The following is a 72,089-nucleotide window of genomic DNA, read 5'->3' on the forward strand; positions in this document are numbered from 1 at the left end:
AGTCACCGTGTACGTGACAATATATTTCATCAGCGCAGACCTCAGTACACCACGAATCAAAAATAGATGAAAACTACGCGGCAAGTGCGCATCACTATATTGTTACGCCTCCACATAACTTGTGATTGTTTCAGGCAGACACCACAATACACGACGTATAAATGTTGACATTCTGAGTATATTTACAGTGTCTTTACAGCTACTGAAACTGGTAATCGATTTTCGTGGCCGATGTTCTATCATCAGCAGCAATGGCCGCGCTGCAATGCTGCCACTATGTCGTACTGTCGTTGTGAACTTGCTTGACCTTTTATTCTGGGCCCTTGAGAATCCGTAATGCGCTCCTTAAGTTTTTAAAGGACTCGGTTTGGGCTCAAGGCTTTAGGTGTACGCTCTCTACCCCCTTTCAGTGTAGATCTCTGAACATGTGATAGACTTCCTTTCCTGGCACTCTTGCTTTCCTCTTTCTCCCTTTGTCTCCACACCACGTGTGGGGACAACCTATTGGGCACCGCATGGTTAATGGCCTCGCATTTATATTTTATTCTCTCTTTCTCTATTTTGCTTGATCCCCAGGCATTTAGGTAGTTTAATCAAATGTGATGACGTGGTGTTACTGCACCTTTTAGTATTTGGTTTGGAGCAGTAAACCGAAATGCTTAGAGACGCAAGGCGTGACACATAGAGCAAAATAACATGAGGTGGGCGCAGCGGCGATCCCCTTCCCGTAACTGTAGCAGTAGGCCAATAAACAAATGACAGCATGTAAATCGCTGCCATCCTCTCATATTTGAAGAAGCTGCCGGGACGGCTTCGAAACGTCGGTTCGCTCTCCGTACTCTGGTGGGAGGATCTTTTTGTTCTAAATTCTAAAGCTTATAATAGTTAAATTTCATTCCCCTGGATGAAATTTATTTTGAGAGGCGCTACAACAAGCAACACTTAGTGTGCTAAAGAGCTTATTCAGAAATGCTGAAATCGAGAAAGTAGCATAAAAACCTCCGCTGCCTTCAAACAGGATGATAACCATGCGCGACACTGGAGTTGAGGATGCTGTATGAGAAAATGTGACAGGTGTTCATTGTTCTATTGTCTTCCTTACGGAGACTGAACTACTATAGTTTCCAAACTTTTATATCTAGCGAATGACAAGACGTAGGAAGGTATAACTGGAACCACCTTTTTGTGATATTTTGGTGTATTCAGCAGTTAACGCGCGGGTTGCCGCTAGTGCAATATAAGCTACGAAGTCTAGCATAGCAAAGAAATTAAAAACAACAATGGCGCTTCAAAGCTAACACTTGCCGATTCTGCATATAGACGAGTGCAAAATTTTCCTACAGAATTCGCTCTAATAAATGGTAACGCCAGAGAAGGCTTAGAGACAAAGCGGAAAAATTCATCAAATGTTTACGGACAGAGAAATAAAGTTAAAAAGCGGTCCAGAAGCCGCAGTGACAGCCCATTTGCACTAAAATCTTTTTCGTAATAAACCACATAGGCCAAGGTAAATAAAGCGTTCAGAGCATTAGAGAAGACTTCCTATCCCGAACAATATGACAGCATAAAGCGCGTTTTCAAAAATGCTTCTATAACAGCCGATAGTGCAAAATTTTGGCTCTCATTTGGTGCGCTCTCTACTATCACATAGCCAGACCAAAAGAACGATGATCCTCACTTGCAAGTACCTGGTATTAGGAGCCTTGACAATATCATTTTTGATACAAATATCCGAAGGAGGAAGGGCATTTGCTCCCGACGCCTACAAGAATGGTGAGCCTATTAATTATAATCTGCTCTGTATGGGCATGTAATTCCTGACGTTTTGGCGCACACGGGTTGCTCTACACTTATGGTCTCTCCATGAGGAAAATGAACACTGTACTTTCTTCTTGACTACGTGTGAATGAGTGGGAATTTTGGTTTTAGCAATGTTTTCTGCCAGCAATTGTCCGCTTCGTATAAAAAATGTAGGCGGAAAAATGAGAATACTTTAGTGTAAGCTCATTGCAATATTACGGCAGTCAGTAATATGTGGTGGTATAGTACGTAAAATGCTTTCTAAACTTAAAATTGTGGTGAAGAATGGTTTTTACACAAACTATGTATTAATACACAGGCGCTTAAAAAAGCAGCACTTCAGAAACAATGCAAAAATTTCAGGTCGACTTACATCTCCTACCTGTCTACACTGAAAATGACATCTTCAGCTTTGAGCTGATAACATGAGCCTTCTCTGCGCATTTTTTGAATAAGGTGCTGCTGAATATTTAGTTAGATGGCACTGTACGGTGGCAGTAACGCAGACAGCTTGAACGACGGTTTCTCTACCAGTAATTGAACACCGGAAACTAATCAAATTTGCCTTTTGTTAAAAAAATTGTCAGGCATGCGCACAGAAGAGGAGAAGGAAGTGCAAAAAGAGGCTCTCCGGGATAGAGGTAAAAGAAGAGGAAGCTCACAGTCTGTTAGCACATAAGGCTAAGGTGCAGAATCACTCTGTAAATAAACCTTAACAGTGTGGTGGCAGGTGCTGCAGCGATCACCACGGATTCCTCTCTACCTCGCTCGAGCCGACGACTCGCTGGGCTTCCCCCTTCGACCACCACAATGGTCCAAGACGGCGACGCACGGCAGCCAGGTCCAGCGACACCCGCATGGCAGCATTACCGTGAGCCGCGGACCTTTTGTGGTAAGGCTGGCGAAGACGGGGATGAGTGGCTCACCAATTACCAGCGGGTGGGCAAGTACAATCGTGGGATTCCACTGTATTGCTGGAAATGTTTTTTTCTTGGACTCCACAGCCCTGACATGGTTTGAGAACCATGAAGCGTCCCTAACGAGCTGGGATCGTTTTGAAGAGGAGATTAGAAATTGTTTTGGGGATACCACGGCAAAACGGAAATGCGCTGAGCAGACCTTATTCCAGCGAGCCTAAGGGCCTGGTGAAAGATGCACAATGTACATAGAAGATGTCCTAAAACTCTGCAAAGCGGTGAATCCGAGCATGTCTGATGAAGACAGAGTTGGTCACCTCTTAAAGGGCATCGCGGTGGACGTATATAACTTTTTAATTACAAAATAAAACTTAGGTTCTCCCGCGGCCGTGATCAAGCACTGTCGTACGTTCGAAACTTTAAAGCTGCGTCGCATAACCCCGAAATTCAGCCGTCTGCCTAACGTGACCACTTGCAAGCGTGGATTCTCAAGAGAATTCACATGAGCCTCCGCATTTGGCCGACATGATTCGCCAAATTGTCCGTGATGAGCTCTGCCGCCATCAAGATGTGAACCGCAGTGCAATCCCCTGTGATAGCTGCTTCCTGCAGGCAACTCCCATCCAGCGCTCTTCTTGGCGTTCTACTGCTCCTCCTCCCGTCCGTAACATCCCAAACGACTCATATGGCCCTGCTCCCCTAGCTCGTTCCCACTACAGGGCGCCACCTCCTCCGCAACAACCCCAGCGGCTGGACTTTGCTGATCGCTGCGATCCTGTTACCGAGGACTATTATTTGGACCGTGCTCGTGAAACACCTGTCTGTTACCGCTGTGGTATGCTTGGCCACATATCCAGATTCCGCCGCCGCCGGAACCCGGCACCACGCTACCAGTGCCAATGGACAAATCGCATTATACCGTCAGTCCAGAAGTCCGTGACCCGACCTATCCCCCTCCTTCGGGCTCCTACCGCTACGTACCACCACGAACGACTCACCAGTTTCTGATCGCAGCCTGACTCCTCCTGGTCGCCGCTCCCGACATTCGCCTTTTCCCCGCCGTTCTTCTCCGCCACCGGGAAACCAGCGTGTGCGGCCGATGGAGGTGCGGTCGCCAGGTCATCGATATTGCCAATTCCTCTACCGATCGTTATGCTGAAGAACCGCTTGGAAGTGTTAGTGGATGGTGTTTGTGTTATGGCCTTAGTGGATACGGGTTCTACAGTTTCCGTGATAAGCTTAGATTTTAAGAACCGTCTCGGCCGCAAAATTATATTTGGCTGGGATAGAACTGTCATATTTCGAGGTGTAGGGGGAGAATCGTTGGTTCCGCTTGGTATTTGTTATGTAAATGTAGCGATGGCTGGGCAAGAGTTTAAGACTGAATTTACGGTGCTCCCTAGCTCTACGCTCGACGTTATTCTAGGAGTTGACTTTTTACAGCAGTGTGGCGCAACTCTCGACTTCAACATTGGCGAGATATCAATAAGCCGCAGCCTTCGATCGGCCCTCATAGAAGAATCGCCGCGGGCGGTCCAAGTGTTTTCTGTGTTCGAGGATACCGTCGTTCCGGCGATGGCCGCCATCTTCGTCCCAGTTGTGTCTTTGGGTGCGGTTCCCAATGAATTCGACGCCCTGGTGGAACCCGCTTCCCTTTCCGGTGCCAAAAAGAGTGTGTTGGTGCCCCGCAGCGTTGTTCGAGTGAACGAGGGCCGTGTCACGATTTGTACTGTCAACCATACCAATGAACCTGCCGTATTGCCGTGTGGTTTGAAACTCGCCGACTTTGAAGAACGCCTTTCTATGCACATCGCCGCGTTCAGTGACGGCGTTGCTCGTTCAACTAGACGTCCCGATCATGCTGATTCCCAGTTTCAGTCTATGATAAATGAATCGCTACCCACCAACGACAGCCGAATATTGATGGAGGTTCTTATGAAACATGCGGACGTGTTCGACTTTGCTCGAGATCAGCCACCACCGATTCCGCCTTCCCGCACCCATTGATCGACACTGGATCTGCACACCCGATTAGACAGACACCATACCGTGTTTCACCTTCAGAACGTAAGATAATTGACGAACAGGTCCGTGATATGATGCAAAGAGGAATCATCAGGAATCATCTAGCCCATGGGCCGCCCCTGTGATTCTCGTGAAAAAGAAAGATGGCACCTGGCAATTTTGTGTCGACTATCGCCACCTCAATACTGTCACAAAGAAGGATGTTTACCCGCTCCCGCGTGTTGATGATGCCACTGACTGCCTCCATTCAGCTTCCTACTTTTCATCTGTTTATTTACGGTCCGGATACTGGCAGATACCGATGCATCCAAAAGACAAGGAGAAGACGGCATTCGTGACTCCCAGTGGGTTATATGAATTTAACGTGATGCCTTTCGGCCTATGCAACGCTACGCCTACCTTTGAAAGATTTATGGACACTCTTCTGCGTGGACTGAAGTGGCAAATTTCCATGTGTTACTTAGATGACGTAGTGATTTTCGGGAGGACCTTCGCCGAGCATAACAGCTGTTTAGCTGTGGTCCTTAACTGCATGGAGAAAGCGGGTCTCGTGCTGAACTCTAAGTGCCGCTTCGGTGAACGCCAGATTGTTGTGCTTGGGAATTTGGTTGACAAAAACGGTGTTAGGCCTGACCCACAGAAGATTGAAGCTGTCAGCTGCGTCAAAGAGCCCAAATCTGTGAAAGAACTCAGGAGCTTCCTGTGACTTTGCTCTTACTTTCGACGCTTCATCCCCAAGTTTGCTGACGTAGCCTACCCCCTCACATGCCTCTTGTAGAAAGATATTTCTTTCAAATGGACTCCTGAATGTGATTCTGCGTTTCGCCAGCTCAAGTTCCTTCTTACCTCGCGGCCCATACTGCGTCATTTCATCCCAACGGCCCCCACTGAACTCCACACTGACGCAAGTGGCATCGGCGTGGATGCTGTGCTCATACAGCGGCATGACGGAAACCAACACGTTGTCGCTTACGCTAGTCGCACCCTTAGCAAGTCTGAACGCAACTATACCATGACGGAGCAACAGTGCCTTGCCGTCGTTTTTGGCGTACAGCGGTTTCGCTCGTACCTTTGTGGACGTTCCTTTACAGTCATCACCGATCACCATTCGCTTTGGTGGCTGGTGAATCTACTCGATCCCTGCTGTCGGTTGGCCCGCTGGGCATTACGCCTTCAGGAGTTCAAATTTACAGTGTCGTACAAAAGTGGCCGCCAACACGCTGACGCTGACTGCCTCTCGCGGCTGCCTCTTGCAACTACCCTCTGCGGTAACAGCTTTGACGACTATCTTGCCGCCGTTTGCGTACAATTTCCGGATCTTGCCACTTTCCAGCGAGAACAACGAAAAGATCAAGACTTGGTATCTCTTTTTGAAACAGCTCGTGATCAGGCAACTCCAAACCCTTTCTGCATTCGCGATGGTTTGCTGTATCGAAAAAATTACTCGTCTGGCGGTGCACGCTTTATGCTAGTCGTTCCGGCTAGCCTCTACTCCTCTGTTCTACACTCTACGCACGATGACGTTACAGCTGGGCACTCGGGGTTTGCCAGGATTTTTAAGCGCATTAAGGAACGTTTCTACTGGCCAAATATGCGTCAAACGACTCAGCGTTACGTGAACTCCTGCGTGCAGTGCCAGCGGTTCAAGCTCCCCACGACTTCCCCGCCGGGCCACTTACATCCGGTGACACCACCGACCACACCATATGAGCAAGTGGGTGTTGACCTCATAGGCCTGTTTCCCCGCTCGTCCAAAGGCAATCGCTGGGTCATCGTGTGCGTTGATCATCTCAAGCAGTACTGTGAAACGGCCGCCATCCCTTCCGCCACCGCCGCTGACGTCTCGTTCTTTCTTCTCCACGCTGTCGTCCTCCGTCATGGGCCTCCTCGTGTAATTATCGGTGACCGAGGCCGCCAGTTTACGGCAGATGTTGTAGAACAGCTTCTACGCCGTACCATCCCCAGACAAATGGCCTCGTCGTACGTACAAACCGGACACTGACGAACATGCTTGCGATGTATGCTGACTCGCGGCGCAAGAACCGGGATGACGTGCTTCCTTTCATTACTTACGCCTATAACACCTCGAAGCATGAGACAACTTCTTATAGTCCCTTTTTCATCCTCTACGCCCGTCCGTTTCGACGTTTTCTTGACACCACTTTGCCGTTCTCTCGACACCGAGCTGTCTGTTTCGAGCACCCTCTGTCGCGCTGAAGAGGCTCGTCGGGTCGCCTTATTACGCACTCGGGCCTCGCAGGACCGCATAAGCAGCGCTACGATCGTCGGCAGTAGGATGTCTCCTACCTTCCCGGCGACTTAGTGTGGCTTTCGACACCTATCCGCAAGCGTGGTTTGTCCCAGAAGCCATTGTCGCACTACACAGGCCCATTTATTGTGCTCAAACGCATCAATGAGTTGAATTACGTCGTGCCTCGTCAATGTTTCCACGGTCACCCCTCTCGGAAAACACAGGTAGTTCATGTCGCAAGAATGAAGCGCTGCCACTCTCGCTCGGAACTCTGACAGCCCAGGGGCTTCGTCTGCGAACGGGGAAATGTCAGGCATGCGCACAGAAGAGGAGAAGGAAGTGCAAAAAGAGGCTCTCCGGAATAGAGGTCAAAGAAGAGGAAGCTCACCATCTGTTAGCACATCAGGCTAAGGTGCAGAATCACTCTGTAAATAAACCTTAACAATAAGCTCTAGTGCTTTTCTGGTTTTGAATTTCTACTCCTCGCTCAATGGTTTTACAGGCATAATTTAGAACAACAAATCGCTTTTGGTCTCCTTTCATTGTTTCCGCACATTCATGGCCCCCTTGCTGACGATGCGCATGATGTATCGTAAGACCATGAAATTTTGCATTACGACTATGATTGAAAATATTTGATTTTGTATTACCACAGTAATACTATTATTACTATTACAGTACAACTATATGCAGAGAGCATGACAACATTGGCAAATGGGCTTATACACAGGCGAAAGTGTACAGCTATATGATCTGGAGTATCCATGAGGGTAGCCGCATGACACCTGGCAGCACGATAGATGTCTTCGACTTTACTCTGATTATTCAAAAGGTATATTCTCCGAGCCCACAGCAAGGGAAGCACACGAAAGAATTCTCAGTCCGGAACAATGCGCGTTTGCAGCCGAACCATAATGCAGGAGAGGCTGTCGCGCCCAACACAAACTTAGGACATATTAACACATGATCGGAGCGCTATATTCTGTGCCAAGGAACACGTGCGAGAGTATGAGTAAACTGGATGCAGCCGCTAAGGGCCCAAACCCTGTCCGACCTGAAAAGAATCACACTCTCGGCCTGGCTCTAATTTATGATTCAGAAAATATTCCTTACCTCTACCAACCTGTTTGAAGCGAATTTTGCAGCTATATAAAACAACTGCAAATTAGTTTGTGAAAAGCGTCATATTTGTTTTGCTTTGAATGAAGAGACTGCATATATGTGGCCACTCTTTCAAGCGTTCAGGTAAAGGCGCATGGACATAACCTTTGGAGGTAATAGGCTCGATTATCTACGTTTGAGTCATGTTCTGCACTTCTGCAGTATATATCTCCTTCCACCGTACCCCACTACTCTACTAGAAGTTCTGGTTGGGGTAGTTGCTATTTTTTAGAAAGCGAAGAAAGTGTCGGGCGACCGGTCTGTGATGTGTCATGAACATGACTCTAGCTCTAAAAAGAAAGTATTCGTTCTGGCCTTATGCCCAGTACTCCAATTGTTTGGCTGGAATTTCGTCCAGCTTCGCGATGTCTGCCAGTCTTAGATAACAGACCATGGTGCATATTATTCATTATGAAGATTGTTTATCAGGACACCATATGTTATTTTGTAACAATGCAGTGTTTAATTGACCAGATGAGAAATAATAATACCATATAAGGAAGGTAAATGTGCCAATAATATTCAAGAATAATTTAGTCCGCTCCCAGTTTAATGCAGTTGATTAACGCACTTATGTGGTATTATGCCTAATGTTCTTTAAAGATACCCAAGACTATTATGATATGTTGGAATTAATAGGAATCCCTATTCGCTGCATAGAGGAACGCATTTTAGTTGCAAATTTTTTCTTAAAAAAGGCAGATCCGTTGCCATGATCATAGTAGAGTTTATAATTATTATTCATATCAATTTATGCTTTTGAAAAGACTATTATCTTTTGCATACACTAGGAGTTTTTGCTTCTGTGTTATTCATTACCGTAAGAATGGTTTGAGACCATCGATATAAATATTTCTGGTGAAGTTTACACAGCGTGCAAATAACACAAGGGCGCCCTGAAGTCGCCTTAGAGTAGTAAGGTAACCGCACGAGATGTGTTAGCAATGAATGTGCCAACATTTGCGAACATATCGAAAATGTCAAGGCTTCTTCGCATAGTATAGTATAACGCATAGCTGTACATAAAATATAGGTCCCTATGAGCTAATCACTTGTCTCAAAATCATCTCGCTAATGACTGGAAGTCTGCTTTCGAGCAAGCTGAAATCTTAAGCAGATGGTAATATGCAGGTTGCACTAGGAAAAGCGGTTCTTGAACACTTGGAATTTCTGGTTTGGCACAATTCTGGAAGTTATCATTTAAGGGTTCCGTTTGAGAAACAAGCCCGAGCATTTGTATCTCTGAGCAAAATGATGACCACACAACTCATGCCTTTTTTGCGGCACATTATGTCCACACATGTTTCAAGTTATCAAAGTGGTCCTTTTTTTAACATTGTTTCAAGAAGAGACCTAATCTTTTTTTACTTCTATTATTATACCAAATACAGAATGTAAGCTCCATTTAAGCGAATTTTCTGGCAAATATTATTGCTGCTCAAGGGAGGTTTTCAAACAAAAACTTAATGCAATGGCTCGAAACCATCTGTAGAAAGAAATTGCTTGATTTCATAGCATCATTTTCTGATTATTTTTCCTGAATTGTGGAGGCGAACGAAAGAATGTAATAAAGAAACTTTACATCATGCCATAGGTTTAGCAGTAAAAAGTTTCTGCTTCCTTCTACATGTGAGCTATATTTTCTAAACCATGCTTATGGAAAAGGGCAACTTTCACCCATGGTGTTTTGTCTGCTTGGTTTGCTATAACACTGAAAAAGTAAATAGACCGTATTTTTCTAAATGTTAGGTCGCAGTATATTAGAGCGACATTGTGCAGAGGGATCCATAATATCACACTACTGTGTTTACGTGATGTGTATTAAGTTTATGCCTGCTGCTATAAAATTCGTGAGTCATGTGACATATTTTGTTCGGCCTCTATAGCGTAGTGAAAACACGAATATGTGCATGATAGGTTCATATAATCATGATGCTTTAGCAAGGGATTATTTCATTGACAAAGACATTTTTTAAATACAGCCTAAAACAGTCACAGTGAAAATTTTGAATGGAAGAGAAATTTGATTCCTCTACTTCAAGATAGCCACTTTAAATTTATTGCAATGAATCTGTCTTCTTGCCAAGATCTACATTTACGATAAAGGGAAAATAAATAATCATAGAGAGCAACGGTGAGGTTTCGTAGCACCAGTGAAGCAATACTCCTTTTAGGTTCATCATGGCTACCATCAAATCCTTTTCCTGCTGGCAAATTACTATTTATTTTATTTTCCGAAATAATGCACAAATCATGTTTCTAACTTTTCATACTGTTGCATAGCAAAAAAATGAAAGATGGCTTCGCTATTTTACGCCTGGATATACGTAGTGAAAAGCAGTTACTACCTCGGGATCAGAAGAAGTTAATATCTCCAGTCTTCTGCGCCGTTCGCCAGCAGCTAAAATCTCCTTGGCTTCCATGTGGAGTGCGTCTAAGTTGAGCGGCGTTATATAATTAGTTTACAGAAAACGAAAAGTGCAGCATCTGTCACTGGCGGAAGGCAAGAAGCGCGGCCCGGCGGCGTTGGAGCGTACTCGTTCCCGCTTGGTACCCATAGTTTACGGCAGATGGGGGACGTCACATTTTTGACGTCACCCTTATTGAGTGACGTAACTACTTTAGTCTTGGGTACTTTCAAACTGGGCGCCAATCGCAGTATCTGTCACTCGCGGAATCCCCTAATCATGTCAACGGTAGACAAGCGGAATTGTGAAGAGCGCTTCACGACCCGGGGCGTGGCACTGCAGTAGAGCGCTCGGCTGGGATCAAGGAATGGAGGTTCGCTTCCTGGATGGAGAGTAATATTTTTTTATGAGGAGCAGTCGCACACCTTTTAAACGTTGCTAGGCAACGCCGGCAGAACTTGGCGAGGGGGCTGTGCAGCTGGCCTTGGCTGTGATGTCACGGCATACGGCATACGGCATACGCGAAGCTCGGCTCCGACCCTTGTAGTGAAGCGTTTCCCTTGAAAAGTCTTGACCATTACACCATCGTTTAAGCGCGTGATGGCGAAGTTCCTGCAGCCTTGGGGCAGTTGGAAGATGTCAGACAGAGGAGGTGTTCCAGTTTAACCCATGCAGCGCGGGAAGCGTAGTGGAGCTATATAAGCGGAAGATTAGAACTTTGAGACGTATATATTCATACTGTCAAATGTCCCGTTAAGGTAAGAGCACTGCTTTGCTGGGCACCACTGTGCTGTTACAAACAGGCTTCAGCTCACCCCGCGAGAGGTTAAATCGCTCGCCTACAAATCACTCGTACTAACTAAACTACAATATACATCAGCGATTTGCAACACGCCAGATAATAACCTATGAGATGTGTTAAGGCTTCCTATTCTAATCACCTCCCTGTTTCTGCTTTAAAAGCTCAATCTTCGCTGTTACCTTTCTGTAATGTCGTGGCATATCCGCCCCATGACTGTACCACAATTTCTGCTATAACTCATCCCTTATTCATGACGCTTATATCAACAATCCCCAGTATTGTAATAGTCCCTCATCTCCAGCCACAGGCTTCAAGTTTTAATCCACGTGGCGGAACTGTTACTTTTTCAGGATCAATCATCTCACGCGCAAATAAAGTTTGCAAGACCCTTCCCCAACGTATTATCGTGTTCACATGTGCATTACATTCACTGAAATGGAAAATACAATATTCAATATGAACAGATGTGACATTGCTATTTATCGTTTTTCTCCTCATACCACCTCTTATGTAATAGGTACTCCCGAGGGGTCTACGGGGGAAATGAAATGAATTGAAAGGAAATGAATAAAGTGAAAAGAACGTTATGGATTAGCCAGGTGGTTCGGGGCATTATGTAATTGAAGTAATGAGCATGTGGCGGGGGTTCAAAGCGAAGGCAAGGTACCCGGTAGTCCATGAAGAGGCCAGAGTACATTTTAAGGGAAGGAGAGTGCAGCAAAAGGCGCCAGAAATTTATGCTGTCGCGTGAGGCTAGCAAATCTGTTGGGATCAAGTAAATGAACTGGCACAGGACCACGTTATTGGAGGGACATGGGAAGAGAATTTTCCCTGTATTTGGGACTTGGCCATTTGCTGATGACGAGATCATTATTGATTCGCGACGGTCTGATTCGAAATTCATTTATGGGATACTGGAGTTTTATACACAGGTGGTGGGTTCTTTGATATAATGTAGCAAGTTAAGAATGTAAGTTAGTATACATGCGACAGTTGGTGAGCGCTATGTAGCACAAACGACGCAAATGAAAAATGTACAAAGCAAGCAATCAAGCAGAAAAATGCAAAACTACTTAAGATTTCAACTGACAGGGTTCCACAGAAATGACTGTGGACGGAGAAATTAATGCTGTCGTGCGAACCCGTCAAATGAGTCGTTAAGTATTCTCTTTGATAGCTGGAGCTACGCTGCGCTGGGTTTTTAAGCCGTTGGAGTGGCACCATGGCACCGTGCCACGTGACCCTTTCCTAGCAACTGTAATTGTAGATCGAGAGTGGGCCAGAAATTTGAGAATGAAAGAAGAAGAAGAAGAAGAAGACATAACTCTGTAGATGGAAGAGGCTAACAACAACAGCGAGTTGTTTGGACAGAGGTTCGTTCGAAAGTTGGGATGGCGTCCGCACATTTCGCTGCAACAATCATAGCTTTCGCTCTGTCGCTAGGCCCGACCCATGCTTATATCCCCAGAAATATTTTCTTCCCCAATTTGAGAGGCCAATCATTCTACTAGGATAAACTGCTAAAAGCGCCGGCTTTTTCTTACGTATTTTGCTCCATAATGCATAGTAGGTAATTATGTTTTCTTTTATGGCGCAATACCATGATTCGGACGCACAAGAGTTAGAAAGCACAATGAGTTATGACTAAACAGCTGCCACTAGTTGCCAACATTTTGCTGCTGATAAGAATCATGTAAACTAATCATGCCGTTTTCTTTCTTATTTAGGGAAGTGCTATTACAATGGTAAAGTATATAATCCAGGTGATGATTTCTACGACAAGAACAACTGCCTCAAATATAGCTGCGTCGAGCTAAACCGGACCAATGGCTACGTCCACATCGAGTCGTATGTTATTTTATTACAGCACACATCCATCCTTGGCCTTCTTTTACGATATATTCTAAAATTTTTAGCTCCAGTCAAGAAATAGGAAAATAGCCCTTTGTGTTCAAATCTAATGTTTTGTATTCTGTACACCTTGGGTGCTTCTAAAGCTTTTGCATTTTGGCGGAACCTTGTTTTTTCTAAGTGTCCAGCGACACACTTAGGGATGTGTTTCATATTTCAGCACTCCTATAGGGCCGAATTGTGAAATGCTTATTAACAAAACAAAAAAACAGTATGATGATGACCCATTTCCTTCATTAAGAAGGGTACCACACAATCATATGAAGGAAAATATTTCCCGGCACTTTAAACATATATAGAGTTTGGTACGTTCGAAAATATGAAGCCATAAGCACTTCTATAGAATAAAAAAAATGCCATAAGATATATAATATTTAAAATTTCTTTTCAGAAAGAAAACTTTTTAGTGCCTGATATTTATGGAGTACTTAGGATTGTTATTTGATTTCGATAAATATCGAAGCTTGCCCAGTTTTTAAATTAGAAATAATGTTTTCCATTTTGTTATATATTTTTGAATATTGGCCTATTTCAAAATAAAATAAATAAAAAAATTGACAATTTTAGACATTCACATTTTTCAGAAATAAATAATAAGACCTGGAATTTGCAGAAAAAGGTTTCAGTGGTAACGCTTTATTGATTCGTGAATTTAAACCGGAATGTAGGAGTGATTTTACAGGACAACAGCTCAGTTTTATTATTAATTCTGTATTTCGTAAGCAATATGATGCAAAACCGTTTAGTCCGCATTATTTATGAGGTGCTCAGAATTTTTTAGAGGCATTTAAATAAAATTATAAGACGATGCTTGTTTTAAAACTGGAGTCATAGTTGCTCCTGTTCTTCTGTTTTAGAATTTAGAACAATTGTTATGTATTATGCGGATTTTGAATTGGAAAACATTTACTCGCAATCCAGAGCTCTAATTTTTGCCTTAAATCAAGAACGAAACCAGCAAAATAAAAGGAAAAAGGTTTAGCGCAATCAGTTTAAGTCATCATGCCAGTATGTAAGGTTGAAAATTAACATTTTTGTAACACGCCGCTCTCGAAGCAAAGCTCCCGATACTTAATGAAATCAACGACAACAATAAAACGGATGTTAATTAGTCTTTATAAAAGTAAAGGGTGCATAGATTTAGTGAGAAAACAATATTAGATGATAAAACCTTAGCGTGGAAGCAGTATGTCTCCAAACAGGCGACTTTTTGAAATGGCAAAAAAGGCGTTTTCAGCTTCTGGTTAATAATCATTTTTTTTTAATATTTTGGCGTACCATGCAAAACTAAGGTCACTCATTTGCGCCTAGACATTCAGCCACCACATATAAAAATTTCATTGCAAAAAAATTGTCACCTCGATTACCGTCGTTAACTGAACACACCCACATATATATATATTGCCACGGTGTTGGCGACTGGGGTTAAGTTAACAGAGCCGGTACAGGTAGAATTACACGGTCCAAGGTTTAGGTACGTCCGGCGAGTCCGTAGCCGATTCACTTCAACGTCGTCTTTCACTCCGAGCGCCCCCTGGCATTCCTCCCTCCTTAAGCGTAACGCGCACAGTTAAACGTGCACACAAGCGTACAAAAGCAACCTCCCCCCCTCAAAAAAAAAAGTTTGTAGGTGTAGTTTGTCAGTCACCGTGCAAAGTACGGCTTCAATCGCAAGGCATGAACTGTCTCTGGACGAAGTAGCCGACGGCCTGTGTGCTCAGATCCATCCGGGAGCACCTCGTAATTGACGTTACTGATGCGTCGCACGATTTTATACGGTCCGAAGTAGCGGCAAATTAGCTTGTCTGAAAGGCCGCGGCGTCGAACAGGAGTCCACACCCACACCTGGTCCCCGGTGTTGTAGGAAGCTTGTCTGTGCCGGAGGTTGTACCGGCGTGAATCCCTGTCCTGTTGCTGGGTGATGTGGACGCGTGCTAGTTGGCGTGCTTGCTCAGCATCTTGGGCAAACTGCTCGGCGTCAGAACAAAGTTCGGTATCTGTTTGGTAAAGGAGCATTGCGTCCATCATCGTCCGAACCTCCCTGCCGTAAACGAGGCGAAACGGCGTGAAACGTGTAGTCTCTTGGACTGCCGTATTGTATGCGAACGTCACATATGGTACGATCGCATCCCAAGTCTTGTGCTGGGCGTCGACGTACATCGCCAGCATATCCATGATGGTCTTAAAGCCTTTCCGTCTGCGGTCTAGCATTGGTCTGCGGATGGTAAGCAGTAGCTTTTCGATGCGCCGTACCACTGAGATGAAAGACTTCGGCCATCATTTTTGAAGTAAAGGCAGTCCCTCTATCAGTAATAATACAGGTAGGAGCACCGTGCCGTAGTATGATCTGGTGTACAAAGAAATGGGCAACTTCAGACGCTGTACCACTAGGTAACGCTTTGGTCTCGGCATATCGAGTCAGATAGTCTGTGGCGATGATTATCCAACGGTTGCCACCGGCGGATCGAGGGAAAGGACCGAGAAGGTCCATGCCGACTTGATCAAACGGTGCGCATGGTGGTATTATGGGCACGAGAAGGCCTGCAGGCTTTGATTGCGGAACCTTCCGACGCTGACATTGCCGACAGCTCTTGACATAGTGCTTAACAACAGTGGCAAGGTTGGGCCAGTAGAATGTCTGTCGTATCCTAGCAAGTGTGCGAGAATAGCCCAAGTGGCCAGATGTTGGTTCATCGTGGCACGCGGAAAGGATTTCCTCTCTCAGAGCTGTGGGTACCACGAGGAGGTAGGTTCTTGACTCGGATCTAGAGTTCTGCTTATAAAGCACACCACCTCTCAGGCAGAAAGTTGAGAGGCTCCGTGAAAAGCACTTAGGTATGGTGGATGGCTGAGCTTCTAAATAATCAATCAGTGCTCGTAAATCTGGATCTGCACGCTGCTGATGTGACATATCTGAAGCATCAACAGCTCCGAGGAAACTGCCAGCGTCATCCATGTCTGGTGGAGCGAGCTCGACAGGCGCGCGGGAGAGCGTGTCAGCATCTTCATGCTTATGTCCGGACTTATAAACAATAGTGAGATCGAACTCCTGTAGGCGAAGGCTCCATCGCGCCAGGCGGCCGCATGGGTCACGCAGGTTGGCCAGCCAACACAAAGAATGGTAGTCAGTGACCACTTTAAATGGTGACCATAAAGGTAGGGGCGAAATTTTGCAGCAACTGAAATAATGGCAAGGCATTCATTTTCAGTAGTTGAATAGTTCATCTCGGCGCAGGATAAAGTACGGCTGGCATAGGCGATGACTCGTTCAATATATATATATATATATATATATATATATATATATATATATATATATATATATATATATATATCATCCTTAGCCTGACTACACCCACTGCAGGGCGAAGGCCTCTCCCATATTCCTCCAAAGAACCCGGTCTTCTGCTAGCTTTATCCACTTGACCCCTGCGAACTTCTTAACCTCAGCCGCCCCCTGCTGTGCTTTCCTTCCCTTGGACTCCAGTTTGTTGCCCTAATTAGCGACCATCGGTTATCCTTTCTTTGCGGAAGAAGTCCTGCTCATGCCCATTTGTGCTTCTTGATTTCCACTAGAATATCCGTGACTTGAGGTAACTGTGTGACTCACTCTGCACTTTTCCTATCTCTTAACGTTTGGCAAGCACTCCCAGATTATAACTAGCAGCTTACCGGTATCGCTCAAGAGGAAAGTATACAACAGTTGCATCTTACATGTACTCACTTATGGGGCTGAAACGTGGAGGGTAACAAAGAGGGTTCTACTTACGTTGAGGCCAACGCAGAGGTCTATGGAAAAAAAACATGGTACGGATATAATATATATGTATATAAATATGTCGCCTAATGTAAACAACACGAGAAGGTAATCCTATATGTTAGCTACAGTTGTATTATTTGGCCTCAGAACAAATTGTCAACGTGAAAGTTTTAGGTCTTCTCAATTTTCCATCGGCTAGCGTGTTGGTTTCTTCGTTCTGACATTTACATTAAGCAACTTTCTTTCCGATAATGGTTCTTCAGACAATGAAAAAATTTCAGCGTGAATGCGCCTCCACTTCAAAATACGGATACTAGTATCAGTTCACAAAATTCGCTTTCTCGTGTAGCTTGTGGAGTGGAAGGAGAGTAAACAACGACGTCGGCTGTTTTACGAGCCGTGTTGCAAATTATGCATTCACAGTTCCTTCCTCGAAGGACTAAATAAAAAGGAAAGAATACATATATTGCATATTGGGCGAGGCGACAGTCAACAGCATTAGCTTGTTTTATAGGGCTATGGCGTATCTTATTTCAAAACCTTGGTTACATTGAGCTAGGACTCCCCGTGGGTGTTGAGCGTGTTGATTTTGAAATATTGTTGCCATACGCGAATAGGTCCCAAGTGGGAAAAAACTGCAGAACTTTTTGTGATGTTAAGACAGAATATCTGTGCGGTTTTTGTCGGGAAACTTGTTGTGACAACAGAACATTCTGTAGTAACATCACAAATTTCTGTAGTTACAACAGAAAAGTGCTACAGAACTACAGAAATATACTACAGACTAATACAGAATTACCGATATCCCCGCCCCCCCGTCCTTCAACAAATATATACTTATTTGATCCTCTCCAGCTGCTTTCCCCATTTTCATACCTTCTATTGCTACCTTAACCTCATCTTTCGTCGCTGGGGGAACGTCTGCCTGTTTTTTTCCTACCGCAAATCTGATTAGGGTCCTGGGTACTTTGGTTACTGTAGAGATCGCTATACAACCCCTCGGCTACTTTGACTATCTTGTCCATATTCGTGATGACGTTGCCCGTTTTATCCTTTATGACATACATCTGATTTTTGCCGATGCCTAATTTCTTCTTCACCACTTTAAGGCTTCCCCCGTTCTTTACAGCATGCTCAATCTTCCCCATGGTATACTTCCTTATATCGGTCACTTTGCCCTTATTGATTAGCTTTGATATCTCTGCCAATACTATCTGGTCTGTTGGATTGGAAGCGTTCATACTCTGGCGTTTCTTAATCAAGTCTTTCGTCTCCTTAGATAGCTTACCGGTATCTTCTCTAACTATTCTACCGCCTACGTCTACAGCCTACTGCGTAATAATATCTCTAAAATTATTGTGTATTGATTGTAGGTAATGTCGCTATCCTCGGTTAGAGCTGAATATCTATTCTGTAGCGAGAACCTGAACTCTTCTGCCCTCCCCCTCACCGCTCATTCGCTGATGGACTTCTTTCTTACTAACCTATTGAATTCCTTCTTCAGATTTAGACTAATTCGGGACCTCGCCATCCTGTGGTCACTGCACCGTACTGTGGCACTGCACCGTACTGTGGTCACTGCACCCGACTGCCTCTACATCCGGCATAATGGCGGGGGTTGAAAGAATAAAATCAATTTTATTTTTAGTCTTCCCGTTAGGACTTTTCCATGTCCATTTCCGGTTGTTCCGTTTGCTGAAGAGGGTATTCATGATTCTTAAGTTATTGCGCTCTGCAAACTCAACTAGTAACTCCCCCCTGCCATTCCTGGAACCAATGCCATAGTTATCTACTGCCTTGTTTCCTGCCTGCTTTTTCCCTACCTTGGCATTGAAATCGCCCATTAGTACAGTATTTTGCGTCTTTACTTTTCGCATTGCCGATTCTACATCTTCATAGAAGCTTTCAACTGCCTGGTCATCATAACTACATGTAGGTGCATAGGCCTGTGCAACCTTCAGTTTATACCGCTTATTAAGCCTAGTTACGATGCCTGCAACCCTCTCATTAATACTATAGAATTCATCTATATTACCCGCTATATATTTATTGACAAGGAAACCTACTCCCAGTTGTCGCCTCTATGGTAAACCTCGATAACACAGTACATGCCCATCCTTCAGTACAGTGTATGCCTCATTCGGCCTCCTAACCTCACTAAGCCCTTTTCATGCCCTCTAGCAGCACTGCCTTTCCTCTAGCAGCACTGCTAAACTAGCTTCACTAGCTAGGGTTCTGGCATTAAACGTTGCCAGGGTCAGTTTCCAATGGCGGCCTGTCCAGCGGTTATGAGGTTATTTAACACTCATTTCCTATCACTTATCTTTCACTAACTATCTATCACTGATGGCTTCAATCGTAAGTGTTTTCATTGCAGTCATTATCATTTTTAATTGTATTATTATTAACCCCTTCTTATGATTACATGTGACTCAATAGGATATCACCGTGTGATGACATCGCATGCAGGGACACATTTCGTTGACAGATATTGCGGACAGGTTTTGCATGTTTTCCAGATCGCTGCAGGTTGCTGCTTGGTGCCAATCACTATCTCCCAAATAGAGAAAGCTTGTTGTATAGACATTTAGATGAAAGAACACATTGGTTACACCGTTCCCGAACAGACTTCGGCGTAGGTGCGGCTGGATGTATATTAATCAGTTAAACTGTTTTTTCGTATCTCATTTGCTGCACATACGCTATGATAGCCTCTAAATAGAAGTCTCATCGATTCCCGGTTCTCATACCTGAATACAGAAAATATAACTACCAGTGGAGTATGCTGAGGCATTATTAAGCAAAAGACAATTCTAGTTTGCGTCTCACAGATGTATTTTGGAATCTGACGCATTCAGATGTTCTTATTATGTACGCATTCAGATGGCTTATTAGTCTGCTGTCCCATCATAAATAGCGCTTCCGGCACACTTGGCGTATCACAGGTTTCAATATATACGCTCGTTAAGCTTCACAATCTCGATGTTTTCATTGCTTCAGGGGCACATTATTAAATCCTTCCTGCTCATAGTTATTGCGTGGTGTCAACGCACAGGAACCGCTATGAGGAAGTCCTCGGTGTGTTTCCTTTGACGCGCCCTCTATAAAGCGACACTGCGGGACCATGACGTCAACCGGAGCTCAATCCTCCATCATCTTGAAAGCATCTTGTGCGTCTTGATATTGAACAACTATCCCACGCTGGCGAATGAAATTGAATAGCTTTGCTGTGCTTTGCTCCACTCTTGCGGTAAAAGTTTTGAGAATGAAGATTTTTCCGCTAGATGGATGGAATGAAGATAACAGCGGTCTCTAGGAAAAACGATGGCATTAGCTGTTATTTTGTAAGAATATTTTTATAATACTTAATAAATGGTGTTACAGATCCTTAACCAGTTTCTTTCTTTCTTTTCAGTACAATTTGAATTCTTCAGTCGAAACTAATGTTGCCGGCGTTCTTTTTGCCCACTTTAAAATTTCTTTTTGTTAACGTCTACCCTGGCTGCTTCACATGGCAATACTTACCTGTATACTATACAGTGACTGCTTCTACATCAACATCCGGATGGCTGGCACAAGATTGTAATGAAATATTTTCGATTATTTTAAATGGAACACACACACGCAGCTTTTGTAATAGTTTTGATCATTTTTATAGCTTTTATTACTGTATTTATTTCTTTTGTGAATTTTATTACCTCATTTTGAAATTTGCTCAATTATCTCTCGAAGGTGCAGCATGATGAAGGCCGACCCACCCTGCTTCATTACATCTCAAACTGAAGGAATATACCCAGACTGTTGTCCAAGAGATAAATGTCCGTAGTGCCTTACACTACCGAAGCAATTAAAAAATGTGTTAATCGCAACTCTATATGAAAATTACTCGCCATCCAAAAATTTGTTTGAACAACCGGAATATCAGATTGAACTCGACTAGAGAGTTTGTATGCACAGGCCGACTGAACAACAATCGCTTGGAACGTCATCAGAAGTTCAGTGGCATCCACCAAGTTTCGGTACGTATTTTGATGGGCCACGTAGAATGTGTAAAACTTTTTATTGTCAATTTTTTGTCACCCAATGGCCTATGTAGTTCCTTATAACCAGAAGGACTTTGAATAGGAGAATAAAATACATAGTTGAAAGAAATCCCGTTTCCAATAATAAACATATTTAACTGTAATGTTTAAGAACGTAAACACCATAATAAATCCAATACGTAAGGTACACACTGCACATTTGCCACTACTGCATTCACAACCCATGGTTTTGTGATATTAATAAACTCACAACGTTATCCGCTGATCCAGCTTCTGATCGCATCAACGCCAAGTTTCCACAGCGTACAGGGCCGTATTCTTCTATTTTACTGAAAATCTCCTTCAACGGTAAATTTAACACGGTTTGTTGCGTACCGCGTGGACGATCTTGAAAGCTATTCTGTTGTACGATTAATGTAACAGGCATTCTCCAATAAACTACTACACACTCTCACTTACCAGCATTTCCTGAAAACTTCTTGAATGCATCCTGTTTTCTCACCTATAGTTCGTCTCACAAGATATCTGAAGCACTGCAAAAGGCAAAGGAGCCCTTGCAATTGTGCTCCTAAGCGCCTCTCTGCACTGCGCTTTATAATAGAGAATTGTGCTCCTACTGTCACCTTGACCAATTTTCGGGGTCAGAGGAGTGTAAGAGCACAATATCCTATTGTACGAGGGTTATCCCAAAAGTAAGGTCTCCAAAGGGCTGCGGCAGCAGGCAGACTTTTTGAGTGGCTGCTCTTCACACTGCTGTGTTTTTGTTCCCGTATTACAAACAAGCTATGACTCAGTACCAAAAGGACTGTCAATGTTGGCATGGCAGCAATTTCAAATGGCGCTCCTGTTTGTTGGTACTGCTAGGTGCGAATTTCGTGCAGTTATTCGATTTTTGAACACAAAAGACGTTCGACCAATCACAATACATTGTCAGTTGACGGAAGTGCGCGGAAAGTTGTGCATGGAAGCTAAAAATATTCGAAAGTGGTGTAGGAAGTTCGCAGCTGGTCGCCCTGAAAATCACGACAAAGAAAGAAGCGAGAGACCGTCAATTTCTGATGAGACAGTCGCAGAGTTCAAAGAAATTGTGCGGCAATATCGCAGGATCACATTCGACGAACTCTGCATTTTGATTGCTGGCGCTTCAGAAGCAGTGCTCATAGTATTGTCACAGCAAAGCTGAAATATCGGAAGGTGTGCGCTCGATAGATTCCGCGAATGCTCACAGGCTACCATGAACGGCAACGCATTGACTCCTCCTGCGAACTTCGGTGTTATAGAGATGAAAAGGAGACCTTTTGTTATTCCATTGTTACTGGCGACAAAGCCTGGCCATTCCACTTCACACATGAGACCAAATAAGAATCACCTGCGTGGCGGCACTCTTTCTTTTTTTTTTATTCGAAAAGTTTCCCACGAGGCATAAGTTGAGAAAGGGGGAATGGGATGCAGGAGACAGAATGTTAAAAGGAGTGAAGTCCAATTTCACTAAGGAAGTCGCAGAGGTTGGCGGTGTAGTGGTTGTCCGTTGTCCACTTGTAATCACAATCGCGGTTCTACCGCAGGCCCACCTTCATGGGCAGCCGTTTTCTAACCGGAGCTGTTGCTGGGCTCGTCCACAACATTTTACGGACATCACAGATCTCAGTCGCAGGACACCTGCCAGTAACCGGCAGATCTCTTTCACGCCACCGATGACGTACAGATCGGGTCAGGGCCGCCTCTGCTCGAATCCGGTGCACTGATACCTCCTTCTGTCGAGTAAGAATACGGGGGAGAGGGTGCGAACACGGAGGAATGAGAGCGCGTGTTCACTGGCGCAGAACTTGAGAATCGGAAACGTGGGACAGGAACGGATCTGGGGGAAGAGGGCAAGGTAGTGGGCCACGTGGTTAGTTAATGTACGTCATAGCATCCGCTTGAATGCTATATGGATCTCGAGCACAGTTGCGAACCCAGTGCATGCGGACAGGACAGGGTCACTTTGAACAGAGCTTAGTATGGACTGTGTTATTTATAATGTGCGTCGAACGGCCTTAAGCTGCTTAAGGGCAGTGACAAAGTCGGTGTAAAGATGAACTGTAATAATTATAGAAACGAGCGGAAGAGAATAAAAGACATTGTAAATGGTTTGAAGTTCCAGTGCCATAGGGGTGCACGTATCCGCGGTATATGTCACGTCAAAATTCAGATGCGGTGAGAGGGACTATACACAATAGTAACTCCTCGCTCTGCGGTATATGATTCATCAATATATAATACGCACCCTTCGGACAGATGTGCGGACGATACCGACTTCGAAGCAGGGGGGCGATTGTCCATCAGCTGGCAGTACGACCATGGGGGTAGTATCTTTAAACGATGGAGTTGTAAAGACCCAAGTAGCACACATTACGTGGGCCACCTGGGGCCCGTATGGGCAAGTTGGGCTTGGGTAACCACACTAGCACCCATGAGGGCCCCCTTTAGGGATCAAGCAGGGGCAAGCCTAATTTGGGCTTGCCCCTGCTTTTTCCATCTGGGCATCATATAGGCGCGGAAAGGGCTAACTGATTACGCATTCCTACATCTGACCCTCAAGGGTCCCGCTTGGGAAATTTTAGGGGCGATGCAAATAATATTTGGGCTCTGTGTAGGAAAAGCCTGGGCTAATCTCATTGGGGCTGCCCAACTCAAAAGCCGAATAGGTCCCGCATGGGCCGCGGCGGGGCTAAATACGGGTATGCCCGCACATTGCCTATATGGGACCCTTGATGGGTACTTGAGGGAAGGTCAGACGAAAATGTGGAATTCATGACGAAAATTCCTGGGCTGCCCCAAATAGGGCTGCCCACTAAAACCTAGATAATTTCCGCATGGCCGTACGCGGGACAGGCAAGTACTCCTTCCCGCTTCTGCCCGCATCGGTCTCTTGCGGGGCAATTTAGGGCAGATGCGATGCAAATGTGGGCCTAAAGCAAATAGATGACGGGCTAGTCCGATTGGGACTCCCACTCAGAAACCGAATAGGTCCCACATAGTTTGCGGCCGGGCTGAAAAGCGATCACACCACCACGCTGCCCACACGGGTATTTCTTGGGGTACTTGCGGGAAAATGCAACATATATTCGTAGTCCATGCGGTAAAAATAAGGTCAGCTGAATTGGGGCGGCCCATGAAAGGCCGCAGTGGGCCCCAAATTGGCCGTAGGCGGGCTTACCACTCTAAAACGTCTCCACCCTACCTTTAAGGCACCATTTTATTTATGTAAATCATGTTATACCGGCCACAAATTGCCTCTTCTAGACGTTTCACATAACTGTCCTAAGCATATCTATGCAATGAATAAAGACTATTTATGTCTACTCTACAAACTACGTTAATTATGCAGTATCAACAGAAAATATGCAACAGTAACTGTTCCGCTTACGAGTATGTACTGAACGACCTCCAAATGTTTCCTACGGCGTTACTATTCTGCACGCAGCACCGCAATACATATTCAGACCAACATGTTGGGGTGATGTGGGCCAGCCTACATTATTGTAGTGTTGGGAATAAATTTCTCTCATGTTACTGAGTGTAGCATACAAGCAAAAAAAATAGTGCTTAATGTTTCACACTTGATTATTGGAAATTGGGCAGCCCTGAAAATGCCCGATTCAACCCATGAGGGCAGCCCGTAAGTCAGCCCGAAACTGACTGTCTTTCGCAAATCCGGCGCTTGTACAATTCGGTATTGGAGAGATTAATCGACCTAAAAATTAAAACCTTGATCAATGGATGTCACTGCCTGCACAAACGTGGGGCCCATTACTGGTTCTGCTGTTCAGCCCACATTCGTCTACCTGGGCTGAACTGTATCCGCGTGGGCCCCATTTGGGCTGCCCACGCGGATACAGTTTGAGACCGATCGCTGGAAATTGGGCAGACCACGCGGGACCGCTCTGGGTACGTGTTGCAAATCCCGCATGGGGCCCGTATGGGCTGCCCTCACGGGCCCAACGCGGGCCCCCACGTCATAGCCCACTTTGTGCTACTTGGGGACTATCTGAGAGCTCTGTTTGCCATCCGCTGATTAATGAGTTTACTGAGCGTATTTAGCTTAGCATACTCCTGAAGTACCGGTAGGGTGTAAGACAGGGGAGACATGTTATGGCATGCATAGCCTCACGATTGACAGTCTCAAGGGAGTCCCACTGTCTGCGGGTGAGACGTTGAAACTGTGCCTGGTAGATTATCCGCGGCTGGAAGACAAAGCGAACAAGCTGGCGAGCCGTGTGAGCACGCGCGCCGCCAGAGCGCATAGCTATGCGAAGATTCACAACTAGAGTAGCTTGAGCGGACTTACGGATGGCTGTCAGCCACAGGGGGCCAGTACCAGAGCAATAAAGGAGAAAACCAAAATGTGAACAGTTTGCGCCTGAGGAATCTGGGATTTACCTATAATAAACTTTTTAGTGGCAGCTTTTCGGAAGTGAGATTTATTTCCAATGCTATTGAAACATGATTCAGTATGCGAGAGAGTTAGACTCAAAGGAGGGACGCTAAATGTCAAAACATTCAGCGCATGCTGGAGGGTCGCCTGAAGGACAGACGTATGTTGCAGACAGCACCATAAGGTTGTATCATCGGCGTACGCAAGCAGGCGGATAGAAGTGTTGGTCTGTAGGGCTCATACAAGTGGAATAAAGGCCACAATAAATAATTTAGGGGCGAGAACGGAGCCCTGGGGCACTCCTCTGTTTGACAGGAAGTGACCACAGAGCTTTCCATGGACACGCACACTGAATGTTCGATTGCTTAGAAAGGCATGAATGGGGACAAGTTGGGGGACGAGAAGTGGAAGAGTTTGTAGGGAGGCACGAATGCTGAGTGAAGAAAGTTATCATACGAATTTGTTATGTCTTTAGCGATCACGGTTCTAACAAGATGACTGTGCTGAAAGTGGTGAAGCACGTCAGCAGCCAAAGTAGCAAGGCCATCCTCCGTTTCTATTTGCGGGTGGAAGCCGATCTGGGATTCTGTGTAACAATCATGGAATTCGAACCACCATGATAACCGAGCGGCGAGAATATTTTTGTAAAGCTTGCAGATTGTAGGCGTCAGGGTAATTGGACGAAGGCCCAAGAGAGATACTGGAGGATGACCTGACTTCGATATTGGGCAAATAAAATGCTTCCATTCGCCCGGCATGACACCAGAATGCCACACGTCATTGAATGTATCAAGCAGGGTCTGCAAAGCAGTCCCTTCCAAGTTGTGGAATAAGGATATAAATATACCGTCATGTCCGAAAGCAGAGTAAGATTTGAAGCGTTAAATGGAGGCCAGCAGCTCTGCTATGGTTTGGTTAGAAGTAATCTTATCGAGGGGTTCGTTAACCAGTAAGCAAGGTGTAGAAGTCGTGGTGGAATCATAGTGGGGAAAAAACCGGCCACCTATTTTGTAATAGTGTCCTCATCCACATTTATCGCAAGGCGAATGCACTCTCTGTAATCAGAAACTTGAGAAGAGAGCTCCATGGCGTGAAGCATTCGCCAAAGTTGACGATTACTTTGCTAGGAGGACAGGCGCTCATACGATTCAGCCGAACGTTGCCTTCCTATACGCTTTGCAAAGCACCGCGCACGTGCGGTAGCCCTGTGAAGAGCAGCGATAGCCGATGGGTCATCGAGGTGACCAGTAGCATAATGATCCGCCTGGCGACGCAGAGTCCCAAGATCCAGAAGGTGGATGTCTGGGTTTAGCTCGTCTTCATTTATAGTGGTGGTAATCGTGTGGGACGCAAGAACAGCAAAGAGAGCATACAATGCTTATGATGGGTTGAATTCAGATAAGCGATTGTCTGAGCGTACAGTCCCATGATGTTATTCGTACGCGATGGGGTATTTAAGTATGCTCAAAGGAGTAGAGATAAAGATAGGGCTGTGATCACTACCCCAGGTAACTGGTTCAACAGCCTAACGAGGGCTACCGGGGCCTAACCACCAAGTCAAATCAGATGAACAAGGCGCACCTCGGGGACGGGTAAATGTGTGCGGGTGGTTTGAACGATGAAAATAATTATCTGAAAAACTGCCCTTGATGTGTGCCCCCACTGAGAGAATCCGATGGGCAACCTTACGAAGTGTGTGCGCCGTTGAAGTCTCCACCGAATAGAATAGGCATACTCGAGTAGGTAGAACGTAGAAAACGAACTCATCTAAGATTGCCAGATGCGGAGCCACGATGGCCATAAAAAGAAACTAGAATACGTTGGGTGCGTACAGGCTTAACTAGGAGTGCTACAACCTCTTGGCATGTGTTACACCACCATGAAAGGTCTATCGGTGTGTGGGGAATCGAACAGTGAGTATAAATTGCAGATTTACCTGGGCTGAGGAAAGAGCCGACACAGCAGCGATCAGGGATGGAATGTGAATGGTAAGCGCAGACTCCTGAAAGGCGAGGAAGTGAATTATGCTCTTGCAGTAGCAAGGAACACGCCTTTAGCTTTTTAAAGTCGCGATGATGAATATTCACTTTAGAGGCCTTATTCGCAAAGCCCTGACAGTTACACTGCACCAACGGAGATAGTGCAATATTCATTGCTATAGCGAAGATCTGCTGTGATGAGAGAGGTCTCCTGCTTTGTAAGAGCTAATATTTGATCTACTATCGGGGTAGTCACAGCTAACGGGAGGTCGGCACGTTATTGGGGTAATTGCTTATTGAAGGTGATTCCTCTGAAATGTGCTTATGAGGTATTAGACTTCTTCGGGAGGGGTGAGAGCGACGCTGTTCTCTAAGCTTGGTGAATTCTTCTAGACGTTGGTGAGCCTCTGCAATGGCATTGTCTAAAGCAGCATCTTCATCGATGGGATCCACACGTGATTGGTGCACTGGCCGTGATGGTGAACCATTTAATCCACGAAGGTGAGTCGTTTGTGCGTATGAACGCTACTGAGAAGACGTGTTGTGAGCAGGTGGGTCAAATACAGGAATTGCAGGGAAGTCGGTTTCGTCACATGCAGGAGCAGCGAAGCGATTACTTCTAGGAATATCTGTTCCTCAAGACACCTTGCGCGACGCTTCGTTCGCTTCTTCTTTGGACAAGCGGGAGAGCGCATGTCATGGTCCGGCGACTTGCATACGGCACAAAGAGGTACTGATTCGTTCATGTCGGCACCAGCTGCCGGATTAGGGCAGGTATTTTGCATGAGCCCTTCTTTATCGTAGTTATAACAAAAATACGACGAGGTCGGCAGGGCTGTGGTTTGATAATCGCACCGTAGTATGTTAGGTACGCCGGCAGAGTCAACGAGCCTCGTAGGGTGAGCAGGTATATGAACCTCGGCGCCCCATAAGCCTTGCTTGCAACACAACGTGAGTTGAACAGCGAATGTTTGCGCGCACCTCCTCAGAAGGACTTCCGCGGTCGACATGGTAAACCACGCAGCGAAGGGTGTCAGGGCCAGAGGCAAAATTTATTTGCAGTGGGACATGCGCATTCGTATCCATTAGAATTTGAGTAACTGCACACATTTTCTGGGCGTTCACCAAGAATGGCAAGTTCACCGTAATGTTGTTCGATGGGCGATGGACGACAAATCCGCAGTAGCTACTAAAACCTAGCAATTGCTCAATTGTGGCTTGAATATACCGGGGAAGGATAGTCGATATATCAAAGCGCAATGTAGGCTTGATGGAGACGCGGAACGAGTTATCATCAGGTGGAAGTGAACTAGATTCACGGGCGGCATCTGTGAAGATTTCAGGGGCTGTGACGCTCTGGTTGGCCTTGGAAGGGAAGACTGAACCGCTGCGACGGGTACACTTCCTTGATGGAGGGTCACTGGCACGGAGGCGGCGGAGTAGTCCATGGGACAGGCCGAAATCGTTACATCCGTAGACGAAGCAGACTGGGGGCACGTAGGCGTCGAAGATTGCGTGGACGTGGACGCTGCGTCAGGTTGTAACACAGCTGAAATCCGTACCACTGTTGTCTGAGGAGCAGAATTAAAAAAAAAACGACAGGAAATAGGCGAAACAAGAATTAAAACACGGAGCTCGAACGGACACCTATCAGCTCAGGCGCTTCTTCTTTCTCCTCTCCTCTTCGCCCAAGCAGCCATAATTTAAGCGAACACAGTTTGCAGGAAAAGCCACGGCAACTGTTCGTTGGGATGCCTGGCGGCGAGCTGGTTTAACATGGGCATAGAAAAACTGCACCAGCGCCTTCAAGCATGCATAGACAGCAACCGCGATTATGGGGAAAAGTAGAAGAAAAGTCTGCATTTCAAGGGCGTGGTAAATTGTTTCAAATAAACTATCCTTTCGATTTATAAAATAAGTGGTGGCCATAAATCGGGATGACCCTCGTAGTGCGCGTGATCCTGATTGTACCGGAGTGCCTCTGCTTTTCGTAGGGCTGCAAACGTCTTGTGCGACGAAGTATAGGTGAGTTTCCATGATACCTCTTTCTTCTCGTATTTTGAAACAGGCTTCTTAAATCATACTCATGTAAAGTCCGACATGCATCCTTCCTTCACATATTGCACGCCATGCTTGATAGAAAGTCGATAGCGGACAGCGTATTCACAGATTTCCTGAACAGTTTCAGAAATATTGACACAGCGCAATGGTATACATATTGAGAAAAAATAATCTCGATAGAAAGATTGTAGCATACCTTGCATCATTTCTAACAAGCCGCCAAGAGCTCATGTCATATAATGTCCTCACCTCTTTCGAGTATGGTTTACTGCCGTGGTCATCAATAGATAAAATAAAAATATATGAATGAATTGACAAAACGTATTCATATAGCTGCTTAAGCGCCACTGAAATTTCAGCTCTAAATAGTACCCATAATTGAGACTTAACCTTTTGATTTGGTTCATGGTTTTAAACGTCCCAATGCGATTGAGGCTATGAGAGACGCATTCCAAACTCATATTGCTATACATATATAAAATTAGCGGCCCGCAGGATAGGTGGGTATCGTGCTCCAAGACAAATCCTCACTCATCGCAGTCCTCGTCCGACTGCCGCTGCGGGGTTACTCTCATCGCCCGTCGCCTCCTACCTGCACCCCAAACTCATATTATTCTAAGTCCTTCAACACTCCTGAAATTGTACAAAACAATTCCTCTTTCTGCATATTTCCTCCTCTCGTATGATGATTCATGCGTCAACAGCGGACATGTTTTGCAATATTGGGCTCAAATGCTAACACGTCAAAAACGAAAATATACGACAGGATACAGGGTAGCAATAAATGAGATTTGAAGATTTTTTTGCACAATCGCCGCGTGTCATTTCTGCACCCTGGCCGAAAATGCTTTTTTATTGCATCGGTTTAGTCTGTAACTACATACCGTTGAAGCGCTCATGAGAGCGTCCAAAAGGGCAGGCTTTCGTTTTCAGCTGGTAGTGTATCTTGAGCTTGTCGAGAGCACATGCCGATTAAAAGCCAATATACAGGTGCATATACACCTGTGACATTTTTGCTAGTGCGATGGTTGTGTTTCTTTATTTGGGGTTTAACGTTCCAAAGTAACCAATATGAGAGATGCCATAGCCAGGGATGGTTAGATTTGAAACATTACACTTTTCTAAGGTCGCATAGACAGAACATTCAGATGCAAGGTGATTGCATGAGGCCGTTTTTTTTTTCAATTTCAACCTGAGAAGAAGAAACCATCTACAGCCCCTCACATAGGTAAGCTGAATTTCTTGAATTATTGAAAAAATATTTAGTGCAAGGATCAGATCCGCTTTAAGACTAGACACAAAGCACGCTCAATGCCACCTTTCTTACCAAAATATTTTTATTGTGTGCTGTTTTACATGATTCGTGCAAAGGAATGCGCGGTATATATCTCTGTTCTCACTGAGCAACTGTGCTTATCTCAGGAATATATGTTGTTGATTCGAAATCCAATCAGAAACCAGCTTTGAACAGCACTAGAAAACGGGAGCTAAACCGGAATCGAACGGCACGACACCTCTGTGAATTGTGTACAAATGACAGTGGCGACATCATTTTGATGCGAAATCGCGTGCGTATTTTACCGATGTTATTGTTCTGAATTTGGGTGGCGGCGATGGCAGTTACTTTGCGATTGAACAGAATGTACACGCTTCGCCTAATCTTCATTACGGATTAGAATAAAGGCAGCACCATCACAAATCACAGATGTAAATAAATTTTGCGGGATCTGTTTTTGTGAAAAACGATATCGGGACGGTCACACTTCATCTCCTCCGCTGATTGGCGATTGAGCGAAGACTTCATGCTGATAAGACGATGGTTAAGTTACGCATGTGCTTTTTTCTACTTTGTGTACTTTAGGGAAAAATAAATCCACCAACTTTATTTTGTCTTCCCCAAATTCAAATATCACCAAACTTACATCAAGCCAACTTCTATAATTTAGCAAGTGGTAACCCTATTCTGCGACGTTTAGGTCACACGTGTCCTTGCGGTTTGTGCTTGTTGTGCCACCGAAGTTTAGAGCGACTCCTTAAGCTTTAGAAACCACAAATGACCACCGACTTTAATTTCGATATCAGTAACTTAATAGCGATTGTTGCTCATTCCAAGACAAGCTGAGGACTAACGATAACTCCTGCGTCGCTCAGAGAGGTTAGTTTGGCAAGCAACGGGGCAATCAATGCCATGATATGCGGATAGCTAATTACAGTCTTTTAGTTGATTGCAGTGATCAAGGAATAGAATTCTGTAAAACAAGATTCATTATTTCCTATTTGTCACGTCGCAGAAGTGAGTTATAGTAAGCCCAAAGCACCTATTGAATGCAATATGTCAGTCAACCTCAAATAAAGTGTTTTCGAATTGGGAGATAAAAGCACATCATTCTGAACTGTAGCGTTGTGAACACGCATGGGTGAAAATTGTACATAAGAAAACAAACTGTTTAATATGTGCATAGCGCAGCTTACGTAGTGAGTGAAGGGAACGAGCAAGTCCTGTTAGTGCACAATGACGAAATCAATGCGCAAACTCGCACACTGCGTTGAGAAGAAAACCGTTGTTATCTGTGTAGCACACATTGTATTTTCCCAATACTCATACAAATTTTTATATTGCGAGCGTAACTATGTCGATTACGCAACAACTTCTCAATTCTGTCGAGGTATTTTGTACTGCTCCTTTATAATAAATAACAAAATGCGCGGAGAAAGTATTATAGTTACCATAAAAAGGTGTCAAGCAGTGAGTAATGATGTCCCCATTACTATTCACAGCCTGCCCGGAGGACGTATTCAGATACTTGGAATGGGAGCAGTTATGTTCACTTTCAACACTTATCAATATTAACAAGTGTTTAAAATGAACATAACAGTAATCTGCGTATTACTGCTGACATTTTCTTGCTTTGTTACTCCGGGGATGAACTATAAATAATGATTGATGGCCTAGACAGGAAAAGCCGAAAGCTAGCTTTGAAAATCAATATGCAGAATACTAATTTATTGTTCAAAGGAACGGCAGTGTACAATAGATAGGGGTGCACTGGAAGTGGTCGGCGAATATGTCTACTTAGGAGAGGTAGTAACCGCAGATTGAGGCCATGAAAGAGAAATAATTAATAGAATAAGTAGTCGTAGATTATTACTAGCTGCTTACCGGTACTGCTCAAAAGGAAGGTATACAACACTTACATCCTACCTGCACTCACCTATGGGCCTGCAACATGGAGGATAACGAAAAATGTTCGCATTAAGTTGCAGCCAACGCACAGGGCTTTAGGAATAAAACATTGTAGTTGCAACATTAAGAAATAGAAAGTATAAAGAGTTGGGGAGGGGGGGATCAGAGAAATAACTTCAGTTAATGACATTCTAATGGAAATTAAGATGAAATGGGCATGAACAAGGGATATGTTGTGAAGAGAGGATAACCGATGCTCGCTGAGGGTAAAAATTTGGCTTCCAAGGGAAGGGGGGGAGAATTAAATGAGCGGCTAAGTTTAAGAAGTTCGCAGAGGTTAAGTATATGCAGCTAGTACAGAACCGGGTTAATTGGAAGAATATGGATGAGCCCTCCGAAATGCAGTATGTGTAGTCGGGCTGATAATTATGCTAATGATGATATTAGGAAGCTCTTTACTAACCGTAGGTACCCCCTGCGCACTTCTGTAAAGATGTGGATAGAATTGTGTTAATCAAAAGCTGCGTTTTAACCGATGCTAATGGTCCGTCTCCTGTAGCGCAGGATAAGCGTATCTGACTCGCAGTCGCATATGCCACAGGATTTTTCCACTAATGAACCTTGTATGTTTTCTTCAGTGTAGTCATGGCTCTGTAACCCCCACTCACCATTGTTGGGTGCTGAGTAAGTTTACTGGAATACATCATCTTGCTCCCACCTTATTGGTTATCTTCATCGCGGTAAAATATAGTCCGATGATTACAATTCTTGGTCATGCGAAAGCTCGGTTGAGTGTTCCTTAGGATTCCAACGCTGTAATTCAGGACTGTTCGAGACGTTTCTGTTCCGGTGCCCATGGCTGGTTGTGGTAGGACAACCAGAATCTTGCCCTCCAAGTTTGTCAGACAAATTAGTGACATAGTTTGGCGCTTTGATGCGCCTCGTTCGCATTTATAGGGTGGGCCGTTGGGTTTCCTTATAGCTGCCCATCGTTTATCTCGAACCCGATGGCGACGCAGCTCAAACCAAGAATGGATGCTGGAGAGCTGCGTTGCAAAAGTTAGTGTCAGGTATTGAAATCAATGATCATCTGTCCATAGCAGTTGCGCGGTGCAGCGGAGAGCAGTGGGAAACGATAATGATCTGCAATGGCCATAGTGCGTGCTGCTCCGCTTTTCGAAAGCGTTCAAACTTCTAGAGTGCCTGCACGCTGTTCCCTCCACTGCATGTAGTCACATAAAAAATAAAAAGGAGCCCAAGCCGATAACTTGAGTTGTGTGACAGTCGGTTTGAATACATTGAAAACGGCCGTGCAGCCGTTGTAATAGTAGATGCTTTGTAGGAGTGGCACGGTCATGAGAAATGTGAGAGGGAACTAAGTTTGAGCAATTATTTAGTGATTACTCCATAGTTGTGTGTGACACGTGCAGGTTTTCAGTTTTGTAACCAGCGTTTCTCTGTACGTACAATATGCAAATTATTTTATTATGAAAATCCCCAGAATATTTGCAATGTTGTGAAAAACGTTTTTTTCTTTATCTACTGCTCATGACAGTCACTTACTTCGTCTCAAGTTTGATGGAGAACATATTGCCAGGGGCGCACCCGCAAATGCACCCGCAACAATGACGAATTGCCGGTGGAACAGACGACGCGACAACGCACCCGCAACGAAGACGCTTTGCCGGTGGAACGGACACCGCAACAACGCGCCTGCAACAACGACGAATTGCAGGTGAAGCATACCGCGTACACCGACGCAGAGCACTCAAACACTCAGAAGCCTGATATTCACGAGCTGCTGTCGTTGGACATACCAGTAATACTAGATGGTCGCCATGTTCGAGCTTTGTTGGATACTGGCGCTGATTATTCTATTTTCAGCAGCCAGTTTGCCGCGATTCTCAAGAAGGTTTTGACTCCGTGGGCTGGCACACGTTCGCACTGCGGGTGGTCATCTGGTTACTCTTCTAGGCATGTGCACGGGCAGGGTTCAAATTAAGTCGACATTTGTGGTAAGCTGCCTCGTTCTGAAAAGCTGCCCACGTGACGTAATTCTGGGCGTAGATTTTCTTCGCGAATACAGCGCAATTATTGACCTTCGGGATTTTAAGGCCCCGTTTTCTACTGAGAAAGCTGTGGCCCTCAGCAGTACACAGCGACCAGTCAATGTGCTTCGAGTTTATGCGGGCAGTGTCACGCTGCCACCCCGGAGCAGCAACTTCGTTAATGTCAAATGCAATGCAATTCAATATGGTGACGCAATAGCCGAAACTAACCTCTCGCGTGCATCAGACTCCCATTGCCAAGCACCAGATCGTGACGTTTGATGATGTGCGCCCAATTCACCAGCACCCCTACCGCGTCTCTTCGACCGAGCGCGAAGTTATTAAGTCACAAGTTAAACAATTGCTCGAAGATGATGTTGTCCAACCTTCAAATAGCCCATGGTCCTCCCCAGTCGTTCTAGTTAAAAAGAAAGACGGCACGTTACGTTTTTGTGTCGATTACCGTAAGCTGAACGCCGTAACCAAGAAGGATGCTTACCCCTTGCCGCGGATTGGCGACTATCTCGACCGCCTTCGGCGTGCGAAGTACTTTTCGTCAATCGATCTGAAAAGCGGCTACTGGCAAATTGATGTAGATGAGCGAGATCGTGAAAAGACGTCCCTTGTCACACCCGACGGACTTTACGAATTTAAAGTTCTACCTTTCCGACTTTGTTCTGCGCCGGCCACATTTCAGCGGATGATGGACACTGTCCTCGCCGGGCTTAAATGGCAGTGTTGCCTAGTCTACCCAGATGACGTGGTGGTCTTAGCAGAATAGTTTGCACAACATCTTAAGCGCCTGCGGTCAGTACTCGAAGCCCTTCGATCCGCTAACTTGACACTTAAGCCACAGAAATGTCACTTTGGCTACCGAGAGCTTAAATTCCTCGGTCATGTCGTAAGCGCTGCCGGCGTGAATCCCGACCCTGACAAGCTTACTGCTGTTGCGGAATTTCTGATTAAACGTGACAAGAAAGCTGCTCGCAGATTTCTCGGCTTGTGCAGTTATTACCGGCGTTTTATCGATAAATTCGCTATATTGCTGAACCGCTGACTCGGCTCTCCCGGGGAGACACCCCTTTTGTTTGGAGTCACGAGCAAGAAGCTGCTTTTACCGAGTTGCGTCTCCGTCTCCAATCGCCGCCTGTTCTAGCCCATTTCGATGAGCACGGTGAGAGAGAAATCCACACTGACGCCAGTAACATTGGCCTTGGCGCGGTTCTCGTGCAACGTCAAGAGGGTGTGAAACGAGTCGTCGCCTATGCCAGCCGTACTTTATCCCGCGCCGAGATGAACTATTCAACTACTGAGAAGGAATGCCTCGCCATTATTTGGGCTGCTGCAAAATTTCGCCCCTACCTTTATGGTCGCCCATTTAAAGTGGTCACTGACCACCATTCCTTGTGTTGGCTGGCCAACCTGCGTGACCCATGCGGCCGCCTGGCGCAATGGAGCCTTAGCCTACAAGAGTTTGACCTCACTATAGTCTATAAGTCCGGACATAAGCATGAAGATGCTGACGCGCTCTCTCGTGCGCCCGTCGAGCTCGCTTCACCACGCACGGGTGACTCTGGCAGTTTTCTCGGAGCTGTTGATGCTTTAGATATGTCTCATCAGCAGCGTGCTGATCCTGAGTTACGAGCCCTGATCGATTATTTAGAAGGTCAGCCAGTCACAATACCTAAGTGCTTTTCTCGGAGCCTCTCAACTCTCTGCCTGAGAGGGGGTGTACTCTAAAAGCGCAGCTCTAGATCCGAGTCGAGAACCTACCTCCTCGTGGTACCCGCAGCTTTGCGAGAGGAAAACCTTTCGGCGTGCTACGATGAACCGACTTCTGGCCACATGGGCTATACTCGCGCACTTGCTAGAATACGAAAGACATTCTACTGACCCAACTTTGCCACTGTTGTTAAGCGCTATGTTAAGAGCTGTCGGCAATGTCAGCGTCGGAAGGTTCCGCAATCAAAGCCTGCAGGCCTCCTCGTCCCCATAATACCACCACGCGCACCATTTGATCAAGTCGGCATGGGCCTTCTCGGTCCTTTCCCTCGATCCTCCGGAGGCAACCGCTGGATAATCATCGCCACAGACTACCTGACTCGATATGCCGAGACCAAAGCGTTACCTAGTGGTACAGCATCTGAAGTTGCCCATTTCTTTGTACACCAGATCATGCTGCGGCACGGTGCTCCGACCTTTATTATTACTGACAGAGGGACTGCCTTTACTTCACAAATGATGGCCGAAGTTTTCATCTCAGCGGTACGGCGCATCGAAAAGTTACTGCTTACCATCCGCAGACCAACGGGCTGACGGAAAGGCTTAATAAGACCATTGTTGACATGCTGGCGATGTATGTCGACGCCCAGCGCAAGACTTGGGATGCTGTCCTACCATATGTGACATTCGCGTGCAATACGGCAGTCCAAGAGACGGCACGCTTCATGCCGTTTCGCCTACTTTATGGTAGGGAGGTTCGGACGATGCTGGACGCAATGCTCCCTTGCGAAACAGATAGCGAGCTTTCTACCGACGCCGAGCACTTTGCCCAACATGCTCAGCAAGCACGCCAACTAGCATGCGTCCACATCGCCCAGCAACAGGGCAAGGATTCACGCCGGTACAACCTCCGCCACAAACAAGCTTCCTACAACACCGGGGACCAGGTGTGGGTGAGGACTCCTGTTCAACGCCGTGGCCTATGAGAAAAGCTTATTTGCGTTACTTCGGACCATATAAAATTTTTCGGCGCCTCAGCGACGTTAACTATGAGGTGCTCCCAGATGGCCCAGAGCAGAGAGGCCGTCGGCTACCTCGTCCAGAGACAGTTCATGTCCTGCGCATGAAGCTGTATTTTACGCGGTAACTGAAAGACGACATCTGCAAACTTTTTTTTTCGTTTGCTTTTGTCCACCTGTGTGCACGTATGCCGTGTGCGTCACGCTTAAGGAGGGAGGAATGCCAGAGGGCGCTCGGAGCGAAAGACGTTGAAGTGGCGCTCGGAGAAAAAGGAAGAAGTGAATCGGCTCCGGACTCGCAGGACGTACCTAAAGCGTGGACAGTGTAATTCAACCTGCACCGGCTCTGATAACCTAGCCCTAGTCGCCAATACCGTGACAATATTAAATATTAAACAAATGGGGCTAAATTTGGCCGACATGTGTAGAGCCTTAGCAGTGGCATGCCTTAGCAGTGATAGGTTTGTGTCTAGCTTTATAGTGGCTTCCTTATAAGGTATACCGTATCAAATCTTCTGTTGCGCAGGCTTCTTACGAAACCAGTTTGCTTCTGGAAGCTATAAGTGAGAGGCAGATGCGACCGCAAATGCGTGCTCCTCTACTACCTTTGCTCTGACCTAGGCATCGAATTAGAACTGTCTTTGCCGTTGATATGAAGTGAGGTTTAGATGAGAGGTTTTCTGAAAGGAAAATATGAGCGGACTGGAGAAGTCTGTCGGATGGAGGGGTCGTTCGCTAAGGTCCTAGATGTAGCCATAATTTCTGAAACGTCCCTGTTTCTGCACCCCAACAAATATTTCGTGTCATTAGTGAGTGCTAAATACCGCCTTCGGTAACTACATTTCTCCCCTATTTGCGTCATTCCCAAAAGCATTTACCAATTGCACTCCCATCGATGGCCGCAGCTGCAATAGTCGGAAGTACAGATTTCATGCTATCTCTAAAGTTGCCACTCCTCGGTACACAGACCATGCCAGTTTCGTATGAAGGTACCACAGTACAATGCAGTCTGATGGTTTTAGACTGCAATGACTCTAGTCTTTGCGGTCGGGACGAGCTGAAAAAATTGACAGACGGACGCATTCAGGTGCTGACCGTCTATTCGAAGCCTTCTGTGCCAACTCAAGCTTGGGAAAACGTGTCGATGCTGCTCCAGCAAGCCTCCCACCTGTTCACTGAAGGCGCTGTTCTCATGAATTGTCCGCCAGTCCGACTGCACATCAAGGCCAGAGCAAACCCCAAGTTCTTTAAGGCAAGGAAAATTCCTTTTTCATTTCGTGATAAAGTGTCTAAAGAGCTTGACGGATTAGTCTCAGCTGGCATAATATTTTCAGTTCACCATTCTGAATGTGCAACGCCCATCGTGCCAGTCTTGAAGAAGGACGGAACAATGCGCATTTGCGGGGACTTTCAGATTACACTCAACCGTGTGTGTCAGGTTGAGCAATAGTCTTTCCCGGTCAAAGATGACATTTTTGCAAATCTGTGTGGAGGAAAAAAATTCTGTACTTTAGACCTTCGCGAAACTTGCAATCAGGTTGAGCTAGATGAAGATTCGCGGAAATTACTAGTTATAAATACACACAAGGGGCTCTTGTGCTACAACAGGTTACTGTTTACAATCGCATCAGCGCCAGCGATATTCCAACGAAAGATTGAATCTGTGCTTCAAGGACTAAAATGAAGTCATGCTTATCTAGACGATGTCCCGGTAGCCGAGAGCAGCGATGCTGATAACGCAAACCTGCAAGCTGTGCTACAGCGTTTCTGAGAGAACGGTATAAAACTTTGTTCCGACAAGAGCAAGTTTAGTGAACAATCATTGACGTAACTTGGCCATCGTATTGATGCTGTAGGACTATACCCACTCGAGAAGCACGTGGATGCAATCAGGCTAGCCCCTGTACCGCGAAATGTACCCGAGTTGCGATCCTTTGTGGGAATGGTTACAGTTCACACGTTTCTGCCAAATCTTTCCAATATGCTTGCACCCCTGTACACCCTTCTTGAAAAAGGTGCAAAATGGGTTTGGCACGAAAAAGAACGCGCAGCATTTAATATGGCCAAGGATACTTTGTGTTAAGCCCCAGTGCTGGAGATGATGTTGGAATGCGGTGCTTCACCTTACAGTGTCTTGCTGCCCTTTTCCACCGAATAAATGGTGAAGACAGGCCAACTGGCTTCCCATCACGGACACTCACCTCAGCTAAGGGAAACGACTCCCAACTTGAGCGAGAGGCTTTAGGCCTGGTGTTTGGCGTGACACGTTTTCGCGACTACCTGTTGGGGCGTGAGTTCACTCTTGTAATGGACCATCGCCCCTTGTTTTTATTTATTTATTTTTATTTATTTACATGATACTGCAGACCTCTTTGGTCCAAGCAGGATGGGCAAAAACAGTGTTAAGAAGAAATAAAGAAAGGGAGAAATTTTTGCGTGTCATGCACAGATACACTTCTACAAATAACCTGGAAACATGAATTGGTACAGATGGCCATTCTGATTATGTCGCTAGCAAAGAAAGAAAGAAAAGAAAAGAAAGAAAAAAAAAACGACAATAACTCTCTCAGAGGTCAAAAACATTGCAAACATCCGGACAAAAACTCTCTCAGTGGTCAAAAACATTGCCAATGGCTTCCCTGAATTTTTCACAAGTGAAAACCTCCCCAGGCAGCACATTCCAGTCCTCGATAGTTCGTGGAAAAAAGGAGAATTTGTGAACGTTGGTTCTGGCGAAATGGAGAGTTAAGCTATAATTGTCTACTCAGACAGGATCGTCAAACGTCTGTCATGGCTGCCGCGCAAATTCTGCGCTGGGCGCTTTTGCTAGGGGCATACAAGTACAAGCTCATTAGTAAACCTGGCAAACCTGATAATTTCTGACGCTCTAATCCGTTTGTCTCAATCGCTGCAAGAGCCGCAAGCGGAAGCAGAAGATCTGTCGCAAATGGTGCTTAAATTCGACGATTAAGACCAACCAGCGCTTTCCCCCCAAGAGATTCAAGCGCTCGCAGCAGCTGACGGGTTTTTGCAAGAAAATGTGCGACACCGATTCGCTTTGCAAGAGATATGCAAGTGCGTGACTGATGCTCCTCCGTCGTAGAAGGTCACAACAGGGAAGTGGCGGAATTCCGGAAAAGGAGACGTGAGGTGTCTGTGGAGAAGGGGCTGATGTACTGGGGGCATCGTGTGGTGATACGAAGTGCGGCGCGTGAGAAACTGTTAAAGATGCTACACGAGTCCCATCAGGTTGCGTCTACCATGAAGACAAGGGCGAGGGCCAAGTTTTGGTGGCCCCGTTTAGATCAAGATATTTTTGTAGATTGGTCTCGGATTGTCGAAGCTGTGTGTAGGCTTCGCCATGCCACCTAGGAATTATGTTAGCTGGCCGATTTCGAGAGAGGTGGTCACGGCTGCAGCCGACTATGCAGGGCCTATTGGAAACAAGATGTTGTTGGCATTTGTCCATGCACACAGCAATTAGATAGAAGCCTATCCAGTATCTGGAGCAGCCGCTAAAGCCACTGCCGATTGCATGAGAACCTTGTTTAGCAGGTTTGGTTTGCCCCGCATCATAGTTACCGACAACGGTACACCCTTTACTGGGTTAGGGTTTGCGGTATTCCTACAGAAAAATGGAATCGAGCATATTCGTACCCCGCCTTCTCACCCCCAGAGCAATGGTCTTGCGGAACGGGCTGTAGGAACAGTCAAGGAGGGTTTAAAGAAAATGCCGGACATGAAGTTGACAACTGCTCTGGAGAGAATTCTTTGTAATTACAGAAATTCTCCACTAGCTTCTTGCTCTACGTCCGCACTTCGTCTGGGATACCGTTTGCGTACAAAATGAGATATGTGTTCTCGTCCCAGGAATTACGGAATGCCCAACCATCTAGAGACTGATTCCGCCAGTTGGTACTTCACCCCGGGAGACGCCGTCTATGTGCGCAACTACGGCGTAGGAGAAAAGTGGACACCAGGTAAAGTGAAATCGACGAGTGGTGCCCGTCTAGTCACTGTAGCACTGAGGACGGAGTCGTTCGACGTCATGTCGACCAGATCCGAAAACGCTCTTTAGACACCCAAGGAAGCAGAGAAGTATTAAGTCCTGCAGAATCGCCTCCTACTACCTTAGAGCACCGACAGACCTGTTCCTGAGCTAGGCCGGTCAACAAGAACCAGAAAGCCAGTGGATCGTTACGGCTAGGGAAGGAAATGCGGCAGACAACAATGCTGCAGACACCAGCGCATGCGTCGATGGTCCCTCTTTCCTTCTTCCCCTCCTTTCTTTTCTTCTCTATGTATTTCCGAGCCGGAAATAAACCGTCGTCTTTTCGCTCTGCGAATCTGCCTGATTATCATCGCGTAGCTGTCTGCCTCTGGCCGGTAAAACGCAATATACATCAATGCTGCAAGAACAAGGTATATGTACTATGGTAGCGAAGGCTCCATAGACGCCCATACGTACAAAACATGGCACCTCATGGGCTCCAGCGACCAATGAAAATTGGGGGGCCATGACGTCAAGTGACGTCACGCATACGTTCGTTTTGGCGAGAATTATAAACAAGTTTTTTGAAAAAACCGCCGCGTTGCATTGACGAACCTGTTTCTTTTGAAGGTTGTTGCCTTTCGGCGCGCGCCAACCTTCGCCATCTAAAAAAAACTCGAGTTTCTGTCGTTTACGCCCTTGTTTATAAGCAGTTGCTCCCGCACAATGAAAGTAGTTGTTGGCAAAGGTGGCGGCATAGAAAGGCAGCAACACTTCCAAACATAGACCAAGCATGCAAATTCATAATGCAAACACTGTTGCAAGTCATGCAAGCACTTCGGCCATAATTTACTTTGTCCCTCAACACACTAAGGTGCGGTCCAGAAAACACTGGTGCAACAGGGCAGTTGTGCCCAGTTCGAAATAGTGTGTACCAAGTGAACAATTATGGTTTTCATTGTATCAACCAATAATATACAGCAACAAATCACAACAATATAAATGCATGTCGCAGGCAGCCCAAACAGTAGCGCTGTTTAAGCGGGCTAATCATCTCAATGATCACAGCCGAGGTATAAAAAAGGCTTGAAGTGCCTGCCACAAAACATCACTAGATAAGAAACATGCATGTATTGTACAGAAAACAAAGTTATGAGAGCTGCATTTGAAATAAAATGTAATGAAAGTAGGTGCATCAAAACATACGTGGAGAATAGAGCACTGGGATTACTCTTCACCTTTAAATTATTTGGCAGAAAATATACAGCATTTTTCAAGACAATTTCAAGGTTGCACCAGTCCAGACAGCTTTAGCATCAACAAACGTGCTCAACACATGAGCATTAGAGCATACATTGAGTCTGGGTGCAACCTCCAGATCTGTTCACCGGTGAAAGTCGGCCGGGAATCAGTGTAATAAGACACAGACGATTGAGTCCACGCGGTCGCAACGTGCCACATAGCATCGCTACCTCACTTTGTGCGGGCTCATCTTGCGATAAGAGTGTTGCAAGATTTCTTTTAAAAATTAATAATGTCTTAATAAAATACATTAACTCATTCACTAGCGAAGTTATCAAAATGTCTACTCTTTTTATGTTGATTGCTACTTTTTAATTTCTAGTGGTATAATTTCTTAATCTGAGTGATTGGCCCCCCGACCTGTGGCTATGCTGCGGTACCGCTGAACCGCGTTTGGGCCCAGCCTTCGCAACCATTCGACATCCGCCATGGCACGAACACTCGAACGTTTTGACCAATGCTTCCTATTTTCTTTCGAGATACGGATGCTTAGATCGGTAACGGCCCACAGTTTGCGTTAGAGTCAACACCCAGCAGCTGCGAAGACCTGAGGAGTTAAACTTTTTACGGGGGCTTTCCGGTTGCTGCATTGCTATCAAGTAGCACTCGCGTTTCCAACGCTAAATAAGAGCCTTAGCACGTCGTTTACGATAACATAAAATACATAGATGAAATGATACTGCATATTGAGTGCCTGTGCACTAGCGGTAATCTTAGTTATGATTGTAGGCGCCCGTGGGCAACGTTGCACATCATTCGCTGTGCATAATGATCGTGTATTTCAACCCTATAACCTGTAATTACGATAAATATATGCCATATATTAAAATATGACAAAAACTAATAATTTGCGACATTCGAAAAAAATAGTTAAGACCAGTTGCGTGTATAAACGCCTATGCGTATAATACTTCATGCGACAGTTTTTCGGTGAAAATTTGGGCATATAATAAAGTTAACAGTATCTGTATCATGTCCGTGTTCGCGTAATGTATGTTGGCAACAATACGTAAGACGACATCGGATACCACATTGTCGGAAGCATGAATTTGAGAACCCACAAGTGGAGCTGTATACGCGTTGATTGTAGTCCCTTTGTAAGCTAGCCTAGAACTTCCCTACTGTATGCATGTTATGTGCAATAAATATTTTATGACATCACGAAAAACGCTATGCGATAAAAAGCCACGTTAGTGTATTGAAAGATGCGTCAGGACAAACTGGCGCCAATGTAGATTAGCACACGCCGACTATATATATAATACCAAGTTCCGTTTGGTTTGCTGTTTAGGGTTTAGCCTCCCGAAGCAACTAAGCTTATAAGCAACGCCCTAGTTGAGGGCTCCGGATATTTCGTGTACGTTGAGTCCCTTAACGTGAGCTAATATCGCACAGCGCACGGACAGCCCTGCTTTGCTTACAAAGAAACGAAGTCACCGGAGATGACCAACATGTGTGCAAGTGCCTAAATTGATGTGTATGTAAGTATCCAGATTATAGCATTCTTTTTGCCTTCTGTTGCCGCTTGACCACGTTCTCCTGTTTTTCTGGACATATTTGTTTTTATGATGTCGAGAGCACAGACAGTATACGCCGCCGCCTTTTTTCCTGACCGGACAAATAAATCTTTCTCGTTTTTGTTATGCAGAAAAGAGTATGATTGCTCACGGGGACGTTTTGAGCAAAAACTCAGCATGAAAGTATAATCAACTTGGTTTCAGTATGTTAATCTTACAAAAAAAAACTGATAGTAAATTTATAAAAAATCACCAAGTGCTGATGCGGGGCGAGTGAATTAAATATTCAGGCTAGTAGTGCGGCAAGGTTTGCGCACGATCGGGTAGATCGAGGTCAGACAAAGACCTTCCCTACTCTGGTAAAATCATATGACGATGAAGATACCGTAAAACCAACATTTCCGAATTGGCTGTAAGAAACTTTTGAAGGTTATCATCACCATTCACATAAAGTCATTTGCCATTTCATTTTTTTTTTCATTCTGAGAATTTTCTTGATGTTTAGCTGGATTTTAACAAACTAGAGGAAGGAAAAGATAGCCCCCAACTTGAATATTACGCCGTATGTAACGTCACTAGATGACGGGCAAAAAGGACTGTTGTGTATGGATAATGTTTTAATTTTTACAAAACAACCCTTTCAGGCAGTCATTCTTCTTCGGCGGAGGGGGAATATCTGGCCGCTGAACTTGCGGCCTTGAATACATTAGCTTTTTGCAATCAGAATCATAAATTTGGTAACGGTTTCCACGGCAGTTCTTGCTGTAGACAGCTAGGCATTCCGGTGGACCGAGCCGATCGACCGTGCTCTCTGTCTGTAGAAGCTGGCAGTCTGCAAAAGAAATGTGTCACGAGTAAGCTTTATTTTGCGTGGCATGTACTAGTTTTGCTCTTGATAAGCTACTTTAAGAGCTCAAGCGTCACCTGAATTCTAAGCTGAAACATCAAAGAAAAACCCTCATGGTATAGGAAACGTTTTATTACAATTACTTTCCAAGGAAACACATTGCGGATCTCTTGTACTGATGACATTTTTCACCGTTATATCTCGCCGCCATTTTCTACTCACTCACGCTTTGCCGTCTTGCCATTTGCTGAGGGAGTGCGGTGGTGTTGAAAACGTTTATTAAAAATAGTTACATGGAGGTTGCTCTGGGGTCCCTTTTCCTTTTCCTCACGCCCTTTTCCTCACAAGAACTAGGTGCAGTCCCTAGTACGGGACCTCAGTGGCTTCCGCTGCCGCCATTGCTCGTTTGACCAACGCCTTTTGGGCTTTCAGATCGGAGCAGGCGAGTCGGGTATCCTCCCAGTCCTCTCGGTTGGGGTTTGGGTTAGGTGAAAAGATATGGTTGGAAGGGCACGCCCACACCATGTGGAAGATATCCGAGGGCATTTCCCCGCAGTGTGGGCACTCCCCGGAGAAGGCACTGTCAAAGTGTTTAAGCGATGCCGGGCACATCATGGTGTCCGTGAGGAGGCGAAGAAACACGCGTTCCTCCGCTCTCGTCAACCCTTACATGGGTTGGAGTAAATATTGTGTCTGTTTAGGTACAGCTGCATAATTTCTTTGAAAGTGTAGGCTGGTGTGAATTCTTCTGAGGAGGAAGGAGACAAGGTTGCCCGGTTAGAAAGCGCGCGGGCGGCGCCGTCTGCTGCCTCGTTTGCTCATAGCCCAGAATGGGCCGGAGCCCAGACTATGAAGCGGCGGGATGGACTTCCCACGTACGAGCTGTTTTGCAGTAGTAGGTAGGCCAGGTCGATCTGTTTTTTAATAGCCGGTAGGCCAGGTACGGAACCCAGCCCTGTTGTATGTTCCTACACGCTCCTCGCAAGTCCGTTATGATTGTTTTGGAATCAGAGCGTGTTGCTGCTAGCGCGATGGCGACCGCTTGGGCCTGTGTTACGTTTCGGGCTTTAAATGTGAGCTTGTTCACCATTTTGGACTCGCGAATCACTGCCGCCGTGTACCACCCGCCTTGGTGCGGGCCGGACGCGTCCACATGTAGTACACTCGGCGTTTTCCTCCGTAGCGGTGAGCTAAGGGAGTGCTGAGTTTATGCAAAATATGTTCGGAAAAACCTTAACCTTAATGAGATCACGCAAAAGACGCCTATCCGCTTCCTTGAATCGGTGATGCTTTGTATTGCCGTTACGGAGCGAAATTCGTCTCCTTCATATACCTATGATCTGGCGACTGGGAAATTGTAGTGGATGACCAGAACCGGATGAAGGCTTTGTTCGGCACTCTAAATGGGCTATATCAATATGTGGTTTTGCATTTTGGCTTATTACATGCCTCAGGCACGATGAACTCCTTGCTGCAATGTTTTAAATGGTCCACTTGTCTGCTATCTAGACGGTGTCATCGGGTTTCACGCATGTTTTCATCCCACATGGCAGTCATCTCTAATAACCTTTCATTGTTCTGCCATGCCGAGCGAAAACGAAATACTTCAAAATGCAGTTTTCCACGCCGTCAGCTCAATATACTAAGCCTTGTCGTCGATTCTAGGGGGATACGTCCCAATCCAGACAATATCCGAGCAGCGAAGGAGTCCCATTGCCCCATTAAAGCAAAGATGTCCGAATGTTTTTGGATTTTATTCACACTTTCAAAAGTTCATTCACGGCTTTTCTGACAATGCTCAGCCGGTCACAGATATAAAAAGGAAGCAAGATTTTTTTCTGGGGGTTCTCCTAAAAACCAAGCATTTGACCAGTTTATAAGAAAGCTTACCATCTTATCGGTCTTGGCAGACTGATGTGCCAGCTCCTAATGAAGTCCGTAGTGCTCCCAGCCACTATATCATCCGGACCATCCTTTCCAAGCGTCAATGGGGGACTGGTTGTGTAAATACCTATGACAGCCACCTCATGCGCTCTTCAAAGAGGAACGACTAAATTATCGAATGAGAATGATTGGCCCCTGGGCGGTGTGTTGGAACATTTAGACACAAACTATACGGCAGACCTTTCACAGTTGTCACGGACCATCAGGCAGTTGTGGTTTTCTTCTCTGAGGGATCCTATTTGTCGCCGCGGACGATAGGGCGCTACGACTTCAAGAACATGACTACTTCATAATCTACATGTCAGTCCTCTCTCTGATACTCCCACGAGCGAATGCGAGATTGACCATAAAGACGTCGCCTGGTCGTGGCTCATGCAGTGTCGGTCGTGGCTCGTGCAGTGTCGTTGTTTTTGTCACTCCCAAGGCGTTAGGATTTCACCAGGTGACATAGGACAAGAAATGAGCATTCTCAAAGCATGCAAAGAAGAGGACTCACGTCCGCTGGACGTATCGTCACTGCAGATTCGTCTCACACCTTTCTGGCCCCGGAACACGCAAGTTTGGTTCCACCAGATTAAGGCGACGTTTGCCTCGCTCGCATCAGTTTGGAGATAACGACTACTACTATGTCACCCACAGCCTTCCTCCCGACGTTGCCGGCGAGCTCTCTGAAGTTCTATTCACCCCCAACGGTGATACAACATATCCACACCTGACAACCAAGGTTCTGGAAAGATTGATGCTGTCGGAGCGTTCCGTCTCTAGCAGCTCCTTACCGAGGAAGACATTGAAAATCGCCGCCCTTCCCAGCTTATATGGCAAACAAGCCAGCTCCTCGTTGAGAGTAATACCTCTAACAACTTAGAGTTCCTTCGACAGCTCATTCGCCTCGCCCTTGTGCTGCCTGCGGCATCACCCTCTAAAGCCTGGCTGAGCTCGCAATAACATACGGTGAACTACCACATCATCCTCCGGGGTCCACCCACAGCTGCTTGACCATGCCGCTTGTTTGGAGACTATCTCGTTCTCGCCAACTTCAGTTCGACCACATTATGCAACTCGGCATTATACGCCCATCGACCAGCGCATGGGCGCCTCAGCTGCATCGAGTGCCCAAGTGGGGTCTCAGTGACAGGCGTCCTTATGGCAAATATCGGGCATTGAACGGCGGCTATCCACGACAGCTATCCGCTGCCCCACATTCAGGACTTTACGTTGCGTCTCGACGGCTGCACCATTTTAAAAAAGTTCAATGACCTAGTGAAGGTGTATCACCCAAATTCCCATCGATCCTGCGGACATACCTAACACCGTCATTACGACAACCTTTGGTTTGTTTGAGTATGTACAAATTCCTTTTCAGATACCCAAATCGGCTGAAATCTTGTAGCGGCTCATGGTTGAGATCATGCGGGGCCTTCCGCCTGTCTTCGCGCACCTGGATGATGTCTCCATCCCTAGCCCAACAGCTGAAGATCCTGAACAACAGCTACGTGCTCTGTTCCACCATCTATAGGAGGTTGTGAACGCCTTAATGTGTATTTTTGGAGCCTCTTAGCTCCAGTTCTTGGATCATGTCATATCCTCGGAGGGTATCCACCCTCTCTCGTCCACCGTTCGGGCCATCAAGAATTATCACCAGCCTTTAACGCTGCGCCACTAACGATAAATCCTGGGGCTGGTAAATTTCTCCAAGCGGTTCATCCAACACTGTGCAAAGCTGCTTCGCCCGCTCACTGACCTCCTACGGTGAGCCGCCGGCCCACCCTCCACAATGCTCAGTTCAGTTCAGTTCAGTCGTTCAGTCGTGTCCGACTCTTCGTGACCCTATGGACCATATCACACCACGCTTTCTGGTCTCTCACTGTCTTCCTAACAGCATATAACTTCATCTGCAGCGCCTCGAGCATGCCATCTAACCATCACATTCGCTGCCTACCCCTTCTCCGGTGACTCTCAACCTTTCCCAACATCAAACCTTTCTCCAGCCACTCCTCTCTTCTCATCAGATGACCAAAGTAGCTGAGCTTCAACTTTAGAATTTGACCCTCCAATGAGCAGTCAGTGTTTATGGTCGACAATATTGACTGATTTGATCTTCTGGCCGTCCAAGCAACTCTCAAGAGTCTCCGCCAGCACCACAATTCAAGCGCGTCAATTCTTCGGCGGTCAGCCTTCTTCACAGTCCAACGCTCGCATCCATACATCACAACTGGAAATACCATAGCACGAGTTATACGGATCTTGATTGACAGACTAATGTCTCTGCTCTTTACTAGGTGGTCAACGCTATCCATGGCCCTCATTCCCAGAAGTAGGCGTCTTCTAATTTCATGGCTGCAGTCTCCTTCCGGGGTTATCTTGGAGCCCAAGAAGAGAAAATCTGTCACAGCTTCCACTTCTTGTCCCTCGATGCTCCAGGACTTGATGGGGCAAGACGCCATCATCTTTGTCTTCTTAATGTTCAGTTTCAGCCCAAACGTCTCACTCTCTTCTTGTACGCGCATCAGAAGTCTAAGTCTCTTGAGTTCCACTTCACTTTCTGCCATTAACGTGGTATCATCCGCATATCTAAAGTCGTTGATACGTTTCCCAGCAGTCTTCCCTCCAGCTGAAGACTCGTCCAGACCGGCCTTCCTCATATTGCACTCAGCATATAAGTTAAATAGGCAGGGCGACAGTATGCAGCCTTGTCTCACTCCTTTCTTGATCGGAAAGCAATCAGTAAGACCATGCACAGTTCTGACTGTGGTCCCTTGCCCTTCATACAGGTTCCTGAGGAGAGATATGAGGTGATTTGGAACTCCCATCTGTTGGAGAGCTTGCCACAATCAGCTGCCATCTACGCAGTCGAACGCTTTCGCATAATCAATACAGCAGAAGTAGATGGGTTTTTGGAACTCTCTTGCTTTTTCCATGATCCACCGAAGGTTGGCAATCTGGTCTCTAGTTCCTCTGCCCTAGCGAAACCCAGCCTGCACGTCCGGAAGCTCTCGATCCACATACTGCTGCAACCTACCTAGAAGGATTTTCAACATCACCTTGCCAGCATGCGAAATACGCACGATCGTGCGGTAGTTGGAACAATCTTTGCCACTGCCTTTCTTTGGAATAGTGATGTAAACTGACCTCCTCCAATCCTGTGGCCACTGCAGGGTTGTCCACATTTGCTGACATAATGTATACAGAATGTTAACAGCATCGTCAGGGTTAAGGTTTTTGAGCAACTCAGCTGGAATGCCATCAATTCCGCTAGCTTTGTTCTTAGCAAGGCTGGCTAAGGCCCATTATACTTCTCTCTTCAGGATGCCCGGCTCCAGATCAGTAATCACAGCCGTCTTATGCTGGGTTCGCACATCAGGGTCCTTCTTGCACAGCTCTTCTGTGCATTCCTGCCACCTCTTCTTTATCTCTGAGGCTTCCATGAGGTCCCTGCCTCGTTCGTCCTCTATCACGTCCAGCTTAGTACAGAAGCTTCCTTTGATATCTTTGATTGTATTATACAGAGCTCTTGTGTTCCTCAATTGGCTCTTGGCCTCACCTGCTTGGCACTGTATGTTCAGGAAGGCATTCTTATCTTTTCTTGCGATTTTCTGAAAATCTGCATTGAGAGCCTTGTATCTTTCTTTTTCCCCCATAACTTTGGCCATCCTCCTTTCCTCAGCTATTTGCAAAGCCTCTTCAGAAAACCATTTTGCTTTCTTGTATTTCTTTTGCTTTGGAACTACCTTAGTAGTAACTTCTTGTATTATATCACGCACATCAGCCCACATCTCTTCAGGCTCTCTGTCTTCTAGATCTAATTCTTGAAATCGATTCCTCGCTTCAACAGCAAATTCTGATGGAATTTAATCCAGATCATACCTGAAAGGCCATCCAGTTTTCTGCGTTTTCCCCAATCGAAGCTTAAATTTGGCAACAAGAGGCTGATGATTGGTGCCACAATCGGCCCCAGGCCTTGTTTTTACTACTTGTATATAGCGCTTCATCCCTGCCGGCAAAGAATATAATCGATCTGATTCCTGTACAGACCGTCCGGTGAAGTCCATGTGTACAGGCGCCTCTTGTGCTGTTGAAAATGAGTATTCATTATGGTCAGGTTGTTTTCTTGACAAACCTCCACTAGCCTCTGCCCAGCTTCATTTGCCTCACCGAGACCGACCTTTCCTGTAATGTATTGATCATCAAAAGTCCTGGCCGCCTTCCTTCCGCAAAACAAGCAGTCGCAAAAGCCGTGCTTCTGCTCTATCCGCGCAGCAATGCCCCTACGACCATGATGGTGGATGCATCCAGCGTGACCCTCGGAGCCGTCTTAAAGCAGTGCATTAACTCCTAGTGGATACTATTTTCTTTTTACTCACGGAAGCTACTTCCTGCTGAGACCCGCTACATTATATTTGGCCGAGAGCACATGGCTATCTACTCCGCGATACGGCACTTTCAGCATTTTGTAGAAGGATATCAGTTGCTCGTGCTGTATGATCATAATATTTCGTAGCAACGCCTTGAAATACGCCTACGCGAATGCCCCTAACCCGCTTATATCTCATAGTTTACTACCAACGTTCGCTATGTGCAAGATGCCACCAACACTGCCGCTGACGCCCTCTCTCGTATCCGTGGTAGGAAACCCATCTCCAGCCATTAACTAGACAGCATTCCCTTGCGCACAGAAGAATGACCGCGAGTACGCCGCTTTTCGAGAGAACCCCCGTTTCCTCCGACTACGGCTTATGCCCATTTCCTGCTCGCCTGAGCTCTTGTGGTGCTATGTGTCAACATACATTCCGTCATATGTTCCGTCTTCACTACGTCACCCCATCTTTTATTCTCTACATGACATATGCCACCCAGGCAATCGGGTAACGCAGCGACTTTTCACTCAGCGCTCTGTTTGGCCCGGAATCAACGCTGATGCGCGCACTTGGACGCGCCTGTGTCTGCCCTGCAAGAAACCCAAGTTTTGCATTTATACCAGGACGCCTTCACTTTCCTTCCTACCCCCTGGCCCTCGTTTAGACCATGTACATCCCGACATCATGGGCCCTCTACCAGTGTATCGAAGGTACCGTTATGTCCTGGCCATTATCGATTGGCTCACTCGCTGGCCGGTGGCAGTCCCCATTCCTGACATCACCTCGGAGACAGTTTCCCGCGCCTTCACCTCTGTGTGGGTATCAAGATTTAGTTATCCTGGCACCGTGACAACCGACCGTGTCCGTTAGTTTGAGTCGTTCATGTTTGCTTCCCTTAAACGTATTCTCAGCGCCAAGCATTGCCCTGCCACTGCATATCATCCTTACCTCCAATTGAAGCTGCTCACATGAATTGCGCCACCATGGTCGCCTCCTCAACCCTGGTGAACCTTGATTCACGGGCCATCATCCGGGAAGACTTACGGTCCTCACCTGCAGAGCTGGTGTATGGTAGTGCTCTGTGAATTCCAGGAGCCCTTTTGCACCACAGCATCTCCCAGTCCAACCTCGAGTATTCCTTCAATGCCTATGAGACTGCGTTAAATACTTCCGGCCTGCTCCACCGCGTCCGTCCCGCCACCATACCATTTTTGTGCACCCGGACATGGCCACTTCAACAGACGTTTTTGTGCGCCGCGATGCTGTCCGAGCTCCAGTAACACTGGCTTAATACGGACTTTTCCGAATTCGCCGCACCACTCGGAAAAGCTCTAATCTCCTATAGAATGGCCGGGCAGAGGCAGTCAGCCTAGACCGCCTTAAGTCGGCTTACATGGAGACCGCACTGGACAGTCCCGCATCGCCGCTTGACCGCCTGCTCCAGTGCCATCGCCGGGCTCCCGTCCGTTTCGACTGCCACTCTAGGTCGGGCACCCTGCAGCGCCCTCCTTGCTGGAGCCGGGAATCTGGGTATCACGCGCAGCCCGGCGAAAAATATAAGGACGGCACCTGGTTTTGGCTCGTGCAGAATCAGCAGGCAGTCTTGTTCTGGTGCCAATCAACAGCAGTATTTTCCTTCGCTCCTGAGGCGTTACGCTTCCAACGTTTCACTCTGTCGCCATTTACAACTAAATTGGGAGATCAGCGTCGAGATGCGGGGCTCCTGTCCATCATTGAGCGCCTAACGCGCACCTCAACCGACTCTTCACTGAACCACAATGCTGTCGTTGACGGCAGTTTACACCTTCCGAATCGTGAGCCTTCTTCGTAGTCCTGACCGCCTCCTGGTCATCCCCAAGAAGCTACAAAAGGTCTTTCACGAACTCTATGATAACCCGATTGCTGGCTATCTGTGCATTAGTGCACGTTCGACCGCAAATGCCTGTTCTTCTGGCCTCGACTTTAGCGCTCAGTGTCCCGCCGGGGTGGTGCAGTGGTAAGACGCCCGACTACTGTGCGGGGGTACCCGGGTTCGAACCCGACCTTGGCGGCTGCGCTTCGATGGAGGCGAAACGAAGAGGCGTCCGTGTGTTGTGCGATGTCAGCGCACGTTAAAGATCCCCAGGTGGTCGAAATTACTCCGAAGCCCTCCACTACGGCTCCTATTTCTCTCTTTCCACTTTCACTTCCACATTCCTCCCTTCCCTTACGGCGCGGTTGAGGTGTGCACAGAAAACAAGTGAGACAGTTACTGCGCCTTTCCCTTCCTATAAATCAATCAGTTGTTTAGCGCTCAATGTGCTGTTACGTTGGTGCCAGCGATGAGTGTCAGCATCGCAAGTGGCCGTCATCTTCTCCAGCTGGCGATGTAGGGTGCCATACAAACCTCATAACATTGAACCAAAATTAGTTCCATTTTCGTGAGCATTCCCTCACTAACGTCCTATACATGAGGCCGATGAAGAAACATAAATCGTTTCGATGGAGGCGAAACGAAGAGGTTTCGTGTGCTGTGCGATGTCAGCGCACGTTAAAGATCCCCAGGTGGTCGAAATTACTCCGGAGCCCTCCACTACGGCTCCTATTTCTCTCTTTTCACTTTCACTCCCATCTTCCTCCCTTCACTTACGGCGCGGTTGCGGTGTCCACAGAAAAACAAGTGAGACGAAACGAAGTGGCGTCCGTGTGCTGTGCGATATCAGCGCACGTTAAAGATACCCAGGTGGTCGAAATTACTCCGTAGTCCTCCACTACGGCTCCTCTTTCTCTATTTCCACTTTAACTCCCACCTTCCTCTCCCTCACGGCGCGGTTCAGGCGTCCAAAGAAAACGAGTGAGACAGTTACAGCGCCTTTCCCTTCCAGTGAGCCAATAATTATTTAAAAACAAGTGAGACACCGCGCATTTCCCTTCCTATAAATAAATAAAAAATAAATCAGAAACATACATGCAATGAAATTGCAATAAACATGATTACTGTTGCTTTTTGTGTTAATCTAAAAACGGCGCATTGTTCGCAATAAGACGTTGCTTTAATAATTTTTTTTGCGCAAGAAAACTTATCCAAATAGCGCCTTCGGTAATGTTGAAGGGAACAAAAACGGAGAATGGCAACGATGCAGCAGTGGTAAGACGCGCGATTCTTTGCCGGAGTTCCCGGGTTCTAAACCGACCACCGCGGATCCGTTTTTATGGAGGCGAAACAAAGTGGCGTCCGTGTGCTATGTGATGTGTTCGCACGTTACAAATCCACAAGTGGTCGAAATTACTCCATAGCTCTCCACTACGGCTCACCTTTCTCCCTTCCTTTACACCGCGGTTCAGGTGCACACAGAGCAAGCCCCGCCGGGCTGGTGCACCACAAAAACAAACCGAGCGGCCACTCGCGGGTGTGGGTGTACGCGTGCGTGTGTGTGCGTATGTGTGCGCGCCGCGATGGTGGTGGTGGGGAACACTTTTATTGCGCCCCAAAACAGGGGACCAGTCAAAGGACCGGTTGCGCTGGCTTAGAGGAATGCCGCGGCATACACCGCGCGCTGGATAATCCAGTGTTGGTCTGCTGGCTCGGAAGTACGCAGGAGAAACTCCCGCGTCTCTGGGGTGTTTGAGTTTTCTGTGTTGTAGCGTGTATAAGTACATGCCATGTGTATGACAGTGGTCGGAGTTGAGCAGTGTTTACACATGGGGGCTATCTGTTCCGAAAAGATCCTGCTGTGTGAGACGGGGTGTGGGAAGCTGCCAGTTTGTAGTTTGCGTCATTGAACGGCCTCGCGTCTTGTTAGATCGTGGTGTGCGGGAGGATATGTGCATCTTTGGAGTCGGTAGTGCTAGAGTATGTCCATGTAAGTGGTGAGTAGACAAGCGCGTGAGATATTAGTGTCAACGGAAGCAGGGTGCCTGATCATATTCTCGGCTCGGCAGCTGAGATCTGGAGCGAGAGTGTGCGCCTGGGCGTTTCCGCTGAGCGATTTGGGCTGGAGCTCAAAGAAGTAAGCGAGATTTGGTAGAGGGTGCTGTTGAACGTAGAATGTGTAACGCCTGGCAAAAGATACGGCCAGCGTCGTAGTTACGAATAGCTTGCTGAGAATCTGATGACGACTTCGATATTAGGGTCGGCTAGCGCTAGCGCAATGGCAGCCTCCTCAGCTACGGTGACTGTTTCTGCATTGTGAATGCTGCAGGCTGTGTACCAGCTGCGATGAGGGGCGAGAGCTAGCGCCACTATCGCTAGCCTCGATGGATGATAAGAGGCGTCCGTATACGTGACGGCCGTACGTCCGCTGAATCGTTTCTCGAATTGACGAGCCCGGTCGGCCCGTCTCTCGGCGCGGTGCTCTTTGGCGGCTGGTGTAGCGTTTCTGGCACGACGGTTGCTTACTAATGTCGGCCTGTGCACCAGTGGCTTGCAAGACGCCGAGAAAAACGGTCGTCGGTGTAAATTCCTGTAGGTTTCACATCCATGTAGCCATTAAACCAGTTAAGTGTCACCGCAGTTTTTTTCTGTGACCAAAAACTCCAACGCAGACACGCGACAGCAACAACCACGAAAAAAAAGTTGTGCTGAAATGCATGTTTAGTCAACGCATCCACACCAGGGACGTCTAGAAACGATTTGATTACCAATTAGTTAGCCTAATTATAGGCTACCTAATCGCGAAGAAAATGGAACGTTTTTCAAAGAAACGAAGAGTTTTGCGTTCGCAAGTTACGAAGCTGATCAACGCAGTCAACGAGCGGCAAGCGACACAATGATTCAATGTTAATGCACGCTAGGTTCAGCAGTCTACAACAACAACTTCACACCGTCAACAGCGAAATCGAACCATTGGTACCAGGCGACGACGCAGAAAGCGAGTATAAACAAGTGTTTGAATACAAAGACCGGCTTGTAACCTCTCTTGCTGGACTACAGCGCCAAGTGAATTGTGGTCCATTACCAACGGAGGCTATCGTTGAATAGGCGGGCAGTGGCATCATCACTCAAACTGCAACGCCAGCCGCTCAAACGAAAGCGTCAGGCACCCAAATGGCCACCTCGGTGAACACGAAAGTCAAGCTGCCAAATTTTGACCTAGTCAAATTCATGGGAATCTGCTCTGACTGGCAACCCTTTTGGGAAATGTTCGAGTAAGTAGTTGACAAAAATGAAGATTTGCCTGACAGGCAGATTTCACTACCTGCGAGCATCAGTCAAGGGCGAAGCGGCAACAGCACTAGCTGGTCTTTCACCGACTTCAAGGTGTTACAACGACGTCATTCAGCTGCTCAAGAAACGATTTGGCAACAAGGAGCTTCTGATTCAAGAACATCTGAACAGGCTGATCGGCCTGAAGCCCGTGCGCTCATCAGAAGATATTTGTGTTTTGCGTCGTCTCTACGACACCTTGGCGGCACACATCAGAGGCCTCGAGACGTTAGGACAAAGGCTGGAATCCTATGCTACTTCCGATCGTGCAAAGAGCGATGCCACGTGACATATTATTGGACTTCAGCCGAAAGTGCGTTTTGGACACAGGCAGCCTCGCTTCCGAACAGGGCTCCCTCTCAGAGGCTTCGTCACTCGCAACGAACGAAATCGGGAAAGGTACTGTTTCTTCTCTTTTAAAGATACTCCGTATTCTGAAAGTAGAGGTCGAAAGTCGGGAGACTTTGACTGCGTTGCAAAGCATGGACCTCAAACGACAACCTAGAGGAGGCCATATTAGGGAAAATTTGAAGTTGCACGGGAAAACGAATGACAAACATGTACGATCGGCCGCAATGCTGCATCAAAATGCTACCCCGTTGACCTCCTTTCTCTGCAGTTCCAACGAGCACGAAACGCGGAGCTGTGACGCCGCAAAAACTTTGGACGAAATGAAACGACTTCTGCGGTCGTCAGGCCGATGTTTAAAGTGCACGAAATCTGGACATCAGTCACGAGCTGGCCGAGTAAGCCTGCAGTGCAACAAATTTTCCAAGAAGCATGCAAGCACTATGTGCGACCCATCGTACACCGGTAACAGACCACCTGAACCCAACCGAACTGTGACGAATACGCAAGTAAGCCTCGAAACTACAACCGGAAACGGCTGTAGTCCTAAAAGAACCGTTTTACTGAAGACCGCAACTGTCTTATGCGGTGAGAGACATGCAAGGATCAGGTACAAGTTCTGTTCAACGGAAGGAGTCAGCGCTTTACATCACTGCTCACACCTTGAGGAGAACCGTTTTACTGAAGACCGCAACTGCCTTATGTGGTGAAAGACTTGCAAGGATCAGGTACGAGTTCTGTTCAACGGAAGGAGTCAGCGCTTTACATCACTGCTGACACCCGAGGAAACTGAATGCACGCTTCTCGGGCATCAGAGGTTGACCGCAGGTGTGTTCGGCGGCCGCCAAGATGAACACGAGTTCCCATCAGTAAATATTACACTAAATACTAACCGCGGAAACGAGCGGGAACTCAAAGTACTGAAAAAAGACACCATCTGCGATCAACCTATTCCCTCACCACCAGAAAAATTATTTGAACGACTAACGTCCCTTGGTTACGAACAGGTCGACTTCTCAAATGACAACGCTAATAGAAGGTATTCTGCTACTTATCGGATCTGACCACTTATGGAACCCTCAATTGCAGCGGGAGGGTTCCCCGTTCCCAGCACTCGTTAAAGTATTCAGTAAGGGTGGCAATAGATTGGAAATCGAGATTCCGGAGTGCCTTCTTATGCACTCCATCTGGACCGGGGACTGAAGATGTGTTAAGCCTCTGAAGCTCAGCCTGCACCTCGATACTGTGATGAGTTGGTCGAGGAAGTCGTTAGGGGGCTCTGAATAGTCGGGGTATAATATATAAGGGTACTTGGGGAAGTAGTGATCGCGTAGTTCTTGGAGAAGTTCCAGTGGAGGTGTATCGCAGGTACGTATTAGTCTAGTGAGGTTATCTCGTTGGGTTGTCTTAGTCTTACTAGAGTGTTGTCTTAGTCTTACTAGAGTCTAATAAGTGCCTAAAAAGGTTCCAAGTGTGAGATACACTCATATTTCCTATCTTGTTGCATAGCGATTCCTTATTCTGTTGTGAAAGAGTCGTTGCATGCGTCTCTATCTCTGTTTAGACGGGCGAAGCGCGTTTCAGGGTCCGGTTCCAACGCTGCCGTTTCCAGCGTCGTTCTAGGCCGCCTTTAGCCTCCCATAAATGCAGGAGGCGGGAGTCAACCATGTCGCTTGGGCAGACATCTGGTAGGGGACAAGGTACTGATTGGACATCGCTTGGTAGTTGTTTGGACAATTCGGTTGTGTCATTAATGGGGGCGTAGGCGCGGGCTGCTCTATACGTTCGGAAAGAATCCCACTTCCTGAAAGTTGAACCTCTGGGAGGCCTGCAGGCCAGCTGAATGTTTAGAAGAATTTCTATGATGACATGATCACTTCCTAGATTTTTTGCATTGCACCAAGACGCGCGAGGGAGACGATGTGCAAATTAAGGTCTGGGTAGTGTCTCTACAGGCACTAGTTCCCGTGCTGGTAGGAAAGGTAGGGTCAGTGAGAAGAGAGAGACCGTTTGTTGCGCGGCTAACCACACGTGACGTCCTTTAGATGTGTCATGCTGGCAATCCCAGGCTGTATGCGGAGCGTTAAAGTCACCAACAACGAGTAAGGGACACTTGTTAGCTACGCGCTTCGCAGGTGTGAATAGCCGTTCATAGTTGTTTTTATAGCACTTAGGATGACTGTACACATTAAAGATAAAAACGCTGCTCGCTCGAGTGTGTTGTTGCACAAGTTCAATTAGAAGATTATAAATGTCGGTAATCGCTAGGGGGTGTGAGATGGTGGTGAGAGAGCGATTAACTAAAAAGGCTACTCGAGAGGGAGCAGGAGATGTAGGCAGAATGGGTGTATAGCCGGGGAGGGTGAGTGGGTTGGAGGATTCCTGTAGAGCAAGGATGTCAGGTCCCGTAGCGCAGGACAGCATGACGCTTCTAGCCAAAGCCCTGGCAGTTCCACTGCCAAACAGCATGATTACGGTTTTGATATGCGATCATGAGAACATATCAGAGGAGTAGTCGAAACGGTGGGGTGGGATTCCTGAGCTATAGCAGGGAGAGGATTTTGCTGTCCTCCTGCTGCCTTGGGGTTCTTGCGATTTGGAAGACGCGTGGCCCTAATATTGAGCTGAGTCTCAATATCTATATAGCGGTTAGAGCATTCTGGCGTTAGGGCATCTAATCTGTGATTAAGAATAGCGTTGTCTTGCGTTATGTGGATTACCGCATCTTTGAGTGTAGCACATTCCTGATTGATGTGTGTTATAGTATCCTGCAACTTTGCCTCAAATCGAGCAGCCAATGACTAAAGTATGGCTGGCAAGCCATCTAGTGAGCTGGAGGTGGAGGGAGTGATCGTTATACACGGAGTAATGTTTGTAGGGGGTTCCGTGTCAGCTACCATTGGTAGTGAATCAGGAGGGGAATTAGCGCTGAGATTTTGGACAAGGTATCGACTGTGGATAAGTTAGGTGAGGAAGACTTAGATACGGTAGTAGTGGGGGAAGGAGGATCTGGAGATGCAGTGGCGATGGCACTTATCTGGGGTTCCAGTCTGGCGATATGTTGACGAAGGGCGGAGGCTTCTGCTCGCGCTGCTGTAGCTCCGCTTTCGCCGCCTCTGCCTCTTCCTGAGATTTCGCAAGATCGGGTTGTAGACTGATAGTTGGCGTCGCGGATGTTTGATTGGGTGAAGAGGCAGAAGAGTTCCAGGCTTGTTTAGCGGCACTGCCCAGGCCTGCTTATGCTGGTTGGGCTGATTCAGCTCGGACAACTGGGGAAACTGGTCCTTGGGTGCGTACGATTCTTGTAGCTGCGTTCGTTGCTGGCTTGATTGCTTGCGTGGCTGGTGAAGGCTGCGTCCTTTACATGATTCCGTGCCGGTAAGGTGAGGACCCTCGCACAGAATGCACTCGGATGTACAAGGCTGGTGTTGCGGATGGTGCGTTCCACAGCGGGGACAGATTGTTCTTGGGGCTTGGGCATACTTCATGACGGTGACCCGGATGTCTACAGTTGGTGCAGGCGTCCGGGCTGCCGCGGTATGGGGTGCAGCGGTGGATGGCTCCCATGTATTTGATGGAACGCGACACTGGTTACGTCAAAGGTGATTAGAGAGGAATGCGGCTTCCCATGCACCAGGTAGCTAGCTTGGTGTGCTCTCGATTTCGTCTGGCCAGATCTTGATATAGCTCTGTTGGACTCTTATCGTTGTAGGCGTTTGTGATGACACCTCTGGTAGCAGCCGGGAGGGGGGGGGTGCCACGTAGGCCACGCATGGGTAGGCTCGCTCTCCAATGGTGAGGGAGGTCAGTGTCTTGAGTGTCTGGATTGTTGGGATGTGTGTCGCCATGGTGAAGGTATTGTTGGTCGGGTGAATGCGCAGGCAGAAGTCCTCTGGTAGTATGATTTTGAGCTCGGTCTGCACTGCTTTCCAGAGTCGAGGTGTTGGAAATTATCAAAGTAGCAGTTCACCGCGCGGTCGAACGACTACTCGAACAGCATTAGGCGGGAGGGGTGGCAGCTGTTTGCTTCGCTGCACAGTGATACGGGCCTCCTTGGTCGCAGGCGGAAGGCGGGCCACCGTCTTGCTGTTGCCGGTTGTGGTCGCACCTCCATGGAACACTTGCCGAGCGTTCAGGGTATGTGCCTCGCTGGTAACGTTGCCGGAGTGGTGAGGTACGCTCGTTGACGTGGCTGGTCTTGAGGCGTAGGCTTTGTATATAGCTGGCGTCCAGTCGCCAGACTCGAGCTCTTCTGCGGTTACGGTGTGACCTTCAAATGTTACTCCCATGGTAACGGCCGGTATCGCCATCACTGTCGGCGAGGTATCGAAGCCGGGTTCTGCAGTGTCCACAGAAAACAAGTGAGACAGTTGCTACGCCTTTCTCTTCCTACAAATAAATAAACCAGCTTTTTTTCTCAGTGCATGCCTGAGCCGCATTGTAAGCGAAGGAATGCTTGTACGCGCGAACTTAAGCCGAAAGGCTCTCCGCAGAGGCCGCTAGGAGAAGCGATGACGTCACCGCTAGGGCATGGAGCGTCTGAACGTGAGCTCGCTCTTGAGAGATGTGTATTGAAAGCGGTTGCGTCTACCAGCGCCGGGCGCACTACGGTGTCTCTTAAAGGCGAAGCCTAAGCATCCACCAGATTTTCTTTTTTCTTCCTACAGCCACAACAACAACAGCCAGCCGGAGTGGACTTCCCTGATGGGGCTAGGGCAGGTAGGTCGCCGCCGCTTGCGGAGGGGGCTTGCCTGCCACAAACGTTTTATCTGTTGTAGGCCGTCATTGCACCCGCCACCGTTTCGGTGGTGGACGACGGCTGTGTTTGCGGCGCGCGTTTTTCTCTGCCTCTTCCTTTTCTTTCTTTTCTACTTTCTCTTCTGTCTGCACGAGGCAGCGGAGGTGGCTACCTACAGAGCCAGTAAGCCCGTGCATTTTCTTTTCCATCTTCCTACAGCCACAATAACAATGGTGGACCAGTGGCTTGCAAGACGCCGAGCGAACCGGTCGTCGGTGTAAATTCCTGTATCTTTCTCCCTCCATGTAGCCATTAAATCAGGTGTTAAGTTTCACCGGAGTTTTATTCTGGTTTGGTTTGGTTTGTGGGGTTTAATGTCCCAAAGCAACTCAGGCTCTAAGATTGATTGATTGACTGATTTATAGGAAGGAAAAGGCGCGGTAGCTGTCTCACTTGTTTTCTGCGGACACCTCAACCACACGGTAAGGAAAGGGAACAAGGTGGCAGTGAAAGTGGAAATGGAGAAAGAGGAGTTGTAGTGGAGGGCTGCGGAGTAATTTCGAGTATCTTGGGGACATTAAGGTGCGCTGACATCGCACAGCACACGGACGCCTCTTGATTTGCCTCCATCGAAACGCAGCCGCCGAGTTCGGGTTTGAACCCGGATGCTCCGGCACAGTGTCGGGCGTCTAACCACTGCACCACCCCGGCGGGGCCAGGCTATGAGAGATGCCGTAGTGGAGGACTCAGGAAATTTCACCACCTGGGGTTCTGTTCTTCAACGTGCACTGACATCGCACAGCACGCGGGCGCCTTCCATTTCGCCTGCCCCGAAAGGCGGCCGCCGAGGCCGGGATTCAATCCCACGTTCATGGGAACGGTAGTCGAGCGCCGTAACCACTGCGCCACCCCGGCGGGGTGCAGTTTTATTCGGTGACCAAAATAGTCCAACGCAGACACGCGACAGCAACGACGACTAATGTATTGCATGACTGAATGATAGCCAATGAAGGATAATGTTAATATTCAAGCATTTGGGCTAATAAGGTGTAGTGTCAGACTTCCAAAAGGTATTAGACACATTGAGAAGCGAGTTTGTAAACCCTCGGCAGAGGTAAGAGGTCTCATCCCACCATCTCAGGCGCCCCGCCATGGTGGCGCAATTGTTACCGCGCTCGGCTACTGTTCCCAGGAATGCAGGATTGAATCCCGACCTTGGCGGCCGCTTTTCGATAGCGGCGAAAAGCAAGGCGCCTGTGTGTTGTGTTATGTCAGCGCACGTTAAAGAACCCCAGGTAGTCGAAATTTCTGGAACATTCCAGTACTACGTCGCTTGAGTTGCTTTGGGACGTTAAACCCCACAAACCGAACCAAACCAAACACCACATCAAGAGGACATTCAAAAAAGGTAGGACATCATCATCATCAGCGTCATCGCCAGCCGGACTGTACTCAGCGCAGGCCAAACGTGACTCCCATATTCCTCCTATTAACTCCTCCTCCTCATCTGCCTCCCATATTCCTCATATTAAGAAAAGAAGTGTCTTCCAGTTAAGGTGACTTCATCGCTCCTGTGAAACTTCTTGCCGTCCTTGTAAGCACCTATCCTGCCTCCAGAGAAGTGGATCCTCTACTTCCGAGGAAGCTCCAGGCGTCCTCTCGTCGTCCGGTTGCGAGACCTCCGGCGCATGCTACCCATGCATGATTGCAGCTCAAGTCGGCACGGAGGCTAGGCCTAGTGCTGCCGCTGCCACGCTGAGAGAGGTAGCTTCGCCGCAGTTGCTCGCTGCAACTCTTGCCCTGCCGTCGACACCTCAACCTGACCATCGGCCTCAGGTCCAGCTTGGTGCTCCCGGTTCTTCAGCACCAGCACCCATTCAGCCTTCACAAAATGCACAACAGCCCGCAAGTGAACTGTTCTCTGGGCGGAGAACGGCTATGGCCACCCAGCTAACACGCAGAGATGGACATCCAACAGTGCGACCTGAGGAGACGTGCTCTCCAATGGACTTGTCAGCTCCACCATCTGTGTCAACGAGCACCCGTGCCCCTCACAAGCGTCCTTCGGAAGATAATCAACCGAATTCTTCCTCGGCAAGGAAAGCGCTCCTGTTTAACTATCGAAAACCAGGTTGCACCTACACCGGGATCGTCATCTTACAAAGTGGTGATTAAATCTCTAGCCAACAAAAGCCTCACCGATATACCAAACAGGATCCTCCAGGTCAACTTGGACACGTGTCTCGCAACCAGAGGTTTTCGTTGTTTCACGGCAAGGAAGAAGTCAAGCACTATAGCAGTGTGGCTCCCGACACTTACTGTGGTGGAACGTAACCAAATGCTTAGTTATATTTCAGTCACAAGTGAGATCTCAGTGCCTGTGCAAGTGTATCTAGTTGAAGGCTCCGACTTGCAGCGTTGCGTCGTTTACAACGTCGACATAAACGAAGATCAAGCCACCCTTCAACGTGAGCTGTACTGCCCTGCGCACCGAGTCATACAGGTCCGACACATAGGAAAGGGGCGTTCCTGCATGATCACCTTGCAAGACCCTCCGACACTCCAGCCTGTCTGTACTACTACGGCTGCATATTAAAGCCGCGGCCATATAAACCGAGTGTGGTTTGCTGCTACAACCGTTTTCAGGCAGGACACATGCGCAAATCTGGCCCTTTTGCTACTGCCGAGGAAGGTGTGTCTGAAGTAAAAGTTACGTACCGGTGCGGCCTCTGCAAATCTGACGACCACGAGATAACATCTCCAAGTTGTCCGACAAAGCGAAAGGCAGAGCAGAAGGCTCGTCTTCGCAACGCTAAGTGTTGGTCAATAGAAGACATGACACCAGTGCAGACATCTAATCGATATGCAGCTCTCTAGTGCGATGATGACGATTGGCCAGAGCTTCCTGAGCCTGCTTCGAATGCACCTCCAGCTAAGACGAAGTCTAACGATACGGTGCTCAAGAAACGCCGTCGACAACAGCCAAAACAGCAGCGTATTGATCTACCAGACAACGATATGGCTGCAGTGGATGAGCAAATCAATCGTTTCTTAGCAGAGGTTTTTAAGCTCCGACAACACCGCGAAATGCTTGCTCGACGTCGGCGAGCTACAGAAATAAACCCCAAATCTATTAATTGCCCAACACCGCCGCCTTCATCCCGCGCACCAGGGCCATTTGCTGCCTCTTCCTAGTGTACCACAACGCCCAATGATAACTCTGCAACATCGCTGCTCCGCTATATGGTCAACCAGTTGTCCAACCTGACATCTGTGATACTGCAGCGCTTGGACTAGCGCACGAAAATAGAGAAATCCGGTCGTCTTGGTGCCCTACAGTGTAACTGTAGAGGCATTTCCACGAAGGCGGCCGAGCTCAAGACCCGACTGCGATTTAACAAGCTTCGGGTGTAGGCTATGTAGTAATCCCGATCGCCATCAGCTCGCGCGCCAACCCGAAGAGGTAGACGAAGTGGAGCCGGAGCCTTGTTAGCACTGCACCTTTGATTCGAACGCTACCCTCGTCGCTTTGGTTTGCGGACGTTGCTTACGGTCTTGGTACCCCAAGAAACACCTTACACTTGGTGGAGGTATCTCGGTCGTCGCCCCAGTCCTCCTCGCAAATTTCAGCCTGGAACTTCGAAACCGCACGCTACCGCCTTCGGTCACAACCATGCAGGGCGCTCCCAGCCAACCATCGGCGCCCATCCCTGCCACTCCTGCCACCATCTTCTGTCCCGGGGCACAACGCCCCCGTGACCCACCTTTCTTCAGTGGTACCGACGACCATGACGAATACGACTGGCTGGCCTCTTTCGAGCGCGTCAGCACTTACAACCGCTGGGACGATTCCATCAAACTGAGCAACGTCCTCTTCTACGTCACGGACGTGGCTAATCTGTGGTTTCGAAACCACGAAGCCGATCTTCCGACGTGGTCTATCTTCAAGAAGAACTTCGCGGATATCTTCGGCCGTCCTGCGGTACGTAAACTCCGCGCCGAACAACGCCTCCATGCACGGCTTCAACTTCCCGAGGAACCGTTTACCAGCTACATTGAGGACGTGGTTGACCTCTGCAAGCGGGTCAATCCGTCTATGCCCGAGCACGAAAGAGACACCCATGTTCTAAAAGGTCTCACTGATGATGCGTACTATATGATGTCGGCCAGGAACCCTACTTCCGTATCCGACCTTATAACCCTGTGCCAGAGGTTTGACGAGCTACGAAAGCAGCGCGCTTCTACGCGGCGGGCTGCCGCACCTGCCGGCATTGCTGGCTTGGCACTGGCTACGCCGTCTCCGGAACAGTCTCAATTAATGCAGAATATCCATGACTTCATCCGCGAAGAAGTTGCACGCCAGCTGTCCCTCCTCCATCCAGTTCAGCCGACCGTCTGCACTTCGCTATTAGCACCGGCCAACGCGCCATCCATCTCGCCGGCTATCCGCCAAGTTATCGAGGAGAAAGTCGCCGAAGCGCTGCCTTCTAGTGTTCCCATCGCTCCTGTGCAAGCCCCACTCACTTACGCTCAAGTAACCGCTGGAACGCGCGGTCCGCTTCCTACATCGTCTTACCAGAACGGCCCTACATTTTATGTTCCACCTCGTTTCATGGCCCCTCAGTCTCCAATCCCTCGACAGCGACGCCGCATTACGAACCCATGGCGAACCGCCGACAATCGCCCAATTTGCTATGCTTGCGGGCTCCCGGGTCACGTCGCTCGCCTTTGCCGTCAGCGCCCGCTTCATCCTGAGAACACAGTCCGTCAGTACGCTACAATCCCGAGCCGCCCTTGAGCAACGTCTCTTCTGGATCATCTCCACCTCGGGCTCAGTACTCAACACGCCGTTCGCCTTCGCCTCGCAGACGTTCCATTTCGCCAATGCTCCGGCGACAGGGCCCTACGCAAGGGGAAAACTAAATGCCGCAGTTCCGGAGGCAAGAACTGCGCGTTTGACGAACTCGTTAAGTCCTCCGCCTCCTCCCGCCAATGTCATTGAAGTGTTCGTAGAAGGTTTTCCCGTTCTTGCGCTGGTGGATACAGGTGCTGCCATTTCCGTAATTAGTGATGCCCTTCGCCGCAAAATTCGCAAGGTCACGACGCCGCTTTCTTCCTTTTCGCTTCGTACGGCCAGTTCAGAGCGCATCACCCCTGTGGCAGCGTGCACAGTACGAGTTTGCATCAAAGACATTACGTATCTCGTCGAGATGGTGGTGCTTTACGACTGCTCCCACGACATCATCCTCGGCTACGACTTCCTGTCGACTCACAGTGCTGTGATTGATTGTGCCCGTGCTGAAGTTGAGCTTTCCCCTGTGTGTAATGTTTCCCTGTGTGACCCGCCTGTGTGCCCTGCTAAACTCCTTGTAGCTGCAGACACCGACATTCCTCCCTTTTCTTCTGTTCTCGTTCCCCTTATTTCGACATCTGCCCTCCATACTCATGTTCTCTTTACGCCCAAAGTCGCCTCCGCCCACCATAACCGCCTCCTTCTTCCTTTCGCCGTTCTAACGATTTCTGATGGCAGCTGTGTCATCTATGCTTCCAACCCTTTTCCCTGCCCAACGGCTCTTCTTCGCGGGGAGTGCCTCGGCTACATTGAAAAGCTGGACCCTGATCGCACTTATATGTTCTCCGAACCTGAAGTTTTTTCTCACGCCGCTGCCCTGACGTCTTGTGCTGCTACGAGTGGTGAGCTTCCTGTCGACGCCCTTCATCGAGCTATCGCGACCGACCTTCCGTCCGCCCGACGGGACCAAATAGTCGCCCTCCTTCAGCGCTTCAGTACATCTTTTGACGTGTCCCAGCCTTCCTTGGGCCGCTCCTTGACCGTTTCTCATGCAATTGACACTGGTCCTCATGCTCCCATGCGGCAGCGACCATATCGCGTGTCGCCCACTGAGCGCCGCGTCATTCGTGACAATGTCACCGATATGCTTCAACGGGGCATCATACGACCATCTCATAGCCCTTGGGCCTCCCCCGTAGTGTTGGTGACGAAGAAAGATGGCACGATCCGCTTCTGTGTGGACTACCGGCGTCTGAATAAGATAACCCGCAAAGATGTTTACCCACTACCACGAATTGATGACGCGCTAGATTGTTTGCAAGGAGCGGAGTTCTTTTCGTCGCTAGATTTGCGCTCTGGCTATTGGCAAGTACCGATGGCTTCTGCTGACCGCCCGAAAACAGCCTTCATCACTCCCGATGGCTCGTATGAATTCAATGTGATGCCGTTCGGACTGTGCAACGCCCCCGCCACCTTCGAGAGAATCATGGATAACATTCTCAGTGGGCTCAAATGGGAAACGTGTCTTTGTTATCTAGACGACATTGTCGTTTTCTCGAAAGATTTCCCTTCCCACCTTCTGCGCCTTCAGCGTGTCCTTACGTGCCTTGCTGAAGCCGGCCTACAGCTCAACTTGAAGAAATGTCACTTTGCCGCTACCAAGCTCACAATACTTGGTCATGTCATATCCAAGGATGGCGTTCTACCGGATCCTACCAAACTTCGTGCCGTCGCAGACTTCCCCAAGCCCACAGCCTTGAAAGAACTTCGCAGTTTTATCGGTCTATGTTCGTATTTCCGCCGTTTTATCCGCAATTTCGCCAGTATCATCGCCCCTTTAACGCAACTTCTCGCCGGAGGCCCGAACCTCTCCTCTTGGTCACCAGCCTGTGATGCTGCGTTCAGTACACTGCGCCGTCTACTGGTCTCTCCCCCTATACTCCGCCATTTTGACCCTGCCTGCTCGACCGAAATACACACTGATGCAAGCGGCGTAGGTCTGGGCGCTGTTCTTGCTCAACGGAAACCTGGATATACCGAGTATGTCATCGCGTACGCTAGCCGTACCCTCACGAAAGCGGAATCGAACTATTCTGTGACCGAAAAGGAGTGTCTGGCCATCATATGGGCCATTACCAAGTTTCGTCCTTATATTTGCGGTCGCCCATTCTACGTTGTTACCGACCACCACGCGCTCTGTTGGCTATCCTCCCTCAAAGACCCCTCCTGCCGCCTCGCCCGCTGGGCGTTACGTCTTCAGGAGTACGATATCCACGTCATCTATCGATCTGGACGCAAGCACACCGACGCTGATGCCCTTTCCCGTTCACCGCTTCCTAACGACTCGACGGCTGGCTTCGTTTGTGCCTACGATATGTCGCCGCTCAACATTACCAACATCAAATCTGAGCAGCAGAAGGATCCATGGATATCCTCCCTCTTAACATACCTGTCTACGCCCGCAGAGCTGTTTCCGTCACGTGCACTTCGTCGTCAGGCCCACCACTTCGCCACTCGTGATGGACTTTTATACCGCCGCAATTACCATCCTACAGGGCGAAAGTGGCTTCTCGTGAATCCGCGACATCTCCGTGCTGAAATCTGCGCCTCTTTCCACGCCGATCCCCAATGCAGCCGTGCAGGTGTCATGAAAACCTATTCTCGACTGCGTATGAGATATTACTGGCGCGGCATGTACCGCTTCATTCGTCAGTACATCCGATCCTGTACCGCCTGCCAACGTCGCAAGAATCCATCCCCTCAGCCAGCCGCTCCGTTGCAGCCATTGCCTTGCCCCAGCCGCCCTTTTGACCATGTCGGTATCGATCTGTATGGCCCGCTTCCGACAACGTCGGCTAACAACCGCTGGGTCATCGTAGCGGTTGACCACCTAACCCGTAACGTGGAAACATCGGCCTTGCAGTCTGCCACCGCACGGGATGTTGCTTTGTTCATTCTGCATCGCCTCGTTCTTCGTCACGGCGCACCGAAAGAATTGATCAGTGACCGCGGACGTGCGTTTCTTTCCGACACTGTCGAAGCCCTCCTCAAACAGTGCCAGATCATTCACCGGAGCACCACAACGTATCACCCCCAAACGAACGGCATGACTGAGCGATTTAATCACACTCTCAGTGACATGCTAGCCATGTACGTTGATAGCGCTCACTCTAATTGGGGCCAAGTGCTGCCTTTCGTAACGTACGCCTACAATACGGCTACGCAGACTACGACTGGGTTCTCCCCCTTCTTTCTTTTATATGGTCGTGAACCCACGTCCACCATGGATACCATCCTGCCCTACCACCCCGACGCTTCAGAGACTACTCTACTGTGTGAAGCGCACACATTTGCCGAAGAATACCGACAATTGGAGCGCTCCTTCACAACGGAGAACCAGGCTCAACAAAAGCATAACCGGGACAATACAAATCCAGCCCCTTCATATCCCTCAGGTGCCCTCGTTTGGCTCTGGGTGCCTTCCTCTGCACCCGGCCTCTCATCCAAACTCCTATCGCGCTATCATGGACCTTACCGCATTCTCGAACAATCTTCTCCCGTCAATTACGTAGTAGAGCCCTTGAACCCATCTCCAGATCATCGCCGCCGCGGCCGAGAAACTGTACATGTCGACCGCCTCAAGCCGTATTATGATCCCCCTACCCTTTCCTCACCATGAGTCGCCAGGATGGCTCCTTTTCCGCCGGGGGGTATTGTAGTAATCCCGATCGCCATCAGCTCGCGCGCCAACCCGAAGAGGTAGACGAAGTGGAGCCGGAGCCTTGTTAGCACTGCACCGTTGATTCGAACGCTACCCTCGTCGCTTTGGTTTGCGGACGTTGCTTACGGTCTTGGTACCCCAAGAAACACCTTACAGCTATGTTATTTCAGGAAACGAACGCCTTGCCATCTATTCCGGGCTTCGGCGGCTACGTGTCTCCTGACAAACCGTCGCGTGCAGACTGCTTCTCCCCCGGGAAAGGCGGCGGTATATGTTGAAACGCGTATTCCTCATGCGCGCCTTTTTCTCGAAACTGGTGCACATCATACCAAGAGGTAGCAGCAGTTGTTGCGAAATTTCTGAAAGGAACCGTTGTTCTTGTTTCATATTACGTTCGACCGGCTGGAGGCGCCTCTTCCCGTATTAATCTTGGTTGGTTATTAAGTGTTGGTCGGTAAACCCCGGGTGTCGAATTTTATTCGGAGGCGACTTTAACGCCCCTCACCCGGATTGGGGGTATCTGACTGCAAGCCTTCGTGGTAGGCGTGTGCGAGACGCCTTCAATGTTGTCCTGTTTGTTCTGCTTAATCACCCTGGGACAGCAACACGGCCTGTGCGTCACATACGTAGTGCTGCCTATGCTCCAGACTTGGCATGGTGGTTGGGCGCGGGAACTCCCTCATGGCACATGCAGCCAGACTTCTGGGGAAGGGATCACCGCTCTATTCTCATCAGTCTCCATCCCTCCCGTCTCCGCTTTTTACGCCTCAAATGTTCTGTGATAAACTGGGACAGCTTTCGCTCATGTCTCGACAGTATGTCTTCAGATTCGCCATCACTCCTTGTTGACCGTATACAAAGAGCACTAAACAGCGCTACGACTACTACCTGGATTGCTGTAGGTCGACCGGCACCAGATCTCGGCCTGCTTAACTTGTGGGCAGCCCGCCGTCAAGCTGAGCTGGCTGCTACGCGAGACCCTACTGCGGGGCAGGCACGTACACGACTGAATTATCTTACTACAAAGGCTCGGAGATATGAACGCGATCTCTCGCGACGCCAGTGGTATGCATGATGTGAACAATTTTTTGATAAATCATCGAATGCCTCACTCTGGCGAACGTTTCGTGCAATGGAACACGGTCGTCGTTCTACTGACGCAGCAGCAACAGCATGCTTTGCGGTGAATCTGTCGGCGGGCGATTTCAGCAAAGAAGCTGCTCGAAAATTTTTCCAAAAATACGATATACTGCCTCCTTAAGCTAGAAATCTTAATTTGGCAGGTGTCCCTGCAGACGAATGAAAACACCATCTGCTGCCGACGCAAATGGAATTCCGAACCCCTTTTCGATGTGTGAGCTGCTGGCTGCAATTGACGATGCGAAACGGAAAACAGCGCCCGGCCTGGACAAAATTCAGTGTGAGGTTTACAAGAACCTCAGTACTGCTGCACTTCCTCAACTACTAGACACCATAAACAAAGTGTGGCTTGATGGTGTCGTACCCGAGAGATGGAAAACCGCTGTCGTGATCCCTATTCCCAAACCTGGGAAGCCTCCAACAGACCTCGCCAACTTACGACTACTCTCCTGAACATCAACGCTTTGCAAGCTCGCAGAGAAAATGCTAGCCACCCGACTTTCTTGGTGGCTTGAACAGCACGGTTTTTGTCACCCTGCTCAAATTGGATTTCGTCCATACATAGGTACAGAGGACGGGTTGGCTGTCTTGGCATCAGCAATTCTATCATCTACCCGCAGCCGCAATGTACGTACCATATTAGAAATGGACGTTGTAAAGGCATATGACAACATCAGTCATGCTGCATTCCTGAATGCGAT

The sequence above is a fragment of the Amblyomma maculatum genome, chromosome 5 (assembly GCF_055883805.1).
Source record: "Amblyomma maculatum isolate TAMU_Amacu chromosome 5, ASM5588380v1, whole genome shotgun sequence".
NCBI classification, from domain to species: Eukaryota; Metazoa; Arthropoda; class Arachnida; order Ixodida; family Ixodidae; genus Amblyomma; species Amblyomma maculatum.